At 48.0% G+C, this 67,098-nt stretch overlaps 14 protein-coding genes across 14 annotated transcripts in view; 6 read left to right on the top strand and 8 right to left on the bottom strand.

Moving 5' to 3' along the window:
- Positions 1 to 595: 595 nt before the first annotated feature.
- On the bottom strand, positions 596 to 3,998 carry EV420DRAFT_1623707 (uncharacterized protein; the record flags this gene model as incomplete). The annotated part of the gene is made up of 13 exons (XM_060475962.1): positions 596 to 952; positions 1,133 to 1,516; positions 1,569 to 1,668; positions 1,814 to 2,001; positions 2,054 to 2,153; positions 2,205 to 2,365; positions 2,414 to 2,621; positions 2,669 to 2,732; positions 2,774 to 2,809; positions 2,961 to 3,102; positions 3,150 to 3,368; positions 3,427 to 3,786; positions 3,924 to 3,998. 13 exons carry the CDS (start codon positions 3,996 to 3,998, stop codon positions 596 to 598), a joined length of 2,394 nt encoding a protein of 797 aa, XP_060321832.1.
- A 2,160-nt stretch (positions 3,999 to 6,158) lies between these two features.
- EV420DRAFT_1488344 (uncharacterized protein) lies at positions 6,159 to 7,148 on the bottom strand (the record flags this gene model as incomplete). The annotated part of the gene is made up of 2 exons (XM_060470610.1): positions 6,159 to 6,554; positions 6,942 to 7,148. The coding sequence occupies 2 exons, from the start codon at positions 7,146 to 7,148 to the stop codon at positions 6,159 to 6,161; spliced, it is 603 nt and encodes a 200-aa protein (XP_060321833.1).
- Positions 7,149 to 8,922: 1,774 nt separating this feature from the next.
- EV420DRAFT_1595046 (uncharacterized protein) lies at positions 8,923 to 10,119 on the bottom strand. Its single transcript, XM_060474962.1, has 3 exons — positions 9,754 to 10,119; positions 9,101 to 9,701; positions 8,923 to 9,043 (listed from the first exon to the last, which is right to left on the bottom strand). The coding sequence occupies exon 2, from the start codon at positions 9,623 to 9,625 to the stop codon at positions 9,278 to 9,280; it is 348 nt and encodes a 115-aa protein (XP_060321834.1). The 5' UTR covers positions 9,626 to 9,701; positions 9,754 to 10,119; the 3' UTR covers positions 8,923 to 9,043; positions 9,101 to 9,277.
- Positions 10,120 to 10,854: 735 nt separating this feature from the next.
- On the top strand, positions 10,855 to 12,044 carry EV420DRAFT_1595048 (uncharacterized protein). Its single transcript, XM_060474963.1, has 2 exons — positions 10,855 to 11,682; positions 11,739 to 12,044. Exon 1 carries the CDS (start codon positions 11,282 to 11,284, stop codon positions 11,621 to 11,623), a length of 342 nt encoding a protein of 113 aa, XP_060321835.1. The 5' UTR covers positions 10,855 to 11,281; the 3' UTR covers positions 11,624 to 11,682; positions 11,739 to 12,044.
- Positions 12,045 to 12,479: 435 nt separating this feature from the next.
- EV420DRAFT_353337 (uncharacterized protein) lies at positions 12,480 to 14,124 on the bottom strand. The gene is made up of 6 exons (XM_060481810.1): positions 13,937 to 14,124; positions 13,723 to 13,883; positions 13,408 to 13,662; positions 13,087 to 13,352; positions 12,894 to 13,028; positions 12,480 to 12,834 (listed from the first exon to the last, which is right to left on the bottom strand). The coding sequence occupies exons 1-6, from the start codon at positions 13,958 to 13,960 to the stop codon at positions 12,605 to 12,607; spliced, it is 1,071 nt and encodes a 356-aa protein (XP_060321836.1). The 5' UTR covers positions 13,961 to 14,124; the 3' UTR covers positions 12,480 to 12,604.
- Positions 14,125 to 16,019: 1,895 nt separating this feature from the next.
- On the bottom strand, positions 16,020 to 17,100 carry EV420DRAFT_353489 (uncharacterized protein; the record flags this gene model as incomplete). The annotated part of the gene is made up of 4 exons (XM_060481811.1): positions 17,067 to 17,100; positions 16,941 to 17,013; positions 16,323 to 16,889; positions 16,020 to 16,270 (listed from the first exon to the last, which is right to left on the bottom strand). Coding segments are annotated over exons 3-4 (707 nt in total), but the record flags the coding sequence as incomplete, so codon positions are not given.
- Positions 17,101 to 20,311: 3,211 nt separating this feature from the next.
- On the bottom strand, positions 20,312 to 22,956 carry EV420DRAFT_1488348 (cytochrome P450; the record flags this gene model as incomplete). The annotated part of the gene is made up of 14 exons (XM_060470611.1): positions 20,312 to 20,489; positions 20,540 to 20,551; positions 20,615 to 20,639; positions 20,766 to 20,867; positions 21,115 to 21,332; positions 21,386 to 21,452; positions 21,501 to 21,733; positions 21,786 to 21,870; positions 21,915 to 22,001; positions 22,060 to 22,074; positions 22,211 to 22,346; positions 22,398 to 22,498; positions 22,547 to 22,703; positions 22,942 to 22,956. The coding sequence occupies 14 exons, from the start codon at positions 22,954 to 22,956 to the stop codon at positions 20,312 to 20,314; spliced, it is 1,431 nt and encodes a 476-aa protein (XP_060321838.1).
- Positions 22,957 to 32,722: 9,766 nt separating this feature from the next.
- On the bottom strand, positions 32,723 to 34,192 carry EV420DRAFT_1653602 (uncharacterized protein; the record flags this gene model as incomplete). Its single annotated transcript, XM_060478759.1, has 1 exon — positions 32,723 to 34,192. One exon carries the CDS (start codon positions 34,190 to 34,192, stop codon positions 32,723 to 32,725), a length of 1,470 nt encoding a protein of 489 aa, XP_060321839.1.
- A 773-nt stretch (positions 34,193 to 34,965) lies between these two features.
- EV420DRAFT_353531 (uncharacterized protein) lies at positions 34,966 to 36,933 on the top strand. The gene is made up of 5 exons (XM_060481812.1): positions 34,966 to 35,347; positions 35,405 to 35,563; positions 35,613 to 35,836; positions 35,887 to 36,289; positions 36,338 to 36,933. The coding sequence occupies exons 1-5, from the start codon at positions 35,178 to 35,180 to the stop codon at positions 36,834 to 36,836; spliced, it is 1,455 nt and encodes a 484-aa protein (XP_060321840.1). The 5' UTR covers positions 34,966 to 35,177; the 3' UTR covers positions 36,837 to 36,933.
- A 272-nt stretch (positions 36,934 to 37,205) lies between these two features.
- EV420DRAFT_1754284 (uncharacterized protein) lies at positions 37,206 to 39,022 on the bottom strand (the record flags this gene model as incomplete). Its single annotated transcript, XM_060480478.1, has 9 exons — positions 38,871 to 39,022; positions 38,781 to 38,812; positions 38,681 to 38,749; positions 38,626 to 38,639; positions 38,433 to 38,463; positions 38,226 to 38,391; positions 37,870 to 38,138; positions 37,295 to 37,658; positions 37,206 to 37,258 (listed from the first exon to the last, which is right to left on the bottom strand). The coding sequence occupies exons 1-9, from the start codon at positions 38,932 to 38,934 to the stop codon at positions 37,206 to 37,208; spliced, it is 1,062 nt and encodes a 353-aa protein (XP_060321841.1). The 5' UTR covers positions 38,935 to 39,022.
- A 6-nt stretch (positions 39,023 to 39,028) lies between these two features.
- On the top strand, positions 39,029 to 39,525 carry EV420DRAFT_1595072 (uncharacterized protein). The gene has a single exon (XM_060474964.1). The coding sequence runs from the start codon at positions 39,228 to 39,230 to the stop codon at positions 39,444 to 39,446; it is 219 nt and encodes a 72-aa protein (XP_060321842.1). The 5' UTR covers positions 39,029 to 39,227; the 3' UTR covers positions 39,447 to 39,525.
- Positions 39,526 to 39,862: 337 nt separating this feature from the next.
- On the top strand, positions 39,863 to 40,490 carry EV420DRAFT_1680309 (uncharacterized protein; the record flags this gene model as incomplete). The annotated part of the gene is made up of 1 exon (XM_060479205.1): positions 39,863 to 40,490. One exon carries the CDS (start codon positions 39,863 to 39,865, stop codon positions 40,376 to 40,378), a length of 516 nt encoding a protein of 171 aa, XP_060321843.1. The 3' UTR covers positions 40,379 to 40,490.
- Positions 40,491 to 41,095: 605 nt separating this feature from the next.
- EV420DRAFT_1653606 (uncharacterized protein) lies at positions 41,096 to 42,574 on the top strand (the record flags this gene model as incomplete). Its single annotated transcript, XM_060478760.1, has 2 exons — positions 41,096 to 41,819; positions 41,871 to 42,574. The coding sequence occupies 2 exons, from the start codon at positions 41,096 to 41,098 to the stop codon at positions 42,572 to 42,574; spliced, it is 1,428 nt and encodes a 475-aa protein (XP_060321844.1).
- Positions 42,575 to 66,343: 23,769 nt separating this feature from the next.
- Positions 66,344 to 67,098, top strand: part of EV420DRAFT_1623710 (uncharacterized protein) — a gene marked incomplete at both ends in the record, with an annotated part of 1,476 nt that continues 721 nt past the window's right edge. The window contains 6 exons of the mRNA XM_060475963.1: positions 66,344 to 66,439; positions 66,493 to 66,659; positions 66,714 to 66,793; positions 66,852 to 66,904; positions 66,958 to 66,998; positions 67,052 to 67,089. Coding sequence (XP_060321845.1) covers positions 66,344 to 66,439; positions 66,493 to 66,659; positions 66,714 to 66,793; positions 66,852 to 66,904; positions 66,958 to 66,998; positions 67,052 to 67,089 — 475 coding nt within the window. The remainder of the gene's footprint in view (positions 66,440 to 66,492; positions 66,660 to 66,713; positions 66,794 to 66,851; positions 66,905 to 66,957; positions 66,999 to 67,051; positions 67,090 to 67,098) is intronic.

Consider the following 67,098-nt stretch of genomic DNA (forward strand, 5'->3'; position numbering starts at 1 on the left):
ATCTTCGAGAAATTCTGTGGGAGCTGGCTGAGCTCAACTTTTGATTCGAAATGATGGCCTTAGATGCATGGGCGGCCTGCAATGGAGGTAATCGTGACTTACTATTACAGTGTATTCTGTATGGGCAAACAACTCCATTTGTCGCGGTGGACATTGGCAGTGCGAACCATGGCTTAGGGCATCCTTCTTGGCAACAGCAAGCTCCGTATACCTTTGCATTGGTAAATGCCATGAGGAGCTGGAGAGATTGTCCTCAGTTGCTGAAGAACAAGCAGAATGGATACACAGAATCGGATTTCACGTCATTGGAGAAGGAGATGATGCACTTTTATGTTGAGTCTTTCTTTCGTTTTTTTTGGATGGGCACCTGTTATTCCCCGAAATCTTGTACATCACCCGCAGACGTCATGGAAACCTGAAGCTCATGAAGAGATGCATTCAAGCAGGCTGGGCTTAGTGTTTGATCTTGTGCAATATAAGTGATAAATTTTGTACGTCTGTTCTCCATTTCACCTCAAAACAACCGCTTACGAGTTCCAAGACCATTTTTTTAAAATATGTTGCAGGTTGATTAAAAATATCAATGTATTTACTATCATCGTCTCTGGCGTTGTCCGATGTATGACAGTTTCTTCATGCGAAGGAACATGTCCGAATCTACAGCATCAACAACAAGATATTCCTTCCTGGCGTCAGGGCCATTGCTTGTCTTGTATCCAAAGTCCTCCACTAGCAATGCACCCTGTACAATTGAATAAATGGAAATGAAGACTGATGAACTCCGTTTCTTAGCCCGCACCCTATAGAAACCAAGGTCCAAATCCAATGCTACCTGACCCTGGCTCTGACCCACAGGTTCACTAAATGGATGGATCAACACAATCGGAAATGCCTTTCCACCTATGCTACACTCAAACAGGAGAACAAGCTGGCCAAAATACCACCTGTCTACCTGGTCGATCAAGACACAGTCATACCATGGGTGATTATAGAAGTTTGCGCTGCATCAAAGATAATCAGTGGCAGCCTTCCAATTGATGGTGCTTTTGTAAAAGGTCTTCAGTAAGCTGTATAGTTGAATCTATTGTGACATCATTGATGAGCTGCAGATGAAGGGTTTTGATGAACTTACTTTATCATACAGCTGGAACTCGGTGAACACAACTTTTTCGTTACCGATGATAGGGATTTTTTCTGAGTAAGTTTTGAAAACCTCCACCATGTACTCTGACAGGCATTGCCGAAAGTTCGTAAATGCCGGATTGCCCCCGTTCTGCAACTCCAGGTCCTCGAGCTTCCATGATCCCTGACCTTTACCATGACCTCCATGTAGAGATGCCTTTGTCGTGTAATCAACTTGCTCTGCTGTCTCACCAGAAGGAGCAGAGACATGTTCTCCATCGCCTTCATCATCGCCTTCCTCTTCAACTTGGATATCCTCGAGCTGTTGATCATGAATATCAATCTGCTGTCTAATGAAGGATGCGGCATTGAACCACTGGTCCACACGTAAGATCTGTCAGAGATTGAATTAGTTATTAGTCTAACACCATGGTTTAGCCAAATACCTGCTCAGCGATATCCTTAAAATTTGTGCGAAGCTGGTATGAATCTTTTAGTGAGCCATGCATTTTTTCGTTTGGTTTGGTGTTGAAATTTGTGTAGCACCTTTCTCAGTGATATCTTTTGCCATATGTTTCTGCACATGAAGTTTTGGAAAATTCCAGGACTTTGCTTTTGGGTTCAGCCATTGCATAACTTTCTTGTATGCCTGCTTGTTGCTTTAACATCCAAACAAAAACAAATTGGATACCCGCTCACCTGAATAAGTGAGCCAAACCTCTTCACCTCTGTTTCTACTGCCTGTAGAGTCTCAGATGTATGAACATGTAGTTTGGCACACATGTCGAGTTCCAGGTAACTGTGAATACATCTCAGAAGCAAATATCCATGCTTATCTCGTTGTTTAGTTATGATGTTGTGGACAATGTAAAGGATTTGCTAGACTCAAACCATCATGCAAGATGTCAAACAATGTTTTAAGAGTACTCACCTTTGACAAGTCCTCATATTTTCCACCATCTGTGAATGTAACGGCCATGAAACCACTTTCAAAATGATACAGATTTCTCCACCAAGGGAACAGCCGGATTCTTGTCGAAAACAGATTGTTATTGAGACATGTACAAGAATGCTTTGCTTACTGGGCATCTGCCTGCTCCCATTCTGATCGACCAAGATTTGTTATACGAGCAACAACCTCTGTCCTCAGGTGCTTCCCAAAAAGCCCATCATCGTTGGCATGTAATGGATCAAACGAAAGTGCGAGGTATGGATCTGCTCGATCCCAATTAAAGAAAACATTCTAATCCAAAGATTAATGTCTCAGCCAATGAAGAACTATCAGAATTACCTCTATATTACAGAGACCGAACTCAGAAAGGAGTTCATTCTGATCCATCTTTCTCCTCATTGAAGCGACTGTCTGAAGAATTGACCTAACTTGCTCCCTGGAACGATGCTCATACTCGGCCTCAAGTCTATTTTGTTCAATGTCTGGCACAAGACAAACAGGGCATGGTTTCTTTCCTCCACTTCCACGAGTTAATGCCATGACCGTTCTAATGACACTTTAGTAGCTGTACATCATAACCGAGATCTGGCTCACTGCTCTTCGTAGTCCGCTGAAAGTATAAAAAGCACTGAAAAGACATGAATCAGTTCTGCCCAACCTGGCACCTGCACCCACTCACCAATCTTGCTCGCCTGATACAAAGGCTCAAAATGAAATTGAACACGGCATGCCATACTACTCACTTGAAGTCTGCAAAGTAGGCCATTTTCTTGTGCTCCGGAAGCTCTGATACCTGGTTAAATAGTCTGAATACACATGAAATATCAGCCAGAAAGTGAGGAATGCACTATAGGTAACCATCCGACAACTCAGCCGCCCCCAATACCGCTCCCATTTCGAATATCGACAGGCAAGTTCCCACATCTAACAACAACAGGATACCCTTGCGCAGTCTCGAAGGATGAGAGCCTTGTTTTATTGGCATATAAGATATAACAAAGCAGCTTGCCACCAGGAGGTAAGGTGTCCTATTGCAGATTCAGAACGAGAATAAGATGATGAATGATGGACATACCTGCAGGTTCCAAAAATGATCTCCTGTCCATGGCTCATGCCAAAATCTCACGAATTCCTTTCCATTCCACTTCGATAGCTTAATGGCATCCCACACAAAATATGGAGCAAGATTTGGGTCTTGAATCAAATCAACTGCCCATTTCAAAAGGCAATGATGATAAACGTTGTAATGGTACTCTTTTCCTTTAAGTTTGAGAGTGAATGAAGATTTATTGAACTGCATAGGATCAGTTAGTTTCACGTGTCATGTTTTGTAGATCTCAAGACAGACTTACTGGTGTTCGAAGATTTGAGGCCTGATCCCAAAGCCTGCCAATATCTTTGGGGGAATGCAGGTGGGCGACAGATTCCGTGTTGTCTTTATCGGCAGCTGTAGGGCTAGTAGCGCACCTTTCAAGAATGCTGAGTAGAGTTGCGGTGAGCCCGTTGGTCAGAGATGTGTCTAAAACGAATTCACAGAGTTCGAACTCCAGGAGAGAGCGAAAAGGATGCCAAGGTTGGGGATCAATTGGCGCTTTAATATGGTCAAGTTCTGAGATGCCTAGGTGATGGTCATCAAGAGGGTCAATTCGGGATGGTAAGCTGCTAGACGGATGGTAGATGGTTTTGATATTATCCAGCTTATAGAGGCTTTCCTTGTCTGAAAGCTCCGAATTTAGAGACTCGGGAATGGGAATGGGAATGGTACTATCATTGGGAGCTATTTGCTTCAATCAGCTCGGTTTTGTTATTTCTAGGCCATCAAACACTCGCCTATAGTATATGAACTGACGTTGTACTCCATCGCTTCAAGATCTGGATCATCTAAATCTAGTACAAGGTTAACAAGGTACCAAAGGTAAGGCATTTAAAGGATACCAGGATTGTAGACAGGAACTTCTGTTTCTAATCATTCAAGTACATTCAGCATAATGGGTTCGAAATACAGCAGATGTGCATACCTAAGATGCGAAGCAGCTGCACCTCAAACTCAGCATCTTGTTGTTGATGATTGATGACTACTTGACATGTCTTTTCATGTGCTCTGATACCACATTTTGCGAATGGTTTAGAGCAGAATCGGCAAAGTGGTCATGCCATTTGTGGGGTAGCCATTGCGAATGTTGTATCCTGTGGGACGAGAAACCGATTGTATTTGCTGAGCATCTTTTGAAGGAAATACAATGTATGCTGACGTACATGCCTACAGAATCGCAGTTACTGAGATACCTCAGTTCAGTATGGTTCTGGAAGTGTTGTTCTTCAAGCACCATGTGCTTTCCCTCAGTTTAGGTACATGAATTCTTGCTACTGTGTCGAAGACATCTTATAAGAGATGTATAGAGAACTAGATTATACCATGAGAAGGAATGCAAGACTTCTTAAGCATGTTGATCAGCTCGCTCTTGATAAACAATGGACTTGTTCTGCTCTTGATTTTTCTGGTTGTTGTCTGTTCCATAGCCTCTGAGCACAATCTGAACCGTGTGAAAGGAAGAAAGAGCCGAGTTCAGACATGCATCATGTGCACTCTCACTATACGGTATAGAAAATGTTAGGTCTGCTACCTCCAGTCGATACTTGGAGTTATCAACTTCGCGAACTAATGCGTGCTGGCCCCTATGTGTTGCACCGGCTATAGGGCCGTGATGATGTTATTTCGCTGACCATGCATATTACATTTGTAATCTAATCGTTACATTCGGCATTGCATGCCGATCCGCCTTGCAATGTCATGACAAAATCTCCGACAAGGCTTCAACTCTTTGACTTGCTCCAGGCCTTTGAAGACGAACCGGAATCCAGCAAGTGGCTGCGTAGATGGTCGGAATACGGTGAAGTGCTAGAGAATACTTTGAAGCGGCTTATAATGCATGGTATTACCCTTGTTTTACCCTATTGGAGTTTCTACTGATGTTTGTGCTCAGACGATGCACAGAAATATGCGGAGGACCACTTCAAGAAGCATCGATGGGAAATTTTCAAGTCGGACGGAAGTGTTACGGAAAAGTGACGGCGGGTCCGACCAGAGCAGTCTTATTTTGTTTGATGTATGCGATTCATTGTCAGGTACAAAGAGAAGTCGTATCTACGTCTGCCTACCCTATCTGTCTATGCACACAATTAATCTCACTTCTACGTCCCAGACTGAGCCACGCACCAGAGCTACGTAACGAATATTTTACAGGGTTTCTACAAAATAGTAAGGGGGCTTATCAAATACAGCGATTCGAAGCAGAGACAGTAGCAGGTTTGGCCCAATTATGGGGTCGTAGGCATGAGCACTGAATATTGAATAGGGTGGATTACACTGCGACGCCAAGTTCGAACGGCAAATGTCGATCATTGGACTGGGTTTCACTCTCGCGGGTTGAACGTAGTGTTGTAGACCTTCACGTAATACGGAAAATGGGCAATCCTTCTTCCTTCCTCGCTCAGGCAAGTCGCCTCGTTTGTTGGAATTGGCAGGAGAGGTGGGAGCACACGGCAAATGCCGAGCGAGGCTTTACTTCCAACCACGACTACTGCTTTCCTTTCTCTTCACCCTTCCATTTTGTCAAGGACATACACGTGGAAATAATACGCCGACAGGAGAGTTTGAAGAGCGTAGGTTTGATCAATTCATTAATGAAGAGGAAGCAGGACCTGACCTGGAGCCAACGATCGGTATAGACTGAAGATAGATGAGTCTTTGAGAATGCGTAGGAGGTTCACTGTGTATGGGTTCGGCGAGTCGAATGTGGGTGTCGTATCATGGATGACTGCAGAGTGATTATGCAAGTGACAAGGAGGTTACGGCGGTGAGGCCTGATAAAGCATATAGGCGATGGTATGTTGTTTCCATTATGATTGTTGCCTACATTCTGATTACTTGCCAGGGGGTGGGATAACGACTTGATTCATTTTTCTCGCTGCAAATGTGGGAAATTCACCAGGCGACCTCTGCAGCAGGTAACGAGCTTTTCAGCATCCCAAAGTGTTATTAAACTCGAATCGTGTAGTAACTTTGCCCTCAGCTCCGCTGTGACTATCTCTCAGTTGGGATCATGCTCGTCCAAGGAAAATGTAATACCAAAACTCGATTGATGCGCGGATGGAATGAGGGCTCCAAGGCCAGGCCAGGCTGATGTGGAGTGACTCTATCCGCAGCGAGGAAAGGCAAGGGTGCATTGGAATATAGAAACGGCTTCAACGGATTCACCATGGGTGGTACACTGAAGCCACCCCCAAATCGCGCGACCATCGGCTCCACGCCGGTACCCCATCTTCGGACGCCAACGCCCAATTCACATCCTTTTAGCACGCCTATCGGATCCGGACCTCGAACCCCATACCAGACGCTTTCGCGGAACAGTACTGCTCGTCGTACAACTGTCCCAAGACGGCCCGTTTCTGGTCGCGAGGCCATGAAGCAGCTCATTGACTGTGTTCGCATGAGAAGGTGTAGGAGAGCGGTCGGAAACCACACATCTTGACTTCGATAGGCAGACGCAGTTGATCAGCATCGTTGAAAGAACTCCGTTTCCTTCCTTTGGAGGGTCAACGGAAGATACCTGAAAGAGGACACGGACATGCCGTTTAGTCCGAGCCCCAGTCTGGGCGCCGTTATGTCACCTAATGCTGCAGTAGCTTCTAATTAGCGGTCAAGCGATTTTTCGCAGCGGTCAGGTATGTATTTTTCTTCGGATTCATGCTTGATATTTATCTCATTAATTGCAGCACGCTTTGCCGAAGAATGGATGGGCGTTTTCGTCAATATAATGCAACACGGAATCATCCGCCATGTCGCGATCGCTCGAGGGAAGCAAACCTGCTGCACAGTGCAAGAAGTGCACCACGCAAACGTTGTATCCGTCTTCACCGCTCTTACGAGGCAGAAAGCCTCTAATCGAGCCTGTCTCCATCCTACCTCCCAGATAGCCTCTCCTCCATACTCGTTCCGATCCCTTCCACTGATACGACGCCATGCAGAGCAGTGTTCCTGATAGTTGCCCCGGTTCCAACGCCGGTAGTACATCTCGGAGGCGCGGGGGTGCTTTTTAGGGCCGCTCTAACCTGAAACGAGGTCTCCACCGAGCTCCAAAGATATCCTGTAGCCGTCCACCTACAAAATTTCGCTTCTTTCCGGCTTAGCTTTGGCCTACTCGCAGAGTCGTCGTTCATGCACTTGGAACAGGCAACATACAATCAGATGTCTACTGGGAACCCGAACCACAGCTCAGGGTATCTTACTGTTAACGGAGCAACATCGTTGGTCACCCAGATTCGAAACCTGGTAGTCTGGGTGTTGTGTCTCCTTCAGTTCCTCCGATAGATCACGTCTGGGTATGAAATTCATTCAGATAGATACGGGTTCCGCGAGTATACAGCAGAGCAGGCTTGTGGCGCTATAAATTATGAGGCAGAAACCCCTTCTCACTTGCTGCTTTTGTCTTTTTCTTTTTCCACCACCACCATTGCGTTAATCGAACTCAGACCGGTAGACGTGGTCGCAGCCCCAGTGTACTTTTAGACCGTGTAGGCGTGCAACCTGAGGTCCGGTCAACGTGAGTTTTCTGAGACGAGAGTGTGAAGCACACCTGTAAGTCCTCGTAGTACATCCACGTTCAGTGCCTCCGCGTTGTGTTGGTCGCATTGATTTGCAGTCCATGCATTGTCTGTTTCCGAGCCTGAGGGAATTAATTAGGATTCAAGCGGAGGTATACACTGATGAAGAACGACTTACTTTTGGTAATAAAAACTAGGTTGGTACTGGAAACGATATCATTCGAAAGTTTCACTGCATTGAGTGGGGTTTGAACCTACCGAAGCTGTTAATGCGACCGGAAGACCTACCAAAGATGCGAAGACATACATTATTTACTATACCCTTGTAGTGATCATGAGTGAGCGCAATAGTGGCGCCATAGCACTAGGGAAGTTGGGGTGAGCTTAAAGTCAGTTAAAGCTCAGTCGGAACACAGTGTGTGGTGAGAACGACTGTATATTGAGTATATCGTACCTAAAGTCAAGAGAAGTAAGTTAAAGCTAAGTGATAGTAAGTAAGTGTATAACGGTATAATAGTAGTATGCATACCTCAGTCGGAACACAGCGTGTGGTGAGAACGGCTGAGGGATCGAACGGTAACTACGGGGTATATATACTAGTCGGGTTGAAGTATAGGGGCGATAGGAAAAGAAATGGTCCGTACGGCGGTGTACAATATGGGTAAGAGTCGGGTATCTATGTCCGGGCGCACGTGTCTCCTTCAACAGAGCTCAAGTGCGCCCTTACGACGTACTGGCTTACAGTATTCAGTATATGATCATTTACTAACAATGATGGATAGACATCGGGGAACTGCTGAACCGACGTGTCAACCTCATGCGTAGATCTGTTGTCGTAGGGTATCTCCTCCTGCGATCAGATTCCAGCATTAGTACGGAATGTGAAAAGAAAAGAATAAGGCCAACCCATTTGGTTCTTGGTAAGAGTGCTGGTATCCTCACGATGGTCGGCGTGATACCCAACCCACATAATGCTGGTCGATCACGCACAGAGATCGAGTATCCGCGCAAGAAAATAGTCTGATTTACAGTCGCTCTCGGTATCACGTCGCCCTGGTGACTTCTTTGATGGACACCAGAAGCTGTGTGCATCTCCCGTCCTGCACTACCAAGTATAAACTTCGACATGTTGCTGGACTGATAACATTGGATGGTCCAAGAGCGGCACTTGTCGCATCCAGTGACAAGGTAAAGTGTGCCGTTGCGGATCCCCCTGCCTTGGCCATTGAGGTATTCGTACCAGCTGTGAGCATTGGCAGCTGCATATTCCCCGAGAAGACCTGGATTTTCGGAATCGTAGCCGGTTCGGCACCATCGGGAAGGACAAGGAGAGCGCCGCGTGTGATTGAACGCGTAGATTTGAAACTAAAAACCCATTCAGAAAGGACTCGCAGATGTAAAGCTGAAGAGAAGAATACGTACAATGCCCCGGCCGATCAGTCGATCGGGATGTATCCTGCTTCCGCCCTCAATAGCTCCATCGTACGACCTCCATCCGCTAGTTATGCTCGCCTATCCACTCCACTACATCCAAACACCCAATTCACGCCCGCAAATGCAATTCTTCGCCATTTCTATGCTAGAGAGAATCATGCCTTGCTAGTGATGGCTTCTTCCATGAGTGAGCCTTTCGTGGAGGTTGAGATGCGACAGTGTCACTGTGGACCTGTCGGTGGCACTTGCAGTCGAGAGAAGACTGATGCTGCTTGGGCCAAGGGGCGTTTTGTGTAAGAGTGGAATAGCACGACCTCGACACAGAGACGAGGAAGGTATGTACTTCTGATGGCTATGTTGACTGGGGCACGATTGGAAGCCATCTCGGTGTATACCATCAGACTGGTGTTGAACGGTCAATCGGTTTAGAATAGTACTTGTATATTCACAAATGTGAATCAGTACAAGTACAATTGCAATCTCTACCAGAGCCATCAAAGTTCTCATCGGCATTTATTATAGGTCCCTGACGAGAGCCTGAGGCGTCTTGGTCTGGCGGGTGTATTCTGTCGATTTGGCGTATGCTATCCTAAGAGACACGGCCATAAAGAAGGAATGAAAAAAGAAGGATATATCCTTACCTTGTGCGACAAAAGCGAGATACTGCCCAGCACTCACAGGCGCTCGTGTAATCCCACGTCTTCCAGTTGAGCATTATACCTCTTCAACCCCAAGGTCTTCGAATCCAAGGTGAACGTCTTTTCAAGTAGGCGCGACGTGTTGAAGGGAAATTTGCCGTTACCAGGCGAATACAATCAGAACGTCAAGTAGAAATGCTGTAGACTCTTGACTAGGCAACACGTCTTCGTGGGACTACGAAGGCAAGTCGTAGGGTGTAGGTGAACATCAGGGTTAAGGATAAGGTCCCTAAGGAATGTCGATGAATGTGGCGCGCCGAGATAGTGGAGGAGCTGGTTGAACGTTGAAGAGGGAATGGAATCAGATTTGGTAACTTTCCCATGCTACGCTTCTTATTCCTCTCCTCACAGGTCGGCTTGATTACTCGCATACTGTCGTACCGTTTTCAAGCTTTTACCGTTGCTTGCGAGCCTTCCATCATGGCGTGGATATATTTACGACTTGGATGGTACTATCTCAACTAGCTTGGTGACTAGTTTTCTCGAGTGCGTACATTCGTGCATGCATAACTCGCAGACCTAGCTGATGGATTCGAACAGGGATTTCTGCCCTGTGAAGTTATTGCGGGTCAAGCCAGTACGTGTTCGTGTTTGGGCCATCCTCAACTTATGGTTGCTTTGCAGGATGTCTGCTTCTTTAACATTCCTCGTCGTCGATGCCGAGACTGAGTAAAGGAAGCAGGTTGCCGCTGTACTCTCGACTATGGATACTGACGCTTTTGTCTAGTGCGGCAGTCTTTCTTCTCTTTCTCACTGTCGTATTCATTTCTGTTCAGATACATGTGCTGTGTCATTCCGTATTAATACTACCTCAGGACGTGGACGCCTCGAATCGACACGGGAAATTTTACTGGCTACCAGATCCTACGACAACAGAAGATCCTCTCTTCAGTCCTCCCCGAGACATCGCCAAAGTGCTCTAAACCTAGGAGGGTACTAAAGTCCATGCAATCCCGGTGGCGAGAGGTTATCCGAAGTGCTATCAGTGTCGGCCGGCACTCCGCGTAGGATATTCCTTCAACAAGGAGCACATGTGTCTATCGAGGCTAGGTTCGGCCGCGAGGCAAGGAGGGTCATGCGTCGCGAATCAACGTAACCGTGATACCCTCAGCACTGGGTCAAAGGGACTCTTGACTACGCATTCCAACTTCAGAAAGGAGTGGCAGATCGTATGGGCAGGTAAAATTTAATGTTAGCGTGCCGATACGGGAATGTCAGGCTATATTTTCATGGAGGAGAGATGGTACAGAACTTGATGAAGATTTCCGGGTCTCGAGGCGAGCCAGCAATAGGAAGACAAGTGCCGGGGAATAAGATTTGGAAAGGACATTGAAGATTCCCACGCCACCTTTCTTCACCTTCATCCCGGCGCCATTCTCAAAGCTTTATTGTCATCATCGGCGACGGTGCTTGTATCAAGTCCACTACGTTTGAAGATTGACTGTATCGCGTCATTGCACCACAATGTCTGATGTCAGCGAAGGAGGCTCTACTTGGGAGTCGGGTGATGATGTGGAGGTCTGGCGCGTTGCGGCTTTCTTTTTCTTTCCTTCTTTGCTCGTGGATGTCGATAGGATCACGGTTCTGCCACTTGTGCACTGAAGCTGAAGGTCCGAAATTGGTCATAACACGAGTTTTAGCTTACCAGGCTTGTCTTGCACTTAACCATCGGCTACATTCCCCGAGGACTCGGGTGGTGTGTTGCCAACGTGAATCGTCATTCAGAGGTCAGCGGGACCCCCAAGATAATCACTTCTCTCGTATTTCCTTCCTGCAAGGGAATGATTCGATCTCGGGTGTTTTGAAGGGATAATGAATGCTAATCCAGCCGAGGATGTTATGGAGTCAAAAGGTGCTGTAAAGCGGTGTACGGTGCATATCTTATCGTTCTGACTTTCATGTCAAGACCTAACATGTCTTTCCGTCAGGCTTAGTAAGATTGCACCGGATGTCAATAAGAATATCAATGTATTGAGCCATTGCCGTCTTGGCTAACCAAGACCTTTCGCTACAATATCGTTTACGCACATGGTCGTTCATCAATCCGCTCAAGTAGCCGTACAGATCGGTACTCGATGGGCACAGATCCTCGTTTCAACATGCACTCTTTTCTGGGCGTCGATGATATACCCGGTTACGACGAAGCATAGTGCTTCATATCCACGACGACCTCCTCCAAACCGCTGCAGTGAAGGGAAGGTCCTTTCACGATGACGGGTAACCACAGTACACAATCTAGTCACTATGAATTTACGTCGTCCCTAACTGTGAGCCATCGTTGAAGGGTCAGGCACTGTCTCTGGCTTCATACACATCGTTCCGCTCCCAAATTCAGCCTGCGAATCTTGGTGTGCACTTTCAGACCAGACACCGTAGCAAACGACGCGTGTCATGCCATTGTGAAGGTCTGGAAAGTACTCGGGTAGGTAGAGGCCAAATGCGGCGTTGTCGGTGAAGCAATGGATGTGGACCTGCTGTCACGCATATAGTCAGCCATTGTCGACATCGACAGACAGAAAGGACGTGCCCTGTGATCCTCGTACATGATTTCCTTTATGATTATCACTGCAACCCTTCTGCTTCATCGTATATGCATCGACAGCCATGCGTAGCTGCTAGCAAAAGCAGGTGATGCTGTTCCAGTCTGATCTCACTCAGGACGACACACGATAGATGCGACAACGCCATGGGGATGATGTCGCATCGTGGTATTCCAAACGGATACAGAGTTGTTCGTAGTGGCCAACAGTCTAGGGCACAGGGCATCAGTGCACAGTCAGTTACTATTATCTATCTACAATAACAGATCTTGTAACTGAATACAGGTCTCGTAGAGGCTCCATAAAAAGTTGGCCTCCCGGTCTAGACCACGTTCTTGCATGTGCTTGACAAAGTTGGCACGACGGCCTTCACTGACATTTAGCGAGTGTCTGACCCAATCCTCGGGGAGGTTGTGAAGGGTGATGTATTGTAGGACCAGATTAGGTATTCGTATCATGTCCGAGTCCTTTGGATCATTTCTCCCTGCCAAGAAGTAAGCAATTTTTTTCGCAGCCGCCAGAAGCAATGTTGTCTTTGCATACCTGACGTCGAACTTTGGCCTGCCTTTGGGAAAGCCCTTGGTATGCCAACAGGGGACTTCGAAGGTGTTGAAGTTGGCGAAACAGGTGTCAGCGAATAAGTCCTTGAAAGAGCAAGAGCCGATAGCATCTTGCTTACTATGATCAATGTCAGTGATTAAGCTGGTTTCCACATAATTCAGAGACCAGTACTCACAGTAGTCTTCGTTTGTCTCCTCTTGGTTGCTCTTCGACTTGCTAGGAGTCGACGGCGGACTTTGGGGTGTGCCCGACGGTGCAGCAACTAATGGACCGCGTGAGGGCCTCGGGGAGGGTGCCGTAGTTGACCGATATACCAGGGTCCCATTGGTGACAATGTCTGCTCTGGTTAAGTGACAGACAAATGCATCGTGAAATGAGGAGAACTTGTATGCAGTACGGTAACCTAAGCTATTTTGGTTTAATGTCTTAATGACATGGCGCCTACAAGGTCACCAATCATTATAAAGATCTTGATAGGGAAGAACCAGGTACTCACTCATCGTAATACAGAGCGCAGCGACGCCCATGAATGACAGACCACACAGAAGCACCAGGCTGATCGAACATGGCGCATACATCTTTCCATGAATCATACTGGGATAAGCGATTCAGAAAATCGCTAATCGATTCCTGGTGCCAGAGAGAAATAAAAGGATTGAGGATTTTGTTTATCTCTTCAGCATCCTCTCTGCTTCTACATGCAATGATTACAGGCCAAGTGATGCCCGAACGACCACAAGGGATCCACGGACTAGTGAAGTTCGGTCAGAACTTCGCACCACTAAAGAGTGACAAAATGTGTAGAACATACATCTCTGCATATACTCCGGGTTCTTTAACCTCGCTGCCAGAAGGCCCAACAACAGCGGCACCCCAGGGTGGGTCGATATGATTCGCAATGGGTGAGGGAAACATAGCACTGTCGCCGGCAAGATGGAGGAGTTTGGTGCGGATGAAAGTACAGAGCCTTTCCTATAAATATATCTGAGAATTCTGAGCCACTCTCAGTCCGAAGAATATCGAACCTGAACAAGAGCAGATGGCTGCATGTCATACCCATTGTTTGGCTCCGTACTATTCCTCAACAGTCCTGACCCCGAGTCATGTCAGTCTGGCAAAGGAATTCTGATGGGAATGGGTTGCGAAGCTGAAAATGGTTCCTTAGTGGACATGTCCCTGTCTGTTGGAAACCAGATTTTGGTGAAGGGGATTCAGTTTCTGATAGGGATCTGCACCGTAACCGTATGAAGCAGTGGGCCATTGCAGGGCGTGGCAGATCCGAGTCCTGAAGATGGGGTGGGCGGCACAAGGTGCATTGAATGGTACAACAGAATAAGCGATACTGAACTTGCACTGTCAACCGTGACAAGGTGAAGACGGAGTATAAATTAAAAGAAAAGGAGCAGGGTGGAGTCCCCTGCTCTTCTGACAGGCTCACAGTTACCGGATGTCACAGTGGTACGTTTGAAAATTCAAGTTGGTTGAATAATGGTCTAGTGATACACGAGACAAGGCTACTGATCTTGAGAACAGCACCTCAAGCCTGGGCAACGTGGTGATGTCCAAGGGTATGACAACGAATACTTCACGACAGTAAGGGTGGGAAGTTGAATGGCCTTGGCAATGATGAACCGAACCGCAATGTGCAATGGAGAAGGCTAGAGACAATATCTGTGATTCACATCAGTCAGTAGACTGGACTGAGTGAGATGCCACGTACTCCCCAAAAGGTCCAGCCAACATACTCCATTCACTGCTGTTGAAATACCAAATGCGCCGTGCTTCCGATGGCCACCCCTCCTTTCCGTAGTATATTTTCTAAATTTAGCATTAGTATATAAAGTAGGATACCTTGTAATCGAGCCCCTCGCGCGTTTGCGAGGGTTCCCTGCTAATCCCGGAGTCCCACTTATCTGAGCTGAACAGCGTACTCCAACACAAACATGCAGCATAACCCTTCGAGTTCTTGCTCTACTCGCTCGCTGCCGCCACCTGCTGCTTTACTGATAGCCCAACGTCGAGACTGTTGCGGCCCCTGAGACCTACGAGACCATCAGCCTAGCTACAAGAATGCTAAGGCTTACCATTGACCCCCCTCATTTCACAAGACTCATTCCATCCATCCCCCTTCGCCATGTCTTCTGACGACTCTTCCATTCGCTTTCCTAAGCTCAATGACTCAAACTATGCGACCTGGAGCATCATGATGGAAGCTGAGCTCATTCGGAAGGGCTTGTGGACTGGCATTATCGAGATCCTAGTTGATGGAGATGGGAAGACTGCTGATGAGGTTGAGAAAGAGTACCTGACGAAGAAGACCAAGCGGGCAGCCTCGAAGATGGCTGAAGCTCGTGCAGAGATGATTTTGCGAGTTGACAGTGGTCAGCTGCCACACATGATTGCGAGAGACCCGATGGAGGTTTGGGAGATGCTGAGGAGTGTCCACCAAGCCAGAGGATTTGCGACTTCGCTGGCATTATGCAGGAAGTTCTTGATGACGAAGAAACGGAGCAATCAGTCGATTCAGTCTTGGGTTGGAGAGATTCGTGGGCAGGCGTTCGCCATGCAGATGTCGGGGATTGAAGTGAGTGATCAGGATGTGATCTTGGCACTTACTCTGGGCCTTCCTTCCTCTTATGACACCGTCATCATTCATTTCGATGCCACTCCCCCCGACCAGCTCACTATCGACCATGTTATCACCTGACTGCTGAACAATGAGACTTGCCAGTCTATGAACCACCACCGTTCCACCCAGAATGCCACAGCCACTGATGAGGCCCTTTCTGTTACTCAACGTCATTCCCGCCCTGATGCATCTGAGATCATTTGCTTTTTCTGTGACCAGAAGGGTCATTACAAGGATGCTTGTCCTGAGAAGAAGCTGTGGGAATCCCACAAGCAGGAGGTTGCCAGAATGGTTGAAGGCGCTGATTCAGATGAAGAAAGTTTGCTGCTTGAAGAAGACTGATTTTTCGTGTGCCCTTTTTTGATTTATTTTGATATCACCTGAGTTTTCTGTGCTTCCCTTATATCCCTTTTAGACTGCTTAGCTTATGGGGGTGCCGTTCTTTCCACTGTTGCATGCCGATTTGCATTGTTACTCACTCTATTGAAATATAGAGACACTGGGCCAATGATTTGTATGTCAGTTCATTTATTGACCGTTCCCTCAAGACCTTGAGCAATGCATGAGTGAAAAGTCCCTCCCCTCTCAATTTGTAGGCAAACCGCCCGAAACGATTGTAAGTTGTCAAGAGAATATGCAAGTCCAAATGTGAGGATTCGGCTGTTGGCATATCAGCAGGTTTTTGTTGATCACTTGAACAGTTAATATGAGAACAATCCAGTATTAATGTCTGAAAGAGAGGTTTACCCCATGCCATACACGATAAAAAGCATGCAACATACAATGTTATTGCCTTTCACGGATGACAATTCCAGAAGAAGTTGGTTGATAGTCCTGTCTGGGATACCATTGATGACATTGCCGTTTTTATCTAGGATGCCAATATCGGTGGGACAAAGCATCCCAATTTGATTGTAAGGAGTTTCCCAATCTATCCATTCGACTGGCTTGATTGTTGTAGCCCCGTACCCCGCAAAATATATAATGATTGCTGTCGTATCTGGTTGTATATTTGAATTGTACTTCATCTTTGTCAACTCGTCGATGATAGCTGACCTTGTCACCTGTCCATCACGAAAGCTGATGATATTTGCTTTCGGAGTTTGCAGGTCCTCGAGGAGATATGCTTCGAATCTATTGGCGTCACTGGAGACACCATTTAGATTCTCGTATTCCAGGGATTCGTATTTGTCTACTCCAATAATCAGAGCGAAGATGTTGTATTTGGGACTACGCATTGAGCGGTTTCAATCAGCTTTAAACATTATGGTTTGAAATCCTAAGCCCTTACCGAGCCAAAGAGCTGAGCGTGCCTTCTTTTGCTACCCATGCGCCATTTGCTCCCAAGCCTAGAAAAGATGGTTACGACTCGAGCACGATTCTAATGGAAGACACTTCACTTCTGTTAATGAAGATCAGGTCATTTTCGATGGCATAGTTCGCAAGCTTCACGCCATCAAGTGGCTTGTGAACCTAGAGAGACTGTTAATGGGGCCAAAAGATCTGTCAAAAGAACGTCGACATACATCATCATTTATCGTCCCCGTCCACGGGTACCTACTAGAGGCGGCGAGTGCCACCCTAGTGATCAGAGATACAGCAACTAAAGCAAATGTTAATTTTCTCACGAATACACAAATCTCAAGTACTTATCGAAAAGTTAGCAATGTGAATTATGTTCAGCATCGAGCGGAAAAGCGAAAGAAAGCAAAGAACATTTGGTCACCACGAGGTTACCAAGCAATAAACTGGCATTGACGTCATGGCGAATTATCGGACTATCACCATCATGCACCGCCACTGAGGTCCTCAGGTTAGCATAGACCGAATCTTGTATACACAGGACTCGGAACCGCATAGGAATTCTTGATCCAGGAAAAAATACAGATACTAACCTTATTTATCTATCTAGCGCGATTTTGGTCTGAAAAAAGCCTGGAGCCATGCGGCATTGCCAAGAACTTTACGGTTGACGGGTACGGTTATGACTCAGACCCGTACCATCGACGGTTTCAGCCCATATGGTGACTGTTGACAGTACAGGTCAGCCCATACATTTGATGGTCGTATCCATATACAACTGTTTAAGGAAATTCTTTCAGTGCCACTCCACTTTTCCCTTCGGGCAGAACTTCAGGTGAGGCAGGAGTCAAAGATATACTAAGATATAGCTGATTTCTGGTTGATTTGTTCTCTAGAAATAAATAAAAAAGGTACCACCGGTTACTCAGTAGTTGCTTTGAAGTTGATCGAGATCTAAAATCCTAGATCTCGGAGATTGACGCATCTCTAGTAGCTAGTTTGTTCAACATGTTTGCGCTATGATACAGCATTCTGAATGCAAAAACATCTACGTGTATCATTTTACCGTTATAAACGCACTACCTTGAACTGAATAATGGACTAGAATGTGCAAATTTATTTAGCCACATGACACAAGGTAGCTGATGTTGGATCACTGTTGAATCTTTGCAGGTTCAACTTCACGACATCCTGATAAAAATTCTATACAATAGTCTGATTATAATCACCAGATAGAACGTAACTCAGTAAATTGACAGAACCTAGCCTGCAGCACTAGAACCGGAAGGAAGGAACCGAACCCACTTGTTCTGCGGATACTCATGTCAATCGTCAACATAAACCCTGTTTCATGTTTAAGGCACCTCTGGCAGGGAGATTTGAAATACCGCATGTGGGGCGATGTGGGGCCCGTCTCACCATGATGTTCAGGCCCCGTATCGGGCCGTGAAATCTTGCCTGGTGTCAGGCACTGAGGACTTTCGCCTTTGTTTCCAACTTGACGATCCCTCGACATTCAGGACAATTCTTGTAGGACGTTCACTTTTTTGTTTGTGCAATGCAAAATATATCGCTTCTTTTTACTCCATCGTGGCGACGCATGTCTACTATGATCTAAACCTCAACTTCACCTCAGTCAAGCGCAAACGCGACCACAAGGACCTCCAAACGCGTCGGTGATGCCGCATACGACCATGCTAGGCTCTCTCTGCTCAGACAGGTCAAGGACGCTGAGGAGCGGGCACGGAAAAGGGCTGAGAGTTCGAGGATGACTTGATGGACGGATGACAGGACGAAGGTGGTTCAGGGACTGAGGCGAACCTTGAGCACTCCCCAGGTTATGACACGTTCCCTGGTTTCGATGATGGCTTGGATGGCCCACCAAACCTCGCTGCACGCAGCCCTATATGTACACCCAAACTTATATCACGAGTGGAGGAACCTGCTTCTGCATCTTATCGAGCCATTGGCGATGTTCCAGAAGAACTCTAGGTTGGACGTAGAGTTACCGCCTTGCCCTGCGAAACCTTAGCTTGCAACGGGATTCATGAGCAATGTAACTGAACCTCTACTAGTCTCCGCTGGAGCATTCAAGAACGTCGAATACTTCTTTCTGCTCAGCATTGCAAGACTTTTATGTCAGCAGGGGCTTCTGGATGTGCAACGTGAGGGTAGGCTGACTTCCGACTGCGGTCAAGTCTATAAAATGAAAACTGACTTTGTCACCTTCTTTAGGGTGTACCAATCCACGAGCCGTTCCGTCGTGGGTTTGGCTATGCAACTAAGTGGTACGGATGTGTGAAGATGGCCTTAGAAGAGAAGATTGACGCTATACTCTCAAAATCCCGTGCCAAGATTCCCGACACTGTCACGTATCGTTCTCCGGAGACGTTTTTTTTTTGTAGATACAAGAATACAGTTGCGTTCTGAATACCCATCGTGCCCCATTGAGGAGAATGAGAAGGAGTCCGTAAACCTCCCTGCCCTGCCCAAACCTGCGACTGGCGACTCGGAACTAAACCCCCCTTCCCGTCTTGCCCAAACCTGTCACTAGGGGGTTATGCGATCGGAACGAAACTTCCCTTGCAGACAGCTTCACCACGATGGGACATTCATGCCCCAGGGTCGAGAGCGGACAGAAGATCGACGTCGGCTGGAGAAAACTCCTGAATGGAAATGCGAGGATGGTCATCACTGAGGACGCATCCTATGCCCACCAAAATTCAGCAGCAGAATGGGATGCGAAGACAATCCAGCTCAATGGGTACATGGCACAGATGTGTGTGGCGGAGCCATCCTTGAGCGTGAACTTATTTTCCCCCAGAAAATCTGATTTAGCCGGAAATAATGTGGCAGCGACGCGCAAAAGGCTGTAGTGAATTGGCGTATACTTAGTAGGATCCGTCCACTTTGAACCACTTCGCTTTCTTAATGATATTCACTTAGAATTGGTGTGCTTGTAGCGTCGCCTATCAAGATCGATTGGCTAGGACCCCCACGCTGAACTGTGAAAGCATCTTCATGGGATGATGGTGTAACGGGCAAGGTGACTCCGAGGCTCAAGTAAGTATTATTGCTGGTTCGCAGCAGTCTTTTCACCAGCCGATCCAAGGGTTGCGTTCAATTCATGCTGTGTCCATCCAGCTCTGATTCTTGAGGCACTCATTTCATTAGCATTTCTCGAGCTCACGTCTCCTTCGTGGGTTCAGTCGATGTCCTAACGTGCCGTGGCGTACATGATGTAAGTCTTATATTTCTGAGAACAAACGGTTGCTCTAACATTCATCTAAAGACTGGCTGTTAGGAAGCAAGTGTTCATCGACAGGTTTCAAGGTCTGCCAATATCATTAGGGAGGTGGAATATAAGAAAAGGGGGATAATATTCTCCGAGTCATGTTATTCCAATTGAGCAGCATATGTATTCTATTTGAGAAAAATTATTTCGTGGCATCTGAGGTTATAGCCCATCCTATTTGTTAAGTGTGGTTACAAGCAACGGGATTTGCGCTCCTTGTTCTGCCTTTCCTGGAACGATGGGGATCAAACCCACACCGATAGGACCATGCTGCAACTTGGAAACTCCCTTCGGCATACTGAATTCGAAATTACTCAAGAGCTCTGTGATCAACGATTGCAGTTCCATAAAACTATGAAACAATCAGAGCGAAGAAAGCATGAAGAGTGAATGTGTACGTACACAAATTTCCACCTGCAGATATGAGTAGTCATAGATCAGATGTGGATGATTACCCGCAGCGCTCAATGTACATACCCAATGCATCCACAAATACCAGCACCTATAGCAGCAAAATTTATCAACAAAATTTATCGACAAGGAAATCTGAACGCTTACTGAAGGTCAGCCTGTCAAGCGATTGCCGTGTCATCAGCTTGCGATATGAACGAAGTGAACAAAACCGTACATATTCGCATAAACTCCAATAGATGTTTGCTTAACATCTCTCCCATCAAGAAATCGACTGGGATTCCACTCATTGGCGTCATCTCCACATACTGATGGAAGCCTAGTACCAGTGCCCATCAGTGATTTGTCGCAGAATAAAAACAGGCTACAAACCTATTGTAAGTATATATGGAAGCCGAGATGACTTGTCCCTTGTGAATGGGGATCCGCGAGCATACTTAGCCATCCAACGTGGTAATAGGCTCCGAGAGGGGCAGAACATCATGCTGAGACGATTGACGATACAAGGTATGCCCCAAAGGATGAAGACGGAGGGCTTCCTAAAGTTGAAGCCCATGTATCAACACCTGCCAGGAACTCCCGTGATATCCGACCCACTTTAATACAAGCATTCAGCCAGATCATCGAATCGTAGTCGTTTGAGGTGAGCGCTCCTGAGGCCTTTGATTTGGTTTGGGAAATCTCTTCGCGTATCCTAGCTTGATCCTCAGGATGGAGACTTAGCTCATAGAGAAGCCAGCCCGTACTGCCTGCGATTGTGTCATGGCCAGCGAACACGAAACTCCTGATGATTTCAGTCAGCAAGTGGGAGTCGACAAGGAGCTTGAAGCAGCTTACGCCAGCTGGGAATCGATTTCTATGTTGCTCATCTTCTTCTTTGCATCGTTATTGAGCTGGGATATCGCTGGGCCAAGATGAGAGATACGTCTAGTATAGAATGCATCTTACGTACCGAGAAGACTAACGACATCCTTCTCAGCTGGATTAACATCGTTCGCCATCTCTTTCAGTTGTTTCTCGTAGATGGGCCGTGATACTCTCTTCACAACATTTCTAAAGTAATTCAGCCGTGTCGTAATTCTGTTGGGTAGCCACTCGAGCGGTACAACCAGCCGCTCGGGAAGTAAGCGCCAGAGCGAAGAACACAGAAGCTCCAGTGATGTTGGCGACATCATGCAGTCACCACTGTTCAAGGATGAGTACGCAATACACTGTACATGAAATGAATTATGTATACAAAAGATTATTAGTCGCTGCCATAAGCTCGGTTTGTCCACTGCTGAGTGAGTTGAACTCGTATCGGAAGGACGCTGGCAAGTTGACTGTGAACCTGCTTTGACAATCATGAATGGAAGATGAAACGTACTGATGCCTATGATATCCAGTGCAGCCTTGCCTGTCCATTCAAGGACATTTATTACTCCGGCATCCTTAACTTGCTGGCTGATCTGCTCTGTAAGCTAAGGTAACAGAATGAGCCATTGTCATGGAAGCCTATGTCCCTCCCGCACCTTCGTAGCAGATGCCTAGAAAACAGTCAGGAAGAGTCGGAGTTGCTGTGTTACAAAAGCAGGATTGAGGATTTTCCGCTGGCGTTGGTGGATTTCGCCTACAACTCCAATTAAACGGTGAATGTTGGACACACAGGACACAGTGGCTTACCATCCACAACAAATAATCCTGGTCCCGCGATGGCTGCATTAATACGATTCATATCTCTTGTTTTTGGGAATCGGTATCCAGACGAATGAAATATGTATTGCAACGCTTTAGGGTCAGCAACGGACAAAACATCGTGCTGTGTTGGATGTCAGAGCTATTAATTAAGAGATAGCCAAATGGTACTGACCCTGAAACATCCCTTTGTGAGGTATACAGCGCCGTATTGCTGATACCATTCCATCTCCATGTCTCCCACGTGCTGACAGTTACGGAGGAGGTATTCATGGCCTGATAAATTCAGAATACAGACTAGACGACGGAGCCGGGGCGACAAACCTAAGAGAGATGAAGGACTCGGCGGTCCAGGGATCCTTCGGACCATAGATTTACGGCCCTTGGAACGCAAAAGTGTGAAGGCAAGAAGAAATGCGGCTGTAGGGAAGACGAAGTAGTAGGTGATGGATTGCACATCGTACGGCTCGAAGAAAATGCTCTGAAGAGAATACCATTAAGAGCGACTATTTATCAGTAGCCATAACTGAGCACGTCGTAAGGTAGTTCTCGAATTTGGTAGAGTGTCAGTGCATGTGCCAAGGACTTCAGCAAAACGGCCCCATAGAGTCAGAGCAGCTGCGTCAAGAGAACCCGAAGAAGCTGACTATGTCAAGGGATTTGACTGAGATGCAGTTTCACACCGGCCTGCAACAAAAGCCTGCGTAAGAAGAGCGTACCACGAAGGCGAGCATCGCATGTAAGGTGTAAGGGCAATTATTTTTTCAATCGCCCCTTCGAGAAGGAAAAAACCTTGCTCAAGGTTGTTCTCCCAAGAAATATTTTTATTAAGTCCATGAAAAAATATCCACCAGATTTTCTTGCTGGGTGGATTAGAAGCATGCAAAAATTCTGATCAACCGAGCTATGACAATGATCAGTTTGTTGTACATAATAACGCAGAGCCCGTTGACAAAACCTGCTGACCGGGACCATGGCAAGTATGAAGTGCGAGAAGATTTTGCTCGTGTGAGGCCGCTTCTATCGAGATCTTCGATATTGACCGGGCATAATCTTGCATAAGTATGGGTGACAACTGATAATGCCGTCGGTCATAGGACTTGAGGGGCTGGCCACGATAAGATGGGATGAAAACCGAATGAGTACATGCCTTTCCATAGAATGGCATCCTGGACCATTCCAAATCCAGTAGCGGCAGTTGCTGGGTCCCCGATTCTTTCCCTTGGTTCAAGCTGCTCAATAAAGTGGTAGTGCAAAAAGCTTGCTCGGCGGCTGCGCTGCCAGCTCGCATTTTGCACAGTCTAAATCTAATCACCTGAGTGCGCTCCGTTCGATGACCTATACTAAGATTGCAAAGAACAATAAAATTTCCGGCATTAAAATCGAACTCATTGATGAATTGTCATTTCACACTAGAGGCCCCAAGGAAGGTGAACGTAACTCAGTCTGCCATCTAGTATGCAAGAGATCACAAGTTGGTGGGCATCTGAACAGCATCTTATAATTACATGCCCTATGCACCTGGCACCATCTCAAGAAAGAAAATATTATCTCTAATACTGCGCACCTCATGCCATCACAAGGTCGATTAGTCCACAATGAACACATCACAACGTTCATCAAACTGTTACATGACAGTAAAAATCTGACCATGAATGGGTACAGTGCACTTCCCGAAAACCAGACACAACAATCAGCACACATTACTTGCTGTAGCAAAATGTTCTGATTTGCAGGTTCACATCAACACTGAATTCTCTCGCTATATCAAATCTACATGATGTAACAGGAAAATCCATTGAAGATAAGCAGATGCATAATACCACAATGCATTACCAGAGTGATAGCACTGAAGCAGATTTTTATTAACCCGCTGAGTGGGGCTGTAGAACAGACAGTAGTTGAGGGCATCTGCAGTCACAGAGCAGAAAAAGGACAGTGAAGGCAGGAATCACTTGCAATGTGCAAGCAAAAAAGGTGATAGTAGGTGAGAGGAAATGAAGAGGAAATTGAGGTCGACAGTTTTCTGACCAGCCCGCAAACCAATAGGAATTTGGAAAGAAAGACTTCTCAGCCACAGCGGCAACCGCTTGGCAAATAAGCTGTTGCATGCTGGATGATCGCCTATCACCAAAAATTACTAAGCCGACCCTGAGTATAGCCTCTGTCCAGACAGTTTGGCACTGCTCAAGACAGTTATGCCCCGATAATAACCCTCTATCGTTTCCTCATTCTTCGGAAAGAATCGGGAATTGGAATAGGCCTTCTTTTACGAATCCAAATTAGGGCTTCAGACTTGTCGGACTTGTGACATTCGCTCTGATTGTACTCCGATCCGATCAAAATTGCCTTCAGACAAGGTTTTCCGAAAGCGCTGTAACATCATCCGACGGTGGCCAATAACAGGCCTCCACTACCTTCAGCTTCCTTGTGACGTCTCGAACCTTCAGCTGCTACATGTCTCTAATACTGAATGGATCAAATGCTTGTGTCTTGTGTCTGATGCTGCCTACCTATTTAGGACTTCAAGTCTACTTTATGAAGGTTAAGGCCTCTTAAACGATGGTGCATTACAAGTTTCCTCACATCCATATTACTAGATTGTAACGCACTAACTTTGGATTGTACAACGGTTGCCTCTTAACTGTCACTCGCGTTCGGTGATTCAGTTGTGAAGAGGGCATTGCAATCGCTAAGTAAGGTACGATAGTCCTTAAGCACGAAACAGGGAGTTTCTGCATGAAAAGTTAGGAGTGTATAACTTTAGCCGAAGCTGGGGTGTAAGACCACAGCAAGGCTCGTTTAAATACATTGTGGTATTTACTAGTATGTACCGCTCCTGTGTCTCGGTGCGTGCTGTCCCAATGCAGCGCTGTCTTCTATGTCCTCTGTATCATATGGTGCTTGGTATAGGAGAAGTCCTCCTGTGAGTGAGAAGACTAGCGTCCATAGGGCGCGGTCTTCTGAGGAGCGTACGTGGCGGCTTATCCATCCTAGGGTGTGATCACAGACGACCTAAAGAAGCGTGACTGGGTGAAGAAGGATCTGGCCCATAGAGTGTGATCGGTCTATGGGCCATCAAACGGATCATGCGTGCGAGCGGTAGGCGATGCGTGTGATTGATCGGGTCATGAATGAAGCAGGTCAGGTACGAGGATTGATGACGAGAGTCGAATGACGAGTTGATGAGATAAGATAAGATAAGCAAAAAATAGGGGTGATTCATGACATTACCCCCCGACTAAGACTCGGTCGTCCCGACTGAGTCAGTGTCAAACTCATCTTCTGATTCGATGTTGGATAGAGATAATGATGATTGTTGGGATGTGATTGTGCAAGCTGGACCCAGGGAATCTGGGAAGAAGGTTGAGTTTTCGGTTGCTGACGTTGCGATGGATTCGTTGTCATCGCTTTCTTCCTTGTATACCACTGCCAAGTGTTGCTCATATTCGAGCACTAGTTCTTCCGCATTTGCTAGTTGGCTGCATGGTACCCAGGTGGCTTCTTTGATCGGGTATCCCTTCCATTTGACAAGGTATTCGGTGATGTGTTTTCTGCGTTTTCCTTGTCGTATGGCTATCTCCCTGTCCTGTAGGAGTTCTTCTATCTCATATTCTTCTTGTCCTTCGATCAATTCAGGAGGAGGAGGTCCCGGTAGTTCTTGGTTCGGGAACTCCAGTGGAAAGTATGGAGTTAGGTAGACTTCGTTAAACCGGTTATGGATCTTCCATCCGACCGGTAGTCGAAGCTGGTATGCTGATTGGCCTTTCTTGGTTATTATTTCGAAGGGTCCAACTCGTTTGTTATCCAGCTTCTTTGCTGGTTGTGGTAGGTGTAAGTTGGTGGTGTCTAACCAAACTTTATCTCCTGGTTGGTAGTCTCGGGGTGATTGTTGGTGTCGATCATATGCTCGTTTCATTGTTTCTGCTGCTTTTGTCAAATCGAGCTTTGCTTGTTCGTGGGTTTGGTGGAGTGTTTCCACCATTGTGGCTACCGAAGGTGTGGTTGTAGCCTTGAGTGCGACGGGTCGTATTTGCCCATCTTGTCCAAATAAAACTTTATACGGGGAGTATCCCGTCGCGCTATGTTTTTGGTTGTTGAGGGCGTAGGCTGCTATGAGTAGCCAGTCACTCCAATCATTTTGTTTGAAGTTAACGAAGTTACGCAGGTACTTTTCAAGCTCCTGGTTAACTCGTTCGGTTTGCCCATCTGTCTGAGGGTGGTATGCGGTGGAAGGATTGCCTTGGATGTTTAGTAAGGTATATAGTTCCCTCGTGTATTTGGACACAAATTGTGGGCCTCAGTCTGAGATTATTTTGGAGGGGGTAACCCCGAATCGACAAATAATTTCATCTCGGAGGATTTTAGCCCATCCGGTAGAGGCGATTTCCTTCGTGCATGGTACAAAGATATTGTATTTGGAGAATCGGTCGACGATTACTAGGACTGCATTGTAGCCTTTGGATTCAGGTAGTCCAGTGATTAGGTCGACCGATATATGTTCCCATGGTCACGTGGGTATTGCATTAGGGTGAAGGGGAGCGGCGCGTTTGCGATGGTCAGGTTTAGTTCTTTGGCAGGCTTCGCACCCCTTCACGTACTTTTCTATGTCTTTTTGCATTTTAGGCCACCAGTAGTCGCGAAGTACCAATTCTTGGGTTTTTGCGATCCCTGGGTGCCCTGCTGTTATATGGTCGTGAGCGTAGGAAATTATTTCCCCTCGTAGTGGGACGTCTTTTGGGATATAAATTCTCCCATCATAGAACAGAAGGTTTCCCCTCTGTTGAACTCCTTTTTCATGGCTGAGAGAGTCAGAGATTCCTTTATCCCACAGGTGAACTTTGTTGGTGGCCTTGGCTATTTTTTGGTGGATGGCCTCTTCTGTGGGCATTATTAAGGCCCTAAAGAGTTCAGGCTTAAGGATAACGATGTCATCGTTATCCTTTTTGCCTTGATCGTGGTCAGCCCTTTGGCTGAGTAAATCTGCCTTTTTATTTGCAGTACCTGGTTTGTGGTGAAGGGTGAAATCATATTCTGTGAGCTCGGTAACCCATCGAGCTTGTCGACGATTTAACTTCTGGGGTTTTCGGAAATATTGGAGATTGGAGTGGTCTGTCCAAATCTTGAACTTTTGTACGGCGCCCATGAGATAGTGGCGCCAGTCTTCCAGGGCAATCATGATTGCTAGTAACTCCTTATCGTAAATTTCGTAGTTCCGTTCGGTGGTGGAAAGTGATTTGGAGAGGAATGCGACAGGCCTCCATTTTCCATCGGTCTGTTCCTGGGATAGTACAGCACCAACGGCGCCTTCGCTGGCGTCTGCCTCTACTCGGAATTTTCCTTCGTTACTGGGAATGGCGAGAACGACGTTTTCTAAAAATTGTCGTTTAATGGTTTCGAAGGCATCTTGTTGCGCCTTTCCCCATGTCCATGCTTCCTTCCCAGTAAGTCAGGTTAGGGGTTTGACGTGGTGACTATAGTGCCAAATGAATCGGCGGTAAAAATTGGCGAATCCTAAAAAGGATTGTAATTCCTGTTTCTTAGTTGGTGTCAGCCAGTCCAGGATTCCTGCAATCTTGACTGGGTCCATTTTTATGGATCCTCCACCGATGATTACCCCTAGGTATTCGGTTTCCTCTACTTCGAACTCGCATTTTTCAGCTTTTAAGAAGAGTTTGTTGGTTCGAAGTATTTGTAGGACCTTCTGAACTACGGTTCGGTGCTCTGCTTTGGTTTTGGTGGCAATGAGTATATCGTCCAGGTAGACACTGACCACTCCCTGAGCTATCAGGTCTTTGAAAAGGTCATTCATCATCCATTGGAAGGTTGCGGGAGAGTTTGTAAGTCCAAAAAACATGACAAGGGGCTCATATAGGCCTCGATTGGTACGGAAGGCCGCCTTCCATTCGTCCCCTTTTTTGATACGAACATTGTTGTATCCCCACCTCACATCTAGTTTTGTATAGTACTTGGCACCCCGTAACCTGTCCATTAGTTCGGATATGAGTGGGAGTGGATATCGATTCTTAATGGTCATTTCATTAAGTTTGCGATAGTCTTGGACAGGTCGCAGTTTTCCATCTTTCTTTTTGACAAAGAAGAAAGGCGAGGCCATGGGGGATTTGGATGGTCGAATTCTTCCTGTGGACAGGTTTTCGTCTAGGAAGTGGTCGAGTTCGTCTTGTTCTTGGGGATTCAAGGGGTATACCTTGCAATCCAGGCTAGCATTGGCATTGGGTATTAGTTCAATGGCATGGTCCCATGGTTTTTGTGGGGGTAGTTCGTCAAAATTTTCTTTAGCGAACACATCTGCGAAGTCTCGGTAGACTTCGGGTACAATTTCTTCAAAAGTTTTTTCCTTTTTATCGAGATGGGCCTTTGTGGCTAAACTGGTGGATTTAGTTCCCATGGCACGTACATGGAATGCTTGTTCAAAGTCTATTATTAGGATTTTATCTCCTTTTTCAACCTCCGTTCCCCACTGCTGGCTCGGGTCTTCATCGGGTAGTCGAAAGGGGATTTTTCGGCAATCACATCATGCAAGGGTGACTGTCCCGGTGCTCCAGTCGATCAGGGGGTTGTGACGTTGTAGCCAGTCATGTCCTAGAAAGATCGGCGTGGTGCCTAGATCGACTATGGCCAACTCTATTCGTTCGGTATGATCCCCGATCGCGAGGCGGACCTCAATGTAATTGGTGATGTCGCCCCCCGTGTTTCGAGTTCCGTTGGCATTATATACTGGTACTGGGTGTGCCGCGGTTCAGGTGGTAATCTGATGCTCCTCGACCCATGTTCGGTCAATAGCACTTCCCGTACATCCACTGTCTACCAAGGCTTTGACAGGGTGTTTAGTCAAGGTATCGAAGGTTTCTAGTTGAAGGGAGATAGTGACATTCCGTCCCTTCCTTCCCCGGATATACTGTGGTGGTTGTCGAAGATCGGCCATCCATTGAGCTTTGTGGCCAGCCTCTGTCCACGTCTCGTGAGGACGTTCTAGCAAAGTTTCTACTAGTTCATCGGTTACTTCCTCTAGTCGTCGAGGGTGGATCCACTGTCGCAGGTGGGCTTTGGTGGCATCTGGGGTAATACGCATAGCCCTTCGAACCCATGCCGAGGTGTAGGGTTCTAGGTATTGTTGATCCGAAGGGTACTCCTCCGATGAGTACTCGAGGTTTCCCTCTTTCGGCATCATGGACTTCCCCTTGTCGCCTGTTCGCTACAGGTTTTGTGGCCCTTTGTGCTTCTGTAGGTACTGAGCTTCCTGCCCTGTTCGCTTGCGCTACTAAGGTCTTTTCCACTCAGGAGATGGCCCGCACAGTCCGGATTTTTTAGAGTTCCGTAAACTCTGTTGGTAACTATAATCAGTCTTCGTCGTCAGGATTTCTGCTATCAGTTACCTTTTTAATAGCTTGGTTGCCTCGAGGGGAGAACCGGCTCCCTGAGGACTTACTTCCCAGAGACCCCTTGTCCTTGTCTCTGCCTCGGACAGTATGGCTTTCGCCCTGTGAGGTCTTTATTCTTGAAGGGTCCTTACCCTTGTCCTTTACCCCGATGGGTAGATCAGTAACCTGTCACTGGACTGCACACATATTGGCTCTCCAGGGGGTCCCATGGGATTCCCCCTGGTTCCTTGCCTCAGCTGCTTTTCCAACACGAGCCATTGCTACAATTGGGGTAGGAGCAGGTGGCCCAGGGTTGTCAACCGATCTTCGCCAGGGGCAACTGGGCGCAGTCTGATCCTGGCACAGGGGGCTCGCCTGACTCTCTCGGAACTTTCCCTGTACCAGGCAATTTCCTTCTCCCCGGCTAGGGAGCTTGATCCGAGCTGGGGTATCGATCCTGCTTCTGGGGACGATGGAGGTTACTGCCAAACCTTCATCCGGTAGCTCTATTACACTGCAGGCCTCCACCTGTTCCTGCAGGCATGGGCCTCCGCTTTTCCGAGGGGTTCCCCGCCATCACAGAGGGGCCTACTCGTTCTGGATCCACCGCTGCCAGCAGCAGCGGTTCGCTTGCTCGTTTCTGGAGTTGCGCATGAGTTGCGCTTGGTGGGGTTCATTACCGATACAGTCATTGTACTGGAGGAGGTAATCCCTCGTACTCCATACCTTGGTTCCTCCGACATTGGTCCGGTGAGAACCGAAATATTCGTGTCTCCCGAGGGTTGGAGAGGATCCTCAACTCGTGCACTGCGGGTCTCCTCACTCTGGTTTTCCCTCGGGTTTGGGTTCCATCTGTCCCCTACTTGGGGCCTCTCCGTCCAACCATTTGGAATCTTCTCTTCCTTCCAGCCTGCTGGAAGTTTGACCACATATTGTGGCCTGCCCGAGCCTGTTGTCGTTAGACTGCTTGGGCTCGCTCCCCGAGGTAGATACACTCGGGTTCTACTGCCTGTTAAATCAACTTCCGTCCTTCGGAGGCCGCCCACGCGAGGGCTTGGTGGGTGAGGTTCTTTATCGATTGACTGGTCCTGGTCAATTCGAAGGCGGAAATCCTGTTCTACGCCGTGCGGAGCTCTGGATGAATGACGAGTGTCGTCCTGGCGAATATCGCCCAGTGATTCAGTCTGAGTTTCTGGAGGACGTGACAAAATAGGTATATTGTCCGTCGTAGTTCCTACATGTAAAGTATCAACGTTAAATTTCGTAATAGGATGCATACGGTTTGAAACATAAGTCTTGGTCGGCCGAGGCGAATCACCTAGTCCTCGGTTGACTCTTCTTTTACCTCCTCGACTTTTGTCATAGCAGGGTTTTCCTCCTGTTCAGCCTCTTCGATTAAGGCTCTTAGGCGCTGTGTGAATGGTGTTGTTTTCTTCGCGAAGGGCGTTGACTTTGGCTTCTTGACGCGGCGCCATCTGGACTTGTCAGTTGGGCATTTGTTATCCCTACTGAGGTGTCCCGTATTACTGCATCGGAAGCATCGCCTCTCCTTCTTGAGATGGTCAATGTCCATGGGTTTGCCTTCTCCCCCATAGGTGGTTCTGGTGGCGTCCCTTTTATCATTTCTGCCTCCCCCTGAGGTGCTTGTTCGTCCGGTGGATCCTGGTTTGGGCCCCTCGGTTCCTGCAGGGCGGCCCCCGCGTTCGGCTACCCCTACTCAGTAGTTTTCGTCCATGTGGCTAACTCTGTCCTTCCATTCGTGGTAGCCTTGGGGTTGACGATTGTCGCTTCCCATGATGATTTCTCTTACCCGGGGTCGGATGGCGTATTTTACTACCTCTTCCATTTGGTCCGCGTTATCAATCGTTTTGCTTTTATGGCTAGCTCTTCGAATTTATCGAAGAACTCCACGGCGGTTCTGAATTGGGACTGCTGGAGCTTCTTCCATTCGATTCGTTGAATCTTGACCTCTGCTACTTCTTCAAATCGTCTCCGTACTTCTTCCTTGAAGGTGGCCCATGCGGGGTACTGATGATGGTGTGCATGGGAGTCCCAATAGTTTCGTCGTTGGTCCACCCACCACTGTTTAGCGTTTCCTTTGAATAGGGATGCTGCAAATGTTACTCAATTGGGTCCGTACCCATGCATTGTGTTAAGGGAGAAGTACTTTGAAAATGTTTCAAAGTAGGCATCACAGTCGTCAAAGAATCGGTCGAGATCGTGGGATTTCCCATAGAATCCATCTGGTTTTTCTATGAGCGTGGGTTTAACGTCTCCCCACGGATTGGCTTGTCCTGCCACGATTTCCCAGTTACCCGGTGGGTCTGGTGGTAGTGGTGGATTGGTGGGGTGAGGGAGTGACCGGAGGTTTGGATTACTATGCGGTGTGGGTGGCGCCGCTGGAGGGGGTTGTGGGCCTCCACCGCCACCTCCACTGCCACCACCAGGTACGGTGGGTGCTGGTCCGCCTCCTGGTCCAGAGGTGGTGGCTGTTGCAGCACCTCCCATGCTTCGGAGGTGTTGGTCTAGTTGTTTTCCTCCTGCAAATAGTACCGACCTCCCACCAGGTCCGGTAGCGGTGGTGGGGGCTCGGAGGATTCCCAGGTCTGAGAAGTCTGATTCTGAGCTTTCAGTATCGGGGATTTCATAACGTCCTCCTTGGACTAGTAATCAGTTGGGGTGTAGGATATTCCAATAGTTTATGGCAAGGTACTGGGTTTCTTGCGATAGTATGTGTCTTTTTAAGTGGGAGTCGGGTTCCACCTGTTGGTAGGCTTGCCCTTGTGGAGTAGTGGACCAGTAAGTTTCGTGGGGTAGTCTACCATGCATATGCCACCAGAACTGGTCCCAGTTCATTTTATAGAGTTCTTCTTCGGTGGGGTTCCCTACTGGATCCCTGGACGAACTCGTTGCTTTCGTTATTGGGACTACGGAGGAAGGGTTCGTCGTTGTCATATGCTCCCGTATGGGTGAGCCAGTCAATTTGTATCCAGGCTCTAACCCATGGGTCCAATCTGTCGAGATGGTTGGTTGGGTGAAAGACGGGTTCATACCGTAAAAGGTAGGGGTTTCTGTCGATCCATATCTGGTTCCAGTTCCAGACATATGCGAAGTACCTTCAGTATTCTTCAAAGATTTGGTCGAAGTCCTCCCTGTCGTAGACCCACCACTGAAGCTCTCTTTGTGATATAAAGGGGGGTTCGACGTAGAAGGTAGGTTCGGGGAGGAGGAATGGTTCGAGCTCTGGGTGAGGTCCAACTTCGTTATATCGGGCTTGGGCCAGGTCCCATAGTCGTCGACAGATCCGACATCTGCAGTGAGGCCAATCTGTGAGACTTGCTTGATCGAGCTCGTCCTCAACGGGATTTGATATGTCGGTGGTTCCTCCACGGGATTGACCTCCTGTGAACCACCAGAGGACAGTGTCCTCCTCATTGGTGTCTGCGAATAAGACCCTGTGCTGCCAGGGCGGTGAGTCTGCGTGGGGGTGCTGCTCGAGTAGCTCCTCTGCATCTGTCTGCTCTCCCCATGGGTCTTCTTCGGCGGTGTAGTATGGGGTCTGGGTCCCAGTGGGTTCTGGGATTGAGAGAGGGATAGGGTTTTCCTCCTCGGTGATAGTGTCGAGGGTTCCCCCGATAGATGAGGTGGACTCGACTGGTGAGATTCGTGCAGTTGTGGACTCCCTGGGGGTATCTGCCCATGTCCTGAGGTCTGCGATAGTGATAATATTTCTGGCTGAGGCGCGACGTTCCTCTTCTGCCCACTGGGTTCGTTCTCTGGGGTCAGGTTGGATTGGAGGGTCTGAAACGTATCGACTTGAGCTAGGGATCAGCGACGTATAACGTCTTGGAGTGTCGATTCCGTGGACTCGTTGAGTTCCGTCTGCCGAGTACCAGGATAGCCAGCTGGAGGAGCTGGTCGGGGACCCAGGGCCTTGGATTCTTGGCTCTGGGGAATCCCCCGTCGTATCCCTTGGCTCGCCTTCCGTTGTTGGGCTGCTTCTTTCCATGAGGGGTTCTCCCCATGACCGCTGGGTGTGCTCATCTGTTGACCGGGCCGTTCCGTAGTCTGAACTAGCTGGGCCGCTGCTACTGCTTCCCACATCGCGCCCGGCATTTGGTCGTACCCACTCTCCTTCAATTGATCCTGGTGTTGTACTTGGGAGGCGTACTTTATGGCCTCGGTCGGTGAGGATTCTTCCTCTAGCAACATCAATGTAGATCCTTCGGGCTTCTCGTACGTGTAGCTGCTCTCCGGAACCGTCTCCATCGTTTGAAGAGACGCTGTTTCGTCTGGTGCTTTCTTCCCAAAGGGAAAACCCATCTTCTTCACCCCTGCTGCCATTTTGCCCTTCCATGTCCTGCTGTGGGAGGACACTATCATCTTCTGGGACTGAGGGCTGTGGCGTGCTTGGGCGGAGTCTGATGGGAGTGAGGTGTCCGATGGAGGATTCATTAGAGTCCGTTACTCGCTCACTCGGGAGGGTCGGTGCTCTTTGGTGTGTTCGCTCTAGCTCGTAGGCGTAGAGAATGAGCGTGGTTTCGAGGGTAGTCGCGGAGTAGTATGTTTCGTAGTCTTCTGTGTTCATACGGTCAACGTCTTTCAATGAAAGTGCTGGTTACGATTAACAGTATGACCACTGCTATCGTGAATAGTCGTAGTAGGAATATGTAGAACAACAGTGTAACTTGTTTGTTCGACGGTGAGGGTATGCAAAGCAAGCTTTGGCTAATTGTAACGCACTAACTTTGGATTGTACAACGGTTGCCTCTTAACTGTCACTCGCGTTCGGTGATTCAGTTGTGAAGAGGGCATTGCAATCGCTAAGTAAGGTACGATAGTCCTTAAGCACGAAACAGGGAGTTTCTGCATGAAAAGTTAGGAGTGTATAACTTTAGCCGAAGCTGGGGTGTAAGACCACAGCAAGGCTCGTTTAAATACATTGTGGTATTTACTAGTATGTACCGCTCCTGTGTCTCGGTGCGTGCTGTCCCAATGCAGCGCTGTCTTCTATGTCCTCTGTATCATATGGTGCTTGGTATAGGAGAAGTCCTCCTGTGAGTGAGAAGACTAGCGTCCATAGGGCGCGGTCTTCTGAGGAGCGTACGTGGTGGCTTATCCATCCTAGGGTGTGATCACAGACGACCTAAAGAAGCGTGACTGGGTGAAGAAGGATCTGGCCCATAGAGTGTGATCGGTCTATGGGCCATCAAACGGATCATGCGTGCGAGCGGTAGGCGATGCGTGTGATTGATCGGGTCATGAATGAAGCAGGTCAGGTACGAGGATTGATGATGAGAGTCGAATGACGAGTTGATGAGATAAGATAAGATAAGCAAAAAATAGGGGTGATTCATGACATAGATGGATGGGTAATAGGATGAAAAGTGATGAATTCCATCGGCAATTGTACATTCTTTCTTATGCTTTCTCATGTAAACGATCCCGAGGCCACCTGTGACCTTTTACAAGTAACGGAGTTTTGGGGTGCTCTGGGTATATAAAATGCATTCTGCTTGATTGGCCTCTCAGTACACACATACTACAGCCTCTTACAGGACTCTGCATTGAACATGTCTTCCAGCACAATCGAGCTTTTTCCAGCCCCATCCAGCCCCCCCTCCAGTCTGACTCTGGTCTTTCTTCCTGGGGCTGATGCAGAGTCCACTCTGGCTTTGCAGAGCGTCCTTCGGGATGATCACGAGAAGTGGCACACTTTCTTCAATAGCAGAAGGTTTCATAAGTAAGTTACATATTTTATTGCAGTGGTCTGACTTAAACTTACCACTGACTTGGACAGTCATATCGTTCACCATGTATTGGCTGTTTGGGCTCTCGGTGCCAGTAAAGAGATAATCGAAGCCATATATCGCGAAGATAGCCCTAGCCAAAAGCCCGCTATCAAATCTCCCAGTCTGATATCTTGTGCGAATTTCAACGTTCACCTAGGAGACGAAAAGTTCGTACGGTATTCCTTTCATGTCTTCAGGGCTTGATGGACACCTTAGATATTATGGGGCGTACATGACCTTCTTCAAGGATAAAATAGCCGAAAAGGGAATCGCTTCTGTATTGGAAGAGTTCGTCTTCTCCGAATCTGTGAACGTCGATGCGATGACGAACGGTAACCAGCAGCCGGGTATGCTCAACCGGCTGATGGCAGGCCTGGTTCACCCTATGATACACACTGGATATGGTCTTGAATTTGGATTGCCAGGAATAGTCATCGAAGGCATGTCTTGATTTTCATCGCACACACACACGTCCTTATGATATTCATAGGTCTCACCCAAACCGCGGTTCATTCTGACACCCTTCAAAATCTCCTGCCTTATTCTGTTTTGATTTCCGTTGCGGCGTTAGATGCGCAGGCAGAAAAGGCTACGGCTCTTGAAACGCCTGATCTTCCCAGCGGGAAGAAGGGAACTCATGCCTTCGACATACTAGTGCATGTTCTGAAAGATGAAACACTTACTATTCCTCCTGGTGGTGACGAAATCCCTATAGGAAGTACAATTACCGCAAACGGAGAAGTGTTATTCCGGTATACCAATCAGTGGTCGTTACATCTATCAAACCCTCAAGAATTACATCGGAAAATCGAGGAGTTGCAGTGGATGACCACGATCATCTATGCAATAGGTGGCTATAGGCCTGGGAAAAGGTTCCATGCTGACTTCTTTCTGTGCGTACCAATCTTCACGGAGGAAACAGTGGCTAATCTTCTTTTCAGTATGCATCTTGTCACATCGGCCTTATTTTTGCCATCTTTCGTAACTTTCCTTTCCACCACCTCCCATGCGCTACTTCTCCGTAGCTATATGGCTGTAACTTTTGCGTGGTGGATTTCTTGCGGCCGTCCCAGCTTCGATATACCAAAGTTCTTTGAGGCAGATATCGACGAATCCCGGGCCATGGTTCCTAACAGGTCTCCTGTGACAGCAACAGACAGGAATTTGTCGTCCACACCGAATCCGTGGTTTGCGATAATTCAGCAAGCCTTATTCCACCCGGATGACCATCTGTGTAAGACTCAGAGGGCATTGGCCTATTATGCAGCACTGTATGGTACACGTCCTGGTGGTCAGGCCGATTTTACGGGGACGGAGCTTCCAGGAGCAGAGAAACTCGACGGTACACTCTTCCTCCGAGCTGCGCAACTCACGGTGAAGCACTTTGAACTTTGTCGAGGAGAGAAGTACACCGTCGAGACTCCTCTCTGGGACTACTAGCTTTAGCCTCTCAGGATCATTCATGTATGTCCGCGATTGTAATAGTAGCTGAATTTAGTAGCTATGCAACAATGGAGCAAGCGATTTTTCACTTACCATTCTAGATTCTGTTGTTGGAATTATAAACCACGTGTGGTTTCTGCCCGTTGGCGCATGAGCTTGCGTTTAGTCGCCTCGGCGCATATATCTCCATGCAAATTAAGGCCTTGACTTGCGAAGACCAAATGCTGACATGGAATCACTGGCACCTCGTAATTTCTTCGACAAAAATATAGGACAGAATTTCACTGAATTTACTCTGCAACAGAGACGGATCCAATTTTATAGTGGCAGAACCACTGCAGCGTACAAGAAGGTATAAAACATCTGCTAGTACTTGCCAACAATATACCCCAAGAAATAGTAGAATAAAACATTCCAAACTAGTAGTGTAGTACAGGGTACCGGTCTGGGCATACCATGATGACGCTTGTGCGCTGCAAGTACAAAGTAGAAAGTAACATGGTAGCGTGAAGGTGTCGCTGATATGTAACGCTGAGCCAAAATAGTTCGTGAAGAGGCAGTGGCGTAGATGAAGCAGCTAGTTAGCACTGTAGACTGGGGGCAAGTCATCTTCTTGTGGACGTGTACGAATCCCACTGTCGATATCCTGGATAAGTTCGAAATATCCTGCCATGGCCCCCCTTGGCGTTGCTTCATCTCGGCTACGCTATCACCGGCAAACCGACCAGCGGACGAGGACAACATCGGCGCTGTTGACGACTCTGGTGCACCAGTACATATGACAAGACTGTCTGGTGGTGTGACAACTTGGAAGACATACTAGAAGTTGGACCAGCGAAGATGGGTTCTGTGAAAGAGGAGGTATCCATGCTATCTCTGGCACCATCCCTGTACGTGACAACAGGGAAGACCGGTATTTGTCTCGTCGGTATAAAGGGTTCTGTGGACTCAGAAGTAAGAAGCGGAGGTCTGGGACCATCAGAACCTGAGAAATTAGAATTGATGAGTGCCACACCAGATATGGGCTTACCCGGAAATGGTGGCGGGGGATCACTGATTGCGTGGGTATGCACATCCTGTCGCTTTTGCTTAAAACGATACTGCCGACAATGGCACCAATGTTGGCTGATGAAGAATCAGAGGAAGCCAGGGAAACGGCAGCATCAGGGGAGTTTTCCATAAAACCCGAAGGTGACGATGAAGATGTTGCGGAACCGGTGAATGTGGAAGCTGATGAAGTTGTTTCATTGTAGACATTGAAATAATCGAACCACATAGTCCCTTTGAGATCGCCATAGCCTGTATTGACGTGCACCATCGTCACGACTAGTTCGCTGTATAAGGTCTGAATTTCCTTGGTAACGCAAAGACATGCTGATAACTCACTGCTGCTCGAGCACCAATGAATCTGACTCCCAAAACATTTCATTGTAGGTGTCTCTGCCGCCAGACGTATGTGTAACTCATGTTGCATTACCACCATCAATAGCGTAGGAAGTAATAACTCCTGAGGAGCTATAGTCATACACTCCATAAACTGTGATTTGAGTTCCTATAATTACAGGGTTGTTGAATGGTTGCCATGACACAAACCTCTTCAACTCCATATTTTCCTTCCGTACGCCTCCAGATGGAAAAGAGAAGTATATAGTCAGTTATGGTCAACCTTGAAGGCAAACCATGTTTGGCATTTGATATATTCTGCTTGAACAGACACATACAAGGGGCTAAAATTGCATTAGCTTGACACATGCGGAGGATGAATCAATGAATATTCAAGGCGTACCTGTTTTCCATTATCTACATAAAGAGAGCTTGCCTCTGGAGAGTGATCAGCACACAACATTGCGAGGTGTATTGACTGTCTGTGCAGCAGACTTTGCTTCCTTCAAGCGGTCGACATAATATTCCTGTAATGGTTCCGTGATGCAGAATATTGACAAGAACATCCATCCATCCTTCAGTAATGCATGCTGCAATTAACAAGATAAATTTCAAGCATGTAACAGAATAACGATAAACGATACGTACCTCTGAAATGAGGATAAATTCTCGAACATTTCATCACTCCTTCGGCCATGTTCCAGAGAGTCATGCCATGGTATTTCCTGCATATATGTGCGTAGTAACCTGATGGCGAGAGGGCAGCAAGTTGAATAGAGACATTGGAGATATTAGAGGAGAACAGGTAGGCTCATGCACCAGCCAGCTTTGCCACGTGGCTGTGCTGTTCACTTTTGGCGAAGCAGCTGGGCAAATCCCCAACGTTTTAGAGGGTCACACTTTTTGTGACATCAAACTTAGAAAAATTTCGCATCCTCTCTGCCAGCTTTCATGCTTGTCCTCCCTCCCTCCCTCATAGTGAATTCTAGGTTGATTATTTTGATTATGCCTTACCTTCTTATCACTTCATGCCCATTTTCTGTCTTAATTTCTTTCCAAAGCGCGGAACCACTCTACCCATATATGATGTCATCATCCTTCCATCAGAATCCATCCCCTCCTGCATGGACTGAACAGCAGTGCAAAAGAGACATTCAAAAATTGCATTTCGGAGCACTAAAGCAAGAAATTATCAAAGGAATAATACTCCCCGGGTTTAAATGAGGATGAGAGAGACCTAGAGGCCATCGGAGGCAGGCTGCAAGGCAAAATCAGCAGAATTTTTTCTAAGTCCCAAGTCACAAGAAGCGTGACCCTCTGAAACATCGGGGTTTTGCCCAGTCCATTCACAAGCTCACCTCCGATGTCAACCTACTTATGGAAGTCAACCAAATAACCAAACATCTGTATAAGGAAGAAGGTGAAATGTGGATGTTCTAAGAATATATGAGGCACGAGTAAGGTCTTAGAACAGGGTTTGCGTATGAGACAGTGACTGAGTGATATAACGATTTTCTTCCGTTACCTTATCTCGCTTCAACGCCTCAAAGATTTGAAGTGCAGACTGAACGACTGAACGCTTGACAAGCTTAGTTTTCGCTAGTTTTCGCTATTCATTGCCAAACCCATCTTCCCACAAGATGTCTGTGACCCCTGACCCACCTTCCCATCTCACCTTCAATCCGTACCTCACCCCATGCCCCGATTTTGCTTCTGTCGATTACTCTTTCATCTGTGATGCTGTCCAGTCAGCTAATAATATTTCATCTGAGGAAGCTGTCGCTCAACTGGTGCAAAACTGGAAGACATGGAACGCCAAGGAGAGAGATCAGTGGGACACACAAGTTCAGGCAGATAAACAGGCAGTAGACCAAGCAAAGAAGACGGCTGAAGAAGCAGTGCAGAAGGCACAGAAAGAGGCTGAAAAAGAGAGAGAGACTGAGAGAAAAGAGAAAGAAAAGAAGCGCCCGAAACTCGTGAACTTCGATCCTTCACTGAGCGTTGACAAAGAGGCTGATCCCATCCTTCACCCCTATGCTCTCAAACAACTCTCAGATTTCAAGTACTGTCCTCTTTGGTACTTCACCAAGATGTCAGCGATGGAAGCCTCCAGCATTGTTAATTCCCTCGCCCCCGACACCTTGAACCTCTGTTAGGATCGTGCCAATAGGATTGCGGCGGTAAGTGCACGTAGCGGAATGCTGTGGGATGCGTCGGGCATAGGCGAAGCTATTAGCAACGTCACCCCTGAGCCGAAGCCCTGAGATGGATACGGACAGAAGTCCGCGGAGTGGCAGGGACGAGGTAAGAGATAAGTCCAATGGATCAGAGTTCCGCGGACTGGAGAACGAGAGTTAGACTTAGAGTTAGAGAGAGAGAGATTTGGCTGAACCAAGTTGATATTCGAACTGAGTATCTGCAGTGTAATTCTAAGGCTTATATACTAGTTAGGAGTCCGATCTAGTTCCTACTTGGAGTGGTCTACATTCTAGGGTTGTCGGAGGATGTATTCTACCGGTCGGTAGCCAATGGGGTCCGATGACATGTTCGCTACCGATGTTGGGCTATTGATAAATTGTAATGGAGAAGTGAAATATAAAATAGAATATGAAATGGAATATGAAATAGAAACTGGGAATCGGGATCCATAGGATTCCGGGCTGTGGTTTGTTGGGTTGAGTGGAAGTCGGGTTTCCGTCGGCATGCTCGTTACAGTATCCCCCCCTTAGCGTTCTTGCCCTCAAGGACGCAGATCCCCATGGCCGGGTGTGACCGCGTGGAATTTTTTCAGGTTGGTCACGTGGCTTTTCACCTCTTAGCTTTCTACCACCACCATCTCCTCTATTTTCTGAATTTCGTCCTCATTGTTCATCATGTCATCAACCATCGAGTACCATGTTTCCGTGACGCCTGAACCGTACGAGCCTGCCCCGACGCCCGAAGATATTTGGCCTGAAGACCTGGAAGCCTTTTATGATGAGCAGGATGCCGTGGAGAAGGCTAGGGAGGATGCCGCGGAGGCTCATGAGGCCTGGAAAGCACAGAAACAAAAGGAGGAAAAGAGGCGGGCTCTGGAGTTGGAATGGCGAGAGAAAAAATTGGGGCAGGAGAGGAAGGTTGCGGAGGCCAAGGCAAGGAAGGAGAGGGAGGAGCGGGAGGCCGCGGAGAAGAAACGGCAAGAGGAGGCAGAGGCTAAGGCAAGGGCAGAGGCGGCCGCCGCAGAGCAGCAGAGGTTGGAAGAGGAGGCCAGGGCCAAGGCTTTGGTGGAAGCTAGCAAGGCCACGGAGGTGGAGAAGGAGAAGGAAGATGGGAATGAGGGGAGCAAGGTTGGTAGCAGGTCCGACGGAGATGACGAGCGGGAGAAGGACCCAAAGGGGAAGGCATTGAAAAAATTGGTAAAGCAGAGGAAGGATAGGAAGGGTAAGGGCAAGGCAACTGATTCGGAGGCTGCGGACGTTTTGAGGAAGCGTAAGATCAAGTCTAGTGCGGTGGTGGTTAGTGGGGAAGAGGAAGTTGTGGGGCCATCGGGAAGGCCTTTGAAGAAATTGAAGACCGAGCCTGAGATGCAGGCGGACGACGAAGAATATAAGGGTAACGGTAAGTGACTTCCATAGGATCCCGTCACTTATGCTGACTTGTTCTGTATAGAGCGTTGTGGACGTTGTAAGACAGACAACATAAGATGTTTCATTTGCCGTGGGCACACTTGCGAACGGTGCAAATTAAAGAAGAACAAGTGTGTGTTTCCACAAGGTGAAAGTTTGGGATCCGCAGGGTCCAGTGAGGTCATCGACCTCCTACAAAAACTTTGCGACAAGATGGACGATTTCCAGGAAGGCTTGGAAAGGGTAGAGGGAAAGGTGGATTTCCTCGGAAGCCGCGTCAATGACTTGGTCGACGATTTTCATGAGGGTGATGCTCCGGAGTGGCCATCGGATTTTGTTGAGGAGGAGTTTAGGGAGGAATGGGCAGCATCGAAGGTCGAGCTCGGAAACCTCAAGAACGTGAACTCAGAGGCCCTACAGATCGCGATGCGTATGCGACTTGACAAGGACGTTGCCCAGTTGTGGAATGCCCACGTGACGGGTACCGAAACCCTTGATGCTGCGGATCCCTTCGAGGTCACCAACATGCAAGTTTGGTATGGCTGCCTTGGGAAAGATGGTCTTCGATTGGCCATCAAACGTCGCGACCATTTCTTGGATACAAGGGACCAGTTCTATGCGCTCGGAGGCCATCGGATTGAGTGGGCATTGTGGAAGAGGTATTTGGAGGATGCAGACAAGTTTTTGGTCGAGGATTCCGAAGGGGAATTGGATCCCGAGGAGAAGAAGAGGGATGAGATGTGTTAGCGACCGATTTCACAAACAAGATCAAACAACTAAGCGTGACTCGCACTTCGGTCAGGTGCTTTGTGTTGTCCGCAGGTTTGTGTCAAGGGAGCTATCGCTTAGTTGAGCGAGAGTGAGTTCCGGCTAAGTTATCGGGTGAATAAACTTTAGTTCGAGACTGAGGTTTAAGACCTGCAGTCGAGCTACTTAAATACAGTTTGGGTCGTGCTAAATATACTACAAGTGTCTGCAACGGTGCGTTAAATGTACTGAACCCTCATGTGTGGATGCAATCAAGTCCGGAGAATTAGCATAGCGAGATTACGAGAGAGCTGATAAGATAAGATAGAGCATGAAATCATAATATTACCCCCCTGTTAAGGCAGTCGTCCCGACTGCAACGTAGTTTGGTCTTGGAAGGTAGGCTCCTACTAACGAAGGTGCGTTTGGTTTTATCAGGTATTCTTGTATTGCCTGTACCAAAGGATGATCAGTTTCGGATTCGGTTACTGATTCTGTTTCCGTCCAGGAGTCGGACTCATCGTTGTCTTCCCACCAATCTGCGGGCGGGCGAGTGATGAACGAGACTTGCTCAAAGTCTTCAATGGCGTCCCTGGCATTGTCCAGGTCTTGCTCGTCCACCCATGAGTTTTCTTCCCTCGGGTATCCCTTCCACTTGACGAGGTATTCGATTCCTGTGCCGCGTCTTCTTCCTCTTCCTCTTGCTCTTTCTCTTCTGTCTACTATTTCTTCCACTTCATATTGTTCCTGCCCATCGATAAGGTCTGGAGGTGGAGGTGCAGGCTGTTCTTGGATCGGGAATTCCGGCGGATGATACGGGGTGAGTAGTGTTTCATTGAAGCGATCATGAATTTTCCACATGGAGGGAAGGCGTAACTTGTATGCGGATGTGCCATGTTTGGATAGTACTTCAAAGGGCCCAACTCTTTTGTCTCCCAGCTTCTTCATTGGTCGGGGGAGATGCAAGTTAGTGGAGTCCAACCATACTTTGTCTCCTGGTTGATAGTCCACTGCCGATCTTTGATGTTTATCGTACTGTCGTTTCATGGTTTCCGCTGCCTTCTCCAAGGCTTTGGTGGTTTGTTCATGTATTTTTTGTATATCTGCTACGAACTCTCTTGCTGCTGGATTGGTGCCTTCTTTTACCGTGAGAGGGGCGAGGTGTGGTTTCTGTCCATGATTTATTTCGAATGGGGAGTAACCCGTCGTGGAGTGTTTTCGATTGTTGTGCTGGAAAGCCGCGAGCGGTAGCCATTCGCTCCAATCATTTTGTCGATGATTGATAAAGATACGGAGGTACTTTTCGATCTCTTGATTTGCCCTCTCCGTTTGCCCATCGGTTTGTGAGTGATACGCCATGGACGGATTGCCTTGAATATGAAGCATCTCGTAAAGTTCTTTCATGAATTTTGACACGAACTGGGGGCCTCTATCAGAGATCACCTTTTGAGGCATTCCGTGCTTTGCCCATACGTGGTCTCTGAGAATCTTTGCCCACCCGGCGGAGGTTAGCTCCGTAGAACATGGTACAGGGATGACCTCTTTAGAGAACCGGTCTACAATCATGAGGATGGCGTTATACCCATTTGAGTCGGGTAGTTCGCCTATCATGTCGACCGTAATGTGTTCCCATGGTCGAGAGGGCACCGCATGAGGGTGTAGTGGTGCTCTTCGTCGTTGAGTACTTGTCTTGGTGCGTTGGCAGGCTTCGCAGCCCTTCACATACCGTTCTACGTCATTTTTGAGCTTTGGCCACCAGTATTCTCGTTGTACGAGCTCTTTGGTTTTCTCGATTCCAGGGTGTCCGGCTGTAATGTGGTCATGATGGATGGCGATTAGTTCCCCTCGTAGTTTGGCATCTCGAGGAACATATAGCCATCCATCATAATACATTAGTCCATCCTTTTGAACGATTCCTCTTGCGTGATGGAGGGAAGCCTCAATTCCCTTGTCCCACTTGGTAATGTCCCGCAACGTGGTTCGAAGACGTTTATGGATTTCTTCTTCCCCTGGCATGATCAATGCTCGGAACATTTCTGGCTTTAGCATTATCACTTCTCGATTGTCCTCTCCTCCTTGATCATGATCCGCCCTTCTGGATAATAGGTCGGCCTTCTTGTTGGCCGTTCCGGGTTTATGATGTAGCGTGAAATGGTATTCTGCTAACTCGGTTACCCATCGTGCTTGCCTACGATTGAGCTTTTGGGGTTTTCGAAAGTACTGAAGATTTTGATGATCGGTCCAGATTTCGAATTCCTGGTGAGTGCCCATCAGATAGTGTCTCCAGTCTTCGAGGGCTAGCATGATTGCCAACAACTCCTTGTCGTAGATTTCATAGTTTCGTTCAGTGACCGTTAAGGCCTTGGATAGAAATGCTACTGGCCTCCACTTCCCTTCCTGTTCCTGAGATAATACAGCCCCGATGGCCCCTTCACTTGCGTCCGCTTCTACTCGGTATTTTCCTGTTCGAGTAGGGATTGCTAGTACCACTTCTTCCGCTAGCTTTCTCTTGATTTCTCGGAAGGCCTCTTCCTGAGCTGTTCCCCACTTCCAGTCTGTTTTCCCCATGAGCTGGGTAAGGGGTCGTACATGCTTGCTGTAGTCTCTGATGAATCTACGGTAGAAGTTGGTGAACCCCAGAAACGACTGTAGTTCTCGCTTCTTTGTAGGTTGAGGCCACTCCGTGATTCCTTTGACCTTGACGGGGTCCATGCGAATGGATCCTTGACTAATGATTACTCCGAGGTATTCCGTTTCCAATACCTCGAATTCGCATTTCTCCACTTTTAGAAAGAGACTATTGGCCCGTAAAATGGCCAGGACTTCCTGTACGACCTCGCGATGTCTGTCCTTGTCCTTGGTGCAAATTAGGATGTCGTCTAGATATACCGTGACATCCCCTCGTGCGATCTGCTCCTTGAACAGGTCATTCATCATCCATTGGAAGGTGGCTGGTGAATTGGTGAGTCCGAAAAACATCACCATGGGCTCAAAAAGTCCTCGGTTTGTTCGGAACGCGGCTTTCCATTCATCTCCCGCCTTGATTCGTACGTTATTGTATCCCCACCGGACATCCAGTTTGGTGAAATATTTGGCATCCTTGAGCTGATCCATTAGCTCTCCGATGAGCAGAAGAGGATAACGATTTTTGATTGTCATCTCGTTTAGCTTGCGATAATCTTGGACGGGTTGCAGCTTTCCATCTTTCTTCTTGACAAAGAAGAAGGGAGATGCCATCGGGGATTTGGATGGTCTGATCCTTCCTGACTCCAAATTTTCGTCGAGGAACTTATCCAGTTCCTCTTGTTCGGTTGGGTTAAGTGGATAGACTTTACAGTCTAAGCTAGCATTGGCATTGGGGATAAGTTCGATAGCGTGGTCCCATGGTTTCCGTGGTGGTAGTTCGTCAAAGTTTTCCTTTGCGAATACATCTCGGAATTCCCGGTAATGCTCCGGTACTATCTCCTCGAAAGTCTTTTCCTTCTTTGCTTGATTGGCTTTGGCGGCTAGCTCGTTCGCTTTACTTCCCATGGCACAGACGTGAAAGGCTTCTTCAAAGTCTATTACGAGGATGGTGTCCCCTTCTTCAACCTCCATTCCCCATGATTGTTCTGGGTCTTCATCTGGTAAGAGGAATGGTATTTTTCGGCACAAGCATCGGGCTAAGGTTACTGCCCCTGTCTTCCAGTCAATAATGGGGTTATGGCGCTTGAGCCAGTCATGTCCCAGGAATAGGGGTACGTTCCCTAGGTCCACAACGGCTAGGTCGATCTTCTCATGATGGTCCTCAATGGTCATCCGGAGCTCAACTACTTCCGTGATATCTCCCCCCTTGTTTCAGCTGCCATCTGCATTATAGACTGCCTGGGCCTTTGGCAATTTTACCGTGTTCATGCGGTGTTCCTGTACAAAGGCTTGGTTTATGCAGCTTCCGGTGCATCCGCTGTCGACTAGAGCGTCGACTGCTCGTACTTGGCAGGTGTCCAGGGTTTCGAGTTGTACTCAGATATTGACGCTTTGGCCTTTCCCTCCTCTAATGTACTGGGGAGGTACGCATAGGTTTTCCATTTCTTGCAGGCACTGTTCCCGTTGTTTGTATGTTTCCTTCGAGGATCCGATGAGATCTAGGACCAGATCTTCGTCTACCTCAATAAGGCATCTCGGGTGTACCCACATGCGAAGGGTAGCTATCTTTCCTTCCATGGTTCTCTCCTGCCTCATCTTTCGTCGTACCCATTCGGCGCTATGTGGCTTGAGCCACCCCTTGTCCCATTTGTCGTCGTAATACTCTTCCTCTAGTTCCGTCACTTTGTAGTCTTCTGGGTACTCCTCAGCGTGTATCACCGGGTCTTCCCCTCGTGGCTTGAGGCTTTGTTGATAACTATAATCGTCCTCCTCATCTGGCACTTCTTCAAGAGAAACGGTCTTTTTATTGCAAATAGATGGTTCACATAATGGTCCCACCGACCCGCCCACCGGGGAACATGGGCCCCCGGTGCCATTATGTGTTAGCGATGAATGGGGTAAACACACCGTGTATGGCTGTAAAGGGATGGGGTCCCCGGTCGTCTTGACTGTTCTTTTCGGGGCAGTGGTTTTTTTGCTGGGGATTCGCGTTCCCTCTTGCGGCTCCGTTCCACGATGGGGGCAGCCGGTCACTCGTGGCTGGCGCGTATATTCCGCCCCCGAGTGGGGTTCTTCACTGCTGGCCTTGGGCTCAGCCGCTCTTCCTCTGTTCCCCACGCCGTCATCTGCCCCCGACAGAGTGAGGTTGATCCCGAATGTCCCGCCGCCTTGCGCAGCGTTAGCCGCTTGTGCTTTTGCACTGGTGGCCAAGGATCTTGAGTGGGGTTCTTCTTCGAGCATGGTGGTAATCCCCTGTACACCGTTCTTTTTATGCGACTGAGTAATTTCATTTTGTGAATGCGTGAAAATTGTTCCATTGCCTCGAGTTACTACATGCGGTACATTAGTCTGACCTGCGGGATTCTGTGACGCACCACTAAATGAAATTAAGTCCTTAGCCGACGCACGTTTGTCGCTTACGCCGCCAGCTCGTCTTTTACCTCCTCGATCTTTGATGTGGAGGCTTCTCCTTCTTCATCTTTCAACACTTGTTGGTACATTGCGCGGATTTGAGCCTGGGAGAACTTGAGTTGGTGCTTGACGAGCCAGGTACTTTCGTCCTTTGGGCACTTGTTGTCTTGCTTCCGATGGCCCTTGTGACCGCAGCGGAAGCATCGTCCTTCTTTCCGCAGTCGGTCTATTTCCATCGGTTGCCCCTGTCCTCCATACGTGGTCCCCGTTCCTGTCTTCTTGTCTCCCTGGGAATTCCCGGTGCTACCGGCTTTTCCCGTCCCCTTGTTCTGCTGATACTGCGCTCCTTGATTTCTACCTGCGTCTTCTGCCAGGCCTACTCGGTAGTTGTAGTCCATTTGCTCCACCCTGAACTTCCATTCAGCATACGTTCATGGTAAAGCAGTGCCGGTAGCATGTATTGCAGTCTTCACGTTCTTTCGTATCACCGGTTTGAGTATTTCGATCATGTACTCCTCGTTGTGGCATTTTCCGGACTCCTTTGCTAGTCGCTCGAAGTCGCGGAAGAATTCTTTGGCCGACTTATAGGTGTTCTGTCGAATTCGCTTGAACTCCTGTAGTTTGAGTTCAATTTCTGCGTCGGTCCGGAATTGGTCTTCGATAGTTTGCCTGAACGTTTGCCACGCTGGGTATCACAGGTAACCGCATGTTTCATCATAGTATTCATCCCTGGCGTGATTCCACCAGTGCAGGGCCTTATCCGCGAGTCAGAACGTGCAAAATACCACCCTGTTGGGGCTCTGTCCATGCGCATTCATTGTGAATTGCTGCGGGAATACATTGAAGTAGTCCTCGCACTGGTTAAGGAACCTGTCCACGTCGCTGGATTCTCCTTTGAACTTTTCGGGGGGTTCTGCCAGCTGTGGTTTCACCTGCCCCCACGGATTTGTGTTTGCCACCCCAACTATAAACGGTGGTGGCGTGTTTGGTGGTTGTACCAGGTCGGCGGGGATAGGTATTGCCGCCAGACGTGGTAGCGATCGCAACGCGGGATTATGATGTGGGGTCAAGGGACCTTGTGGCACCGGTACTGGTACCGCAGGTTGAGCTGGTACCGCGGGTGCGGCGCCTGTGCTTCCTGGTGTTCCTGCGGCTGCAAACAGCCGGCTGGGGTCCACGTAACCTGTCCTTCTGAGAATAGATAGGTGGTTTAAGTCCACTGTGCTTCCACTTGATGCTTCTGATGGTGCTGGCACCTGGTATCGGTCCCCGGGGTCTACGTCTTCATCCGGATGTACTTGGTTCCATAGGATGTTAGTGTGAAAGATCGTTTCCCGGTAAAGCACCTGGCCTTTGATGTACGGGTCTTTTTCCTTTTGGAAATATCTGCCCTGGGGTGACCCGTTCCACGAGATTTCTCGGGGTAATTTCTTTTCCGTCCAGTGTAACATTTCCAAATATGTCATATTTTCTAGCTCGGCCTCAGTAGGTTCCCGAGCTAGATCCTTCCACGAATTCCGGGATAACGTCCTCCTCTCCATACTCTCCGACTCGGTGCTGCTGCTGTAGATCGAAGTCCGCCCTATTCCAGGGTTCTCGTAAATTTCGCCTTCTTCTAAGTCCGATAGGTCGGACTCGCTTGAAAGGCTCTGTGCTGCTTGTGACGATTTGGTTCCAGTTTCTAATGATTCGGGCCCACTCGTTGACCCTGAGAATGACCTGCTCAAAGTCTGGCCTTCAGGGTCTATCCCATACCCAGGGTGCGATGAATGGTACTGGGGCTGCATGGGGGTGCTCTGGTGCGAGTGGATAGATGGTGTAGGGGACGACGGAGGCAGGGGCCTCGATTCTCTCGTACATGAGCCACGCGTCAGCGTAGTCCTGTACTTGTCGGCATATGCTGCAGCTGGCGTCGGCGTCATAGGTGGGTCCGCACTGGTTGAGCTCGGTAGTGGCTTCCCCGGCCCTATCGTTGATGATGATAGGGGTGTTTGGACGTGTGACGAGGTTGAGGTAGCTTCCCTCATCGTCTGATGAGTCGTCACGGGCGTAGTAGTAGCCCCACGTCTCCCCTCGTGAGTCGAGTCTTGGAGGGGACCAGTTGTTGCGTGGCCCTGGGAGCTCGTCGCTGTCACTGTCCTCCTCTGTATTGCTGCTTTCTTCATTTGAACTGCTTCCAGTTCCATTTGCAGCCGCTGTTCTTTCTCCCAGATGGTATCTAAGCCCTCTCTGATAGAGGCGCTGTCCGTTTGAATCGTAGCCAGGGTTGGCGGCTGAGTTTTCTGTTGAAGTGGGGGAGGGGGCGTCCCAGGGGTCACTTCCCGAGCTTTCCCCTTCACTTTCCTCTTCGGTAATGGGAGAGAGAACACGCTGGTCCATCCCTTGTTCGTAGATTCCTCGCTCTTCTTCTTCTTCAACGACTGGGCCTCTTTGTGCGGGCCATCCTTCCACTTCGGAGTCGGACTCACTGGACTCGCTTGTGTCGGAGTCCGTTGTGATCCACTCGTTGTCTGTGACGAAGATGAAATGGATAATGGGTTCGGGTCGGTCATCGAGGTAGTCAGGAGGGGGTGTGTGCGGTCGTCTAGCCTCCGGGTTGGGGGCTTCGACGGGGATAGTTTCTTCGGAGACTGGCTCCTGGTTTCGTCGGTACTCGTATCCATATAGGAAGGCGAGATAGGCTACGGCGATGAAGCCTTGTAGTCCAAAGAGGTCAGTGAGATATTGTTCGATGGGGTTCATTCGTTACTGTTCATCAACGTGGTTGTTGATGAAGAGTAAGAAAGTCTCGAACTAATTGTTAGCGACCGATTTCACAAACAAGATCAAACAACTAAGCGTGACTCGCACTTCGGTCAGGTGCTTTGTGTTGTCCGCAGGTTTGCATCAAGGGAGCTATCGCTTAGTTGAGCGAGAGTGAGTTCTGGCTAAGTTATCAGGTGAATAAACTTTAGTTCGAGACTGAGGTTTAAGACCTGCAGTCGAGCTACTTAAATACAGTTTGGGTCGTGCTAAATATACTACAAGTGTCTGCAATGGTGCGTTAAACGTACTGAACCCTCATGTGTGGATGCGATCAAGTCCGGAGAATTAGCATAGCGAGATTACGAGAGAGCTGATAAGATAAGATAGAGCACGAAATCGTAATAAGATGTGCCCGGGCACGGGTGCCATCGGCGTTCCGGCACTGGATGAGCTGGAGCTTCTTGTTATGAGTGATGAGGAGGAGGAAGGAAGTGGAAGGGAAGATAGGGTGGACGAGGATGTGGTGATGGGAGAGTTGGTGCATGCGGAATCCTAGGTGCGGTTCTTGGACTTGTATATATTTTTTGGATGTTGTCTTGTACATGGATTTTGAAGTGCGGGCCCCGATGGGCATAAATATATATATATATCTTGGCTTGTAGGCTTGAGTGAGTAAGAGGAAGAAGGAAAGCAAGAAATAGGTGCCTGATGGGCTCTGTTCCCAATTAGGAAGGTAATTTGCAATAGTTTTTCAGGATTTGATTTGAAATTCGGAGAGCGGAGACTGTAGGGAGCCGATAAGTTATGAGTAGGTCAAGAAGCAATGGGCGAGAGTTTGAGGGAGACTTTGCGGATGGTGACTTTGGATAGCGGTCCTGGTTTGTCTGGGTAACGTTGGTGGAAGTCTTTTATATATTCGTCCGCAGAGAATTCTGTAGCAGGGATCCAGGCAAACTCTTCATCAGTACCTTCATAACCCAACCATTGGACTTGGTATAGGAGTGGACAGCAGAACCGACGGTTGAGTTTAGAGTCGAGGATTTGAGAGATCTCATACTGTTCTTCACCGTCGACTTCAACTGGAGGTGGTGGAGGTTGGGTATGGTTAGGGATAGTATTGGTCTCCACGGGTTCAAGTTGGGAGACATGGAACACAGGGTGAATGGAGCAGAGGTCCGACAGGAGTTTGAGAGTGAACGAGTGGGATCCTGGCTGAGCAATGATATTGAATGGTCCTAGGAATTTTTCGGCAAATTTCGCAGTAGGGCGAGTAGTTCTGATATGTTTGGAACTGAGGTAGACTTTGTCACCTACTTTGAAGTCAGGAGCCGGGGACCACCGCTTGTCCGCTTGTAATTTGTAATGGGACTGAGCATAAGTGATTTCATCTTGAAGGAATTGGTGGAGTTCGTCGAGGTCAACGATGAAGTTACGGGCCCGAGCGGAGGCAATGTCACATTCAGGATGTATGGTGATATTGGGATGATAGCCTTTGTTAGCAAAGAATGGAGAGATTCCGGTGGAGGCATTGGGAGCATTGTTGTAAGCGAACTCGGCAATGGGTAGTAAGGTATCCCAATTGTCTTGTTGATAGGAGCAGTAGATGTGGATGTACTGTTCCAGAGTTTGGTTAGCGCGTTCAGTTTGTCCGTCGGCCTCCGGGTGATATCCGGAAGTGAAGTGAAGCTCCATATCCAAGGCTTTGGCAAGAGCGCAAGTGAACTGGGAGACAAATTCGGAGCCGTGGTCAGAGGTTATATGATTGGGGATGCCATGTTTTGCGAACACATGGTTAACGAATAACCGAGCGAGCTCTTCGGAGTTGATGGTATCGTGGGTAGGAATGAAAATTGCTTGCTTACTTGCGTGGTCGACCACTACAAGGATAGCAGTGAATCCGTTGGAATCCGGTAATTGTTCGATGAAGTCCATGGAGATGGAATCCCACGGGTGTACTGGGACTGGCAATGGTTTGAGTAGGCCAAACGGCCAGTGTCTAGGTGTTTTGTTACGTCCACAGGTAGTGCAAGATTTAACGTAGAGGCAAACGTATTCATGCATCTGTGGCCAGGTGTAATTCCGTCAGACGAGTTCGAGAGTCCTATTTTGACCAAAATGCCCTGCCAAGATGTGGTTGTGATTGTTTTGGAGAACGTGAAGATGGAGATCATCGGTGTCTGGGACATAAATGCGACTGTCAAGACGTAGTAGTCCTGATTCATCCACGGACCACTGAGAGGAGTTGGAAGGGGAAGATGCGAGTCGGAAGCCTTCGGTGGCAGCGGAATCCAATGGCTGTGCATTCTTGATATCAGAGTGGAGCTTGTCGATGTCCATGATAGCACTAGCGCGTAAGACCGGACCTTCAAGGAATGTAGCGCAGAGTGAAGCGGAGAGTTGTTCTTGAGTGAAAACGGGTCGGAAATTGTGAGGGTTGACTTGAGCATATTGACTATCCCCCTCTTTAGGGTAGACGTCCCATCGTCTAGTGAGGGCATCCGGTTTCCCACCAAGTTTACCCGGTCAGAACCGAATAACAAGGTTGAATTGAGAGAGGAATTCGGACCAGCGTACTTGACGTCGAGTAAGGACCTTGGTAGTAGAGAAGTACTCAAGGTTCTTGTGATCTGTAACGACATCAACGGCTTCCGTGGAGCCTTCAAGGTAGTGGCGCCAGTATTTGAAAGCTTCGAAGATGGCTAGAAGCTCTTTATCGTGCGTATCGTAGTTGAGTTCAGCACCATGGAGACTCCGGGACAAGAAGGAGATTGGATGGATCTCACCATCCTCTAGGTAAATGGATAGGATGGCGGCAATAGCGTAGTTGGATGCGTCGGTTTCCACAACCAGTTGGCGGTCGGGAAGCCAGTGGGTGAGGATAGGAGCATGAGTAAAAGCCTGCTTCAACTCATTGAAAGCGGATAGGCATTGTTCGTCGAATTTCCACGGAGTTCCTTTGTGAGTGAGTCGTGTTAAGGGCAGGACGATCTCACTGTACTCATGAATAAAACGGCGGTAGAAATTAGTGAAGCCGAGGAAGGATTGGATATCCTTGACTTTCTGTGGAACCGGCCAGTCAGTAATAGCTTTGACCTTGTCTTCAGACATGCGTAAGCCTTCGGGCGAGAGAATGTAACCAAGATATTCGACGGAGTCCCAATGGAATTCACATTTGGAACCCTTGCAGTAGAGGCCATTAGCCCTGAGTCTGCGAAGGACTTCACGTACGTGTTTTCGGTGATCATCGGGATTGTCGGAGTAGATAAGGATGTCATCAAGGTATACGACGACAGATACATCGAGCATATCAGAAAAGATGTCATTGACGAAGCGTTGGAAAGCCGTGGGAGCGTTGGTGAGTCCAAATGGCATGACACGCCATTCAAAGGAGCCGTAGCGAGTCCGAAAAGCGGTTTTCCATTCATCACCCTCGGCTATGCAGACGAGGTGATAGGCATGATGAAGGTCTAGCTTGGTGTAGAGACGAGCGGAACGTGCGGAATCGAGGAGGTCAGAAATGAGGGGCAAAGGGTAACGGTCTTTTTTAGAGATTTTATTAAGTCCACGGTAATCTACACAGAGTCTAAGTTCACCGGTTTTCTTCTTGACAAACAGTACCGGAGCTCCGTGCGGAGAGTGGGAGGGAGTGATGAAACGATTATGGATGTTATCGTCAATAAACTCGCATAAAGCTTTTAGTTCGGATTCAGAAAGGGAATAGATGGGTCCGAGTGGAGGGGTGGAGCCTTCCTCAATATTGATCTTGAGGTCATAAGGGCGATGCTCAGGGAGCTTTTCAGAAAGGGAGTCACTGAATACATCAGCAAATTCATGGTACTCCGGTGGGACATCGGATAAGTTAGCAGGGGCCGCGGTGAAGAGGCTGGCTGTGGGCACCTGTGGAATAGTGAGCGGGCTAAAAGGCGAACCTCAAAAACCCACACACACACTCACACAACTACACAAACTACAATCACCCTCGTAAGTTCTAGGGGGAGTGATTATTCCTAATGCGATCCAACTATACTTCAATATCTCGAAGAGTTTCTCTTATTCTCAGCGCTCTTAGCGAAGCTAAGCTTTCTCTAATGAATTCCTAAGTCTAGGAACTTTTTACAGGAAGGTCGTTCACTGGCGCAACACAACCTTCAAGGCAGATTTGAGTTATAATACACAAGGGACACTGATCCCAACAGAAACAGAGGCAATACACACCGAAACTTTAGTGAGCTCGCTAAAAGAACACCACAGGCAAGCACTGACTTAGCCCACTCGCTACACAACTGTATGTAGGGGTTCTCCAACTAACTCCCGCAGGTTATCTCGACTCAAGAACACTTCAGAAGTGCTCGGAAAACAGATTCAGAAACGGAACTTCAAACAGAACTGACACAGACCAGAACAGAACAGAACAGAACAGAACAGAACAGAACTCAGATTTCCACTTCAACACATTCTCCAAACAGACTTATCACACTTAACAGAACAGAAACAGCGTCACTGATTCGTATTCACTCTGACTAAGTTCTCAAAAGTCTTATCAAAAGGGTATCTTGTGTTTCTCTGAGTGAGCTCGCTAATTCTACGCACAGCTCGAAGTCACAAACTGATCCTTTGTTACAGTACTGCCTTCAACGCGTGCACGGGAACTCGGGGGCTCGAAACTTGGCATCTACCTACTGTAACCAGTCTACTTATACTACAGGGGACTTAGAATTACAAACATTGCGCAGTACCCAGACTCCTACATGCGTAGCACGTTGCCACCGCCGCCTTACTGAGCATCCGAGTCAGACTTCCCAGTTTTAGTCTCATTTCTATAGTGAGCTCGCTAAACGCATGCCAAGAGGTGCTCTCCCGACACCCACGGGCTCGTTCTCTAGCGACCGACAGGTCTAGGCACACGGAACTATCAGTTCTGGCGTATATCATTCAGGACTTCTTTCTTGGATTCACAGAGGCTTCTCATAGACACGGCAACAAGTGAGTCTTCAAACAATGGGACTCAGAACAATGGAACGCAGGCTCGCAGACTTCGGCCGAAGCCCATTGCCCAAGCTCGTGCCGGTGATATCTGTCAGCTCGCTTAAGGATTTCCCTGGATTTTCAGGTACGGCGCATCACAGTTAGCGAGCGCGCTAAGTGTTCTCAGTGCCAGTGCAATCTTCAAGGTTTTATCTAGCTCCCGCGAGTGTGCTTGCAAGTTAGAGCCTAAGGCATTGGGTATAGGGTTTGGCCTTCTCATCACGCATGCCCGTCAGGTACAGTGCTGTGACTAAGTCCTGTTTAGAATCCCGTTGCTTCTTATGCCATAAGTTATATTCCATATCATTGCACCGCGTAGCATTAGTGTCGACGCGTAGTTTTAGTCTGCTCGCTCACTATTTCTCAGTATGCGTGTAAAACACTCTAGATTGCAAAATTACACGTGTAAATAGGCTGCAGTCGCAACAGCAGAGGTAGCTTTGCCACTAACACTAGGCATAGAAGGCTGCAATGTGAACTGCTGAGCTCCTTCTTCCGCACAGGCTCGGACAAAAGCGGCAGCCGAAATAATAGATATCTTGGGGGCAGCCGAAGCACCAAAGGAAGGAATGGTAGGGTAGGAATAGATAGGTTCATAAGGCGGCGGAGCCTGTTGGGATCTCAATTTTGGGGTGGAAGATGATGATTGGGATGGTTGGATTGGACTGGAAGAGTCCGAGCGGACTGGCACATGTGTGTCGGCAGCCACGGGAGTGCTTGAAGAAGAAACAACTGGTAATGGTGAACGGAAAGTGATACTGTGCTTTACCCAGTCAATCGACGGATTGTAGCGGGAGAGCCAGTTGTATCCCAGAACGACGTTACAAGATGAATCTAGATGAGTGACGTAGAAGTCAATAGGAAGGATGTCTCCGGAAGGGAAACGGATTGGAAGGGAAATGGATTGGGAGATGTGAGATCCGACGGAGCCGTCAAGAAGCCGAAGTTGGACAGGTGGGATAGATTTGGTAAGGAGATTGTGATCCTCAACATACTTCGAATCAACAAAGCAGTGGCTAGAGCCAGAATCAACGAGTGCGAGAAAACGAAGGATAGTAGAAATGGGTGAACCGTCGGACTCCGATCCGGAGCTGACTTCAGATGAGAGAGACAGTCAAGGAATGATTGGAAAGAGTGGCAGCGTTGAGGGTTACGATCTCCAGTGCACTGTGACAGTCAACGCAACCCTGTCCTAGTGCAGAGGATACAGGGTTGCTCTCTAGTTTCCGATTCTGATGGAACCGTTTCAATAGATGCAGTGGACTCGGGAGTAGGGGCAGGAGTAGCTGCGGCTGCACGACCCCGAGCGGAGGCCATGGCTTTGCGCTTGTTGCAATCTTTGGTCTTGTGCTTACCTCCGCAGAACATGCAGAGGTTATTCTTCTGACGGCGGTCCTTTTCTTCTTGAGTAAGATGGCCATCTTTGCCTAGCTTGTCAGTGTAGGGCTTAGGGTTGGAAGAGGAAGAGTTGTTGGGGGAAGACAAAGATGATCCCGTGGAGCCCGAATGAGAGGACTTTTGGCTCGCGGAGTTGGAGTTGGGAGCCGAAGAGTTAGAACCCTTCGCCTTGTTGCTGTTGCTGGAAGAGGAAGATGGGTTACTGCGATTGTCTCGGGAGATTTCGGCTTTCCGAGTCCAGTAGCGAGCGTCGAGCTCTTGAGCGAGATTCCGCATATCACAGAGATTATCGGGTTTTCCATGGTGGGCCATATCATCCTTGATGCGAGAGCAAAGGCCATGGTAGAAGGCATGACGAAGGGAGTTGTCGCCATAGCCAATAATGGCAGCATACTGATTGAATTTGACAATATACTTCATGATGCGGTCTCCATCGCGCATCCGAAGATTTTCAAGCTCATCTTTGGCATCACTGACAGCGTCGAAGGGGCCGAAGTTGGTGCGGAGTTCTGAAAGGAAAGCGGTATAGGAATATGCCCAAGCAGGGGGGTTGCGGTGATTAGGGTGGAGGATATCCGGTTCGAACCAGTCTAGGGCGACACCGGAAAGGAAGGAGATAGCGTAGTTGACTTTTGCCGTATCCGATCGGAAGGCGTCGGGACGGTCATTGAAGTTCAACTGGAGGGAGACGATGAAGGCCTTAAGTTTTCGGGAGTCCGAACCGTCAAAGGTATCTGGTTCCTTGACCTTGGTGTGTACCGCACGTTGTCGATTGCCATTGACAGCATCGGAGACGCCATGGAGGACATTCATGAGTTGAATGAGGATCTGGGCGTCGTTATTGGGAGGATTAGGATTGTTACCAGGATTGTTGTTAGGTCCTCCTCCAGGACCACCGGGACCACCAGGACCTCCGGGGCCACCTGGATTGGGTGGGCCACCGCCAGGATGTCCCGATGGGTTTCCGCGGCCATTCATTGGCGTGTGAGGGGGGAATTCCCCGTCTTCCGAACCTTGGTCATCGTTGTCATCCTGACCTGGGATGTCATCGAACAGAGAGGTAGTTGGATTCCGCAGGGGGTCGCTTCGATACTCACCCCAGCCATTGGATTCTGATCGCTGGGCTAGGAAGGGGTTAGGCGATCGGTTAGCATCGGATTGGCGAGCAGTGAAGCCACTGTGAAGGTAGGTTTCCCTATGGGATTGTTGGCGAGGGGCAGAATCTGATCCGAAGAGAAGGGGACCCTCTTTTGAAGCAGAGGCAGGGATATCATCCATGGTGTAGGTTTGGTTGTTGACCGTGGAGTTGCGGCTGGTTTCTGGAGGAACAGTGAAAGTAGAAGACATGGTTAGGAAGAAATTTCGACTCAAGGGTTTGAGTTCGAATATACTGTTAGGATCATGCCAATAGGATTGCGGCAGTAAGTGCACGTAGCGGAATGCCACGGGATGCGTCGGGCATAGGCGAAGCTATTAGCAACGTCACCCCTGAGCCGAAGCCCTGAGATGGATACGGACAGAAATCCGTGGAGTGGCAGGGACGAGGTAAGAGATAAGTCCAACGGATCAGAGTTCCACGGACTGGAGAACGAGAGTTAGACTTAGAGTTAGAGAGAGAGAGATTTGGCTGAACCAAGTTGATATTCGAACTGAGTATCTGCAGTGTAATTCTAAGGCTTATATACTAGTTAGGAGTCCGATCTAGTTCCTACTTGGAGTGGTCTACATTCTAGGGTTGTCGGAGGATGTATTCTACCGGTCAGTAGCCGATGGGGTCCGATGACATGTTCGCTACCGATGTTGGGCTATTGATAAATTGTAATGGAGAAGTGAAATATAAAATAGAATATGAAATGGAATATGAAATAGAAACTGGGAATCGGGATCTGTAGGATTCCGGGCTGTGGTTTGTTGGGTTGAGTGGAAGTCGGGTTTCCGTCGGCATGCTCGTTACAACCTCCAACAAGATTCTGGTTCTGGCTCTCTGTCTTTCCAGGCTTCTTCAACTGTCAAACCATCTAAGAACGCTTTACCTGACAAAGAGTTGTCTTGGTCCCAATTTTCATATGCTTTTGCCTGGTTTCTACATGTGGTGAACACTGCAAATTGGCCAAAATCTACAATCCAAATGTTTGCCTCCATGTTCCTGAATCTGACCTTGCATTCCTTCCGACAAAGATCGAATGGTGAAAAAACTCTACTGGTTTATGCTGACAAGACTCACCATCAATGGCATCGTGACATCGAGGAGGGAAATTTGGCTCCAAACCTAGCGACAATAGTTGTTGATCGATTGGAGAACATTTCAAATGACTTACATGACAAAACGAAGGCTTTTTCTGCCAAGGTCAGATCCTTTCTTCTCTCTTGACTGTTCCTTTCTGACTTTGGTTTCCTTGCTTTTGTGAACTCCTAATTTGACTGCCTCTTGGTTGCACCTCCTCACAGGTTGCATTTATTCATGATTTGATTGCATGTTACAACGATATTACGATTCACCTGCTCATTTCACCCATCTTGGGTGCTACTAGTCCAATTCCTCAATGAATAACTACTATAACCATGGAGGACGCTCGAATGAGCGTTCCCGTGTGAGATCTGTATCTCCATGCAGACACTATGATGATTACCGATCGAGCTACTCACAAAATTCATATGACCATCGCTACTATGGAAAATCCCAATATGACACAAGCCATGACCGGCATTCAGATTCCTCACTAGCCTCACCTACAAGCTATAAATTCCCCATTGATCGTAATTCAAGTGGTCAAGCTCCTTTTCAGAAGGGCGCACCATCATCGGATGCCGTTGTGTGCGCCATCTGCCTCGGTATCCATGGAAATCTCAAATTCTGTCACTCCCCTACCTTATGGAATGGAGGCCCAGCCCGATGCCTTTGAACAGCCAATGGATCAATGGTCAACAAGGAGGGCGAACCAATCTGCCTTGATTGGAACCGACCAAATGGATGCAAACAGTCTCACCCAAGTCGCCATGAATGCTCAGGGTGTGGGAATTCCATGCATGGAGCCTTTCACTGCCCTTATGCTCAGAAGAAATAAGCCTTCTTCCCCTTTGCACCCTCAAGCCTGGTTTACATACCTATCTGTGGCAGATCTTCTTTCCAGATATCCCACTATCTACAACAGTCTTTCCTTCGGTTTCAACATTGGCATTCCTCCCATCTATCACACATTCACACCCCCAAATAACCCTTCTATTGATGAATTTTGTTCCGAATTTGATAGAATGGTACATCATGAATTTGATATGGATCGCTATATTGGTCCATTCACTTGCAATCAGGTTGAGAACCTCATTGGCCCTTTTCAAACTTCTCCCCTCTCGCTTATCTCAAAGCCTCATACACCTGACGAGCTTCGCCTTATCCAGAATTACTCATTTCCCCGATCTCCCTCATTCCATCGTTCATCAATCAACTACTTTATCTCCTCTGATGACTTTCCATGCACATGGGGAACATTCGATGTCATGTGCCTCAAAATCTTTCTACTGCCCCCGGGTTCTCAAGGAGGAATTCGAGATGTGTTGGAGGCATATAGAAATATCAGTACTCATCCATCTCAGTGGCCAGGAATGGTGGTCCGCCTTTCAGAAACAGATTTTGCAATTGACCCTCATGTCGCGTTTGGCGAAGCTTCTGGATGTGGAGCCTATGGTCTTGTTGCTGATGCTGGGGCTGATATATTCTGGTCGAAAGGCATTGGTCCCCTCTCAAAATGGGTTGACGATCATTGCTTTCTCAGAATCCTCATTGCATATCTTGCAGAATACAATACTCATCGTCTTGATTTTCATAATCGCATTATGGCACAAGGACACCGACAACAGTCTAGGGGCCAACTCTGGTGGAAAGGCGAATGCCTGCCTGATGGACAGTGGGAAGAAACTGATGAAGATTGTGCCTTTCCCATACGAGACTTGTCTAATGCTTCCGCATGAGGTTCCGATGATATCGATTTCACCTACAATTTCAGCGATGTCGATGCCATATCAAAAGATCTTGGCATTCCCTGGAAACTCAAGAAGGACATTCCGTTCTCGTCGATGTTTCCTTTCACAGGACTTATATGGAATCTTGATGCGCGAACAATCTCTCTTCCACTGGAGAAGAGGGAAAAATATATCACAGCTATTCAGAACTGGCTTGAGCAAAGAGTCCACATTCTTTCTGATGTCGAATCTTTATACAGAAAGCTGCTACACATGACCCGTGTTATCCCCATGGGATGTGCTTACCTCACCAATCTTGAAAAGTTCCTGTCAATTGCCAATGACCGTCCTTTCTTGCCACAACGTGCACCAAAAGGAATAGAATATGACCTCAATTGGTGGTTATCCCAACTATTTTCCAACCCAGCTCGTCCCATCCCTGGTCCCTGCGCCATCATCAACATCTCAGCCTTTTCAGACGTTAGCTCAGGAACAGGAATCGCGATTGTCATTGGGAACAGGTGGCGCGCTTGGCGACTCCTCCCAGGATGGAAATCCAAAAAACAAGATATCCAATGGGCCGAAGGAGTTGGTTTCGAATTTCTGGTCCGAGCAATCACAGATAACCAAGGTATGTTCAATGATAATAACATCATGACCAGCAGTCGATCCCTTTCGCACCTTCAGACGTCTCAAAATGCCACATCAAGCTTCATGGGGATAGCAAGTCCATCGTCGAGGGATGGTGGAATGGCCGACACAGAAATTCCGAAGTCAATGCCATCTTCCACCGCATCCACAATGTTCTCGCAGCCTCTGAGCTCCATGTCCACACAAGATATGTCACGAGCGCAACCAACCCTGCCGACGAACCCTCTAGAGGAATATATCCTTCCCAGTCTCTCCTCCTTCCACCAATCTCTATCCCAGAAGAATTGCTCCCCTTCATCATTGACTATGACATTCCAATTACTCTCTCAGAATCCCTCCGAGGCAGACCAACGGTCCTGCCTAAGCAGAGCCAATCCTGCCTCTATTCCTCTCATCCTCAACCAGACTTCGACTGGCTCCCATCTCACGTTTCCGATCACTACTGATTGTTCAATATCATCCTCATGTTTCACCAATGACATCCCCAACCGTTTCAATACAACTTCTCACCCTCACCAATACTCTACATCATTGACACCTCGGCCATCAGAATTTCGTCCACACTGCTTAGCGAAAGAACGCTTGATCAAATGGCGACCATGGTCTTCCCGAACAGATGCTCCACATCTCTCTGAACAGGATCTCACTCGTGTTTTCCATGTCCTATCTTTCTCTTGGGCTGATAAGACTTTGGAAACCTATGGATCTGGACTTCTCCTCTACCACGTTTTCTGTGATGCGAGAAACATACCAGAACATGCACATTGTCCAGCCAGCCCAGATATCATCTCGAGTTTCCTCGCAATGATGGCTGGCAACTATGCAGATGGTACTCTAAAAAATTACCTGCATGGTCTTCGAGCATGGCACATCCTCCATGGTTTGCCTTGGAAGATCAATGAAGCAGAAACTTCTATGCTAATAACTGCAGCATTTCATTTGCAGCCTCCCCATTCTAAAAAAAAACCACGTCTTCCATACACAGCAGACACCATCAAAAGTTTGCTACATCATCTCAATCTTTCCCTGCCTCTTTATGCTGCAGTTGCTGCATGTTTGACGACAACTTTTTACACTGCTGCACGATTGGGAGAGTTCACCTTGACCAATCTGGGGTGCTTCGACCCCAGCATCCATTGTAAACGATCCGATGTTCGAAAGGTACCCCTACATGATCTGATACCTTCTAATATAGCTTATTTACAAAACTACGTCTAGGTCCGTGACCGCAACAATCTCGAACAAACAGTTTTCTTCATTCCCAAAACCAAAACCAGTGCCAATGGCGAAGACGTCTTCTGGGCGACCCAAAGTGGTCCGACTGATCCTGACCACCTCCTTCAGAATCATTTCTTTGTAAATAATCCACCTTTGGACCAACCCCTGTTCAGTTACATCCACAAAGGAAAGCTACGACCACTAACCAAGTCCGCTTTCCTCGCTCGCTTGCACAAGGCCTTCAAGCAAGCTAAAATCGACCCTTTACAAGGTCACAGCATTCGCATTGGATCGACCTTGGAGTACCTCCTTCATGGCACCCCATTTGACGTCGTAAAAACCATAGGACGCTGGAAAACTGACGCTTTTCTACTCTACCTTCGAAAACACGCTCAAATCTTAGCGCCTTACATGCAATCAACGCCTGCCATTCATGACTGATTTATCCGATACACCATGCCTCCCGTTTGCTAGTTCAAATTCATACTATTTCGATCTTGTATCATTTCTCATTCTTCTCTCCTGTTTCCTTGGGGATCCGTGTTTCGGATGCGTTCGTTCAGACTCCCTGGTTTCATGGGGAATCCGAATGCAAAAAATCCCTGCAGATCACGCGTTGAACCGGAGAGCACAGCTTTCGCCCATACTGCTAGTCTATTATACACACGAATCTACGACGAGTACACAAACTTGTGAACGTCGACTGGTTAGCGAGTCTAGAGAACAGGAGGTTGGTCACGGTCACGAGAGACAGCCTAGCTCGGCATTTAGGCGGCATTTTCCTTGACTAGCTGCCGCCGGCAGCCGGTCTTCATACATATCTTCCGCTTGCCAGTGCGACGACTACTTATAAACCAACTCACGTATGACCTCGACGGCCGGAATATTGAGGCATGGAGGACCATCTAGGTCAACATTTCCTCCAACACTTGTCAAAAGCGACGAAATGTAGATGAAGGCACTGCACACAGTAGCACATCGACAAAGACGCTATCCCAAGTCCGCAACTGCTGATATGGCCTCATCAAGCACAAATACTTCCTACAAGTATGCACCGTTCTCGATCTCCGGTGCTTAAAGTTGTGCGAGATCGTTGGTAGTCAGATTATGCAGGCTACGGGGAAGTTATGGAGACGGTGAGCAGGGTGTGGTGGGTTCAGTCATATAACCAATAGTATGTTCCTCCCTATAATCGTCGTCTAGCGTTTTCTGACTATCTGTCAAGGGGTAGTATAACGAGCTCGCCCATCTCAGTCAATGCGTACCATACCATGTAACTAAGCTTCTCAGCATCCAGGACGTCTTGTTACCTACCCCGTTCCCTAGGCTCCTTGCTCATCCAAGGAACACTGCGCAGTGCTCAACCGGTGGTCGACATGAGAAGATACGTGCTTATCTGCAAAGGCACAGCATCGCGACTCTCGACACACATTTCATTTAAGTTGCACCCAGTACTCCTTCATCAAACTTAATTCCTACGCGACATCATCCTTATCTGGGACGCCATTCTCTTCTCAACAGCCACAACGGGTGGTATGCCCTGTCTCGCACTCTCTATCCCCGCTGGTCCCGCTTTATACTCAGAGATCTCGAGTCATGTTACTGCCAACAATGTATCGGCACAAAGCGGATGTAGCTTTTACGTGTATTCTTCTCTTCGCAAACTTGGACGAGTACAAGAGCCTGGTCCCCCGACCCGAAGCGAGGTCCTCAATCAAGTACGGGTATCCGCTGAGGTCAGCTTGTGCAGCCGACTGAGATGTTCAATCAGATGACGGTGTCGGGGTGCCTCTTGCCCTTTATTGGTGCCGTGCTGATGAGTGGTTAGTCGTCGGCTCGGTGGTAATAGCATGTACAGGCAATAGTATGTGGTCCTCACCACTAATATCGTTCTTCTAATCATTTGAATTGGTCAGGCGACGAGATGACGGCTTCGCTTATCTTTCTAGCGAACATTCGGATTCTGGTGTACGGGAGGATTTAGGAATGTACAATCAGGATGCGATGATTGTTACCTCTACTCTAGAATAAAAGATGATTAGTGTTGATCCATCGTTGATGTTTCAGCCGGAGCAACGTGCGTTTTCTTCTACACATGCAAGTCTTCGAATTTCGCTGATGTCATGCAGCACTGTCCCCTCCGCCGGTTATGGATTCGAGTTTACGAGTTTTAAGCACGGAAGCTACCAGACTTATTCTTTCAGATGGTAGTGAATACTACGAGCCCAACAAACTGATTGAGGGTTAGCATACCGTTGCGGATCTTCCTGCAATGTGCAGAGTCCTTGATATGCATGTACCAAGACCGGTCATCAGCTCCTAGACACAGCATGTCTTAGGCCAAAGTCTACCTACTCGACGCTGGGCGCAACCTTAAAAAGGTTTTAGCTACTGGAACATTACGCTACCGGTCACCTGGAGGGTAGAGCTATTGAAAATGTATATTGCGCAGATACTGGATCTCCGTTCAATCATTGTTGGGTCCAATGGTGTTCGAGGAGGTTTGAGCAGCCGGTGGTCGAGCCTAGGGCTTTCTATTTTTCGAGCCCGGGGAGTTCGTGTAACGGATGGTCGAAGCATGATGGTCGCATGAGGGCAGAGTAAGTCCTATATCGCCAGCCCGGAGTACTACGAACGAGGATAAGCACATCGGAGATGTCGCAGTCCGTATCGTTTACTATGCTCGTCCGCTGGTAGCCATTGTGAGGGAGCATTACGTGACACATACAAAACAGTCGCCACAACTCAGGATGCAATATCTGCCGTGCGTGCCGTCTGTACACCTTGCTGTGTCGTGTATATTTATCATATCTTTTTTCAGGTTTTCCCATACGCACGGGCGGTGTTGAATATACTTAGCGTATACGTCATCCGCCAAGCGGAATAACACGACCTGGTCCACTCAAAGACGTCCGAAGTCTGTGCGCATCCATCTGTATGAGATGGCGAACGGTGATAGAACACCACTGAATAGAACTGGAGGTGGCGGCGCGCCGAGGTACTTCCATTCTAATAATATTCAGTATGAGCGCTAGGCATATCTCCAGAACATGAGAGGCAGAAGAGAGTTTCACATTCATTATCGCAGGGCTTCTCCACTCTGCAGGCATTTCATTCATGTCGTCGATGACTATTTGGATGCCATGCCGTATACTTATTTTCTATCCTCTCGTGAACCTCCCTGATTGTCCGATGACCTCTTTCTTAAATACTTATTGGCGTGACAGCGGCATTGTCTCCATCTGTCCTGTCCCATTGATCTCCCTATTCACCGCACTCATCTCATCTCGCATGGCTCACCAATTGGCAGAGAAACTAGAGGCGTATTCGGAGACGGAGGCGATTCCAGCGAACCAGAATCCTCAATTAATCTCCCCTCTTCAACCCCATGGGGGTGAGGCGCCAGAATCGATTATGGGCAATCGAACGAATACACCAGTCCCACCCAGTATAGACTCCTCACAGGTCGCGAGTTCTTCGTTCGGAATTCGTACTCTTCTGGGGCATCAACTGACGTGGATCGCAAAATATCTGTCTCACCCCCATCCACGACCACGAACTCCCAAAACTGTCGCTGCAGTCCCACCTAGCGTGGAGCTCACTACCCATTCTCAGAGTATCTCCGAGTCTGAACCTCGTATATGCGGATGCGAATGCGATCTTGTCTGCAACTGTTCCTGTCTGTGCAAAAATCACTGCGTCTGTCGCCGCCATACATGTTATCCAACCTGCCCTGTCATGTGCCAGCGAAAATGCGACAGGAACTGTGGTTCAACGACCATCCGGAACTTGGTCGTTTGCCTTGATGGGACCTCTAATCAATTTGGGCATCACGTTTGTATATGCCCCGCCACCTCTTATCATTGCTAATGAGCTCTTTTTAATAGAACACCAATGTTATAGAGCTACACAGCCGAATACTGAAAGAAGATCAAGATATTCCGCAGCTTACTTTCTACAGAAGCGGTATTGGGACTTTGGTACCTCCCCGGAGGTTTTCGCTGCGATACTGGTTAAGCCTTGGCGACAATGTTATTGATCAGGCCATTGCATGGTGATATCTCCTCTGATTATTGCAAAGTCGTGCTGACGACAGTGAATATGCCAGGCATGTGGAGTCTAACGTTAAAGAAGCGTATCAATGGCTCGCAGATAACTATCAACGTGGGGATAGAATATATTTATTCGGTTCGCTGATTCCTGCCATAGAGTACATAGGTAGCTAGTCAAACTAAATCCCACATAGGATTTTCCCGCGGAGCCTACCAAATTCGAATGCTATCAGGAATGATTGAAAAGGTTTCTTTTTGGCTATTAGGAGTGCGTCTGTGATTCTGATGAACATTCTACAGGTCGGCCTTGCTTACCCCGGAAACAAGAGTTCGACTTCTCTGTGAGGGAGTTCTCACAATACAGCTGCCATGTCTTACATGTACGTTTCTTTAGCGGCTATGAGTTGTACGTCAATAGATACATAGGCAAGAGTATGATAT

Source organism: Desarmillaria tabescens (genome assembly GCF_030435595.1).
Source record: "Desarmillaria tabescens strain CCBAS 213 chromosome Unknown EV420scaffold_168, whole genome shotgun sequence".
NCBI classification, from domain to species: domain Eukaryota; kingdom Fungi; phylum Basidiomycota; class Agaricomycetes; order Agaricales; family Physalacriaceae; genus Desarmillaria; species Desarmillaria tabescens.

Excerpts from the sequence above, each read along its gene's own strand:
- EV420DRAFT_1595046 (XM_060474962.1), bottom strand. The coding sequence starts at position 9,625 with ATGCCGATGAGAACTTTGATGGCTCTGGTAGAGATTGCAATTGTACTT.
- EV420DRAFT_1595048 (XM_060474963.1), top strand. The coding sequence starts at position 11,282 with ATGTCAGCGAAGGAGGCTCTACTTGGGAGTCGGGTGATGATGTGGAGG.
- EV420DRAFT_353337 (XM_060481810.1), bottom strand. The coding sequence starts at position 13,960 with ATGCAGCCATCTGCTCTTGTTCAG. Across the intron at positions 13,663-13,722 it reads CCCGGAGTATATGCAGAGAT|TCCGTGGATCCCTTGTGGTC; the intron begins GTATGTTCTACA and ends GAACTTCACTAG. Across the intron at positions 13,353-13,407 it reads TGCGCTCTGTATTACGATGA|GCGCCATGTCATTAAGACAT; the intron begins GTGAGTACCTGG and ends GTGACCTTGTAG.
- EV420DRAFT_353531 (XM_060481812.1), top strand. The coding sequence starts at position 35,178 with ATGTCTTCCAGCACAATCGAGCTTTTTCCAGCCCCATCCAGCCCCCCC. Across the intron at positions 35,348-35,404 it reads AATAGCAGAAGGTTTCATAA|TCATATCGTTCACCATGTAT; the intron begins GTAAGTTACATA and ends TGACTTGGACAG. Across the intron at positions 36,290-36,337 it reads TTCCATGCTGACTTCTTTCT|TATGCATCTTGTCACATCGG; the intron begins GTGCGTACCAAT and ends TCTTCTTTTCAG.
- EV420DRAFT_1595072 (XM_060474964.1), top strand. The coding sequence starts at position 39,228 with ATGCCTTACCTTCTTATCACTTCATGCCCATTTTCTGTCTTAATTTCT.